Source organism: Acomys russatus, chromosome 19, assembly GCF_903995435.1.
Source record: "Acomys russatus chromosome 19, mAcoRus1.1, whole genome shotgun sequence".
In the NCBI taxonomy this organism is placed as follows: Eukaryota; Metazoa; Chordata; class Mammalia; order Rodentia; family Muridae; genus Acomys; species Acomys russatus.
The window spans coordinates 25,718,180-25,789,559 of record NC_067155.1 but is presented as its reverse complement, the minus strand read 5'-3'; the positions used below and the strand labels follow the sequence as shown (position 1 = coordinate 25,789,559).

At 47.5% G+C, this 71,380-nt stretch overlaps 1 protein-coding gene and 1 non-coding gene across 2 annotated transcripts; one reads left to right on the top strand and one right to left on the bottom strand.

The window, feature by feature from the left end:
* The first annotated feature begins 26,757 nt into the window (after positions 1-26,757).
* Uspl1 (ubiquitin specific peptidase like 1) lies at positions 26,758-58,037 on the top strand. Its single transcript, XM_051162848.1, has 9 exons — positions 26,758-26,958; positions 30,337-30,502; positions 31,184-31,312; positions 37,311-37,908; positions 42,103-42,216; positions 44,640-44,769; positions 47,663-47,788; positions 52,728-52,885; positions 55,946-58,037. The coding sequence occupies exons 2-9, from the start codon at positions 30,404-30,406 to the stop codon at positions 57,721-57,723; spliced, it is 3,132 nt and encodes a 1,043-aa protein (XP_051018805.1). The 5' UTR covers positions 26,758-26,958; positions 30,337-30,403; the 3' UTR covers positions 57,724-58,037.
* Positions 58,038-65,759: 7,722 nt separating this feature from the next.
* Trnan-guu (transfer RNA asparagine (anticodon GUU)) lies at positions 65,760-65,833 on the bottom strand. The gene has a single exon. It is a non-coding gene; the product is annotated as a tRNA-Asn (tRNA).
* Positions 65,834-71,380: the final 5,547 nt, after the last annotated feature.

Here is a 71,380-nt window from a genome sequence, read left to right as displayed (position 1 = left end):
CCTTCATCCTTCTAGCTGCTGCAGGTTGGGTCACTTTCATCCTGTCGATGACCACCTCACACTACACCTACAGGGCTAAGCAGCTGTGTCAGGGGCCACATGACTCACTGTGCTGAAAGGACCTCTCATCTGACCGCTTTAGAGCATATCTATTGTTGGAGAGTCAGGACAGCACAGCCCGTAGCTCCACACACACAGGAGAGACGCTGTCATCAACAGCGGGCACTGAGGTTCCCGGCCAGAACCCTTGCTTTGACAGAAAGTCGCGGTAATTCAACAAAGAAGGGGACACCTACAGGCCAAATCAGGGTTGTCTGCAAGAAGTTCTTGAGTCAATGTCTTACCAAGTGCTCTGACATTAACCACTTTCACGGCCTGGCCACCTTCTAAAAGGTGGGGAAAATGGCAGTAAGAGAGGCCCAGGACTTGGAATAGAAAATATAACATCACTAAGAAAAGTGGGGTATTTCAGAAGTGAGGACTCTGGCTACACTGGTATGTGTCCATGCTAGGGGCTGGGCATGCCAACAGCACACGGGGACCACAGCATGCACACTTTATGGGTAATGAAGCAGCTTACTTATTTTTCACTCTGCAGCCAGAGCTTTACAACTTTAAATTAATCCATTTTACATTACCTGAAAATGAAGATCAACTGTGACAAAATCTAGGTGGCTTAAAAAAAGAAAATAGCCTGGTGTGCTGGCACACACCTTTATTCCCAGCACTCAGGAAGCAGGGGCAGGTGGAGCTCTGAGTTTGAGGCTAACTCTGTCTACAGAGTGAGTTCCAGGACATCCAGGGCTACACAGAGAAACCCTGCCTCAAAAGAAAAAAAAGAAAAGAAAGGAAGGAAGGATGGAAGGGAAAAAAGAAGGAAGGAAAAGAAAGAAGAAAAGAAAAGAGAGGAGCCGGGCATGGTGGCGCACGCCTTTAATCCCAGCACTCGGGAGGCAGAGGCAGGCGGATCGCTGTGAGTTCGAGGCCAGCCTGGACTACAAAGCGAGTCCAGGGCAGCCAAGGCTACACAGAGAGACCCTGTCTCGAAAAACCAAAAAAAAAAAAAAAAAAAAAAAAAAAAAAAAAAAAAAAAAAAGAAAAGAAAAGAAAAGAGAGGGAAAAAAGAAAAAAAGAAAAAGAAAAAAGCCACTGGGCTTGAAAGGCGACTCAGCAGTGAAGATGACCATCTGTTGTTGTAGAGGACCTGGGTTCGAGTCCCAGAACCCACATGGTGACTCACAGCCACCTGTAACTCCAGTTTGGGGGTATATGAAACACTTTTGTGAACGCCGTGGGCACCAGGCACGTTGTACATATACATACACGCAGGCTGAGCACCCATACACTTTAAATAAAATAACAATAAAAAACCCAAAAGCTGGAAAAGCGTTGAAAGACTATGTCTGAGAAGGAGGGCTACAGCTGCTCAGTCAAATCGACAGGGACGGGGGTCGGGGGTCGGGGGGGGGGCGCTCAGTCCCCGTGCTCGCCCATCAGCCCAGCCCCCACCATGTCCCTGATCTCACCTTCCCCTTCCAGCCATCCTTACCGTCCCACAGAATACCCAGACTGACCTCTCTGATGCCCCAGCTTTGCTTGATTAAACCCTTCAGTGAGTTCTCATTTTGAAAAGACAAAACCAAAACCTAATCCAATACCTTTCCCGGAGCCACAGGGTTCAGGGATACTGCGTCGACCCGCTCTGACAGGCTCCTCCCATCTGCTCCCGGACCGTCCTGGTCCAGCACACCAACTTCTCTACTCTTCTCCGGCCGGCCGAACACAGCCCTTTGCCTGGGGACCTTCGCGTGTGTTCTAACTTGAACCCATTCCATCCGAGCTAACGGCCGCCCCCAGTGCTTCTAGTGTTTGTCCTGGCACTGTATATGGCTCGCGGGACTTTCCAGTGACAAGAGTGGCCTCCTCGGGTGCTTGAGGCCTCCCCTGTTCCCACTGAGACCGCAGCTGGTGCATGGAGAGCAGGGAACGCGCTCCCGGGCCATGTTTCTTGTGCCTTTGTAACGAAGTGCTGACGTTTTATAGGCCTTTACTATTTTGATGAAGTATTTCTGTTTTGGAAAGCATTTTGGCAACTGGATAGCTTCTAAACATGTCTCCAGTGCATGCAAGTTTCTCTGGCAACATGTTTCGCTAAACAGAGTATTATAAACTTTTAAAAAATTTTTTATTAATTTATTCTTGTTACATCTCAATGGTTATCCCATCCCTTGTCTAAACTCTTTCCCACAAGTAAAAAGCCATGTCCTGTTGGAAGTTTAAATCCTCTGTAAAGGGAGAATCTAGTTGATTCTGTAGAGAATTCTAAAATACAAATCCCTCTGTTAGTATCTTAAATTTTTTTTATTTTTACTTTGTGCGCACTGGTGTTTTGCCTGTATGAATGAGGGTGTCGGATTTCCTGGAACTGGAGTTACAGATGGTTGTGAGCTGCCATCTGGGTGCTGGGAATTGAGCCTGGGTCCTCTGGAAGAGCAGTCAGGCTCTTAACCTCCAAGCCATCTCTTCATTCCCCGTTAGCGTCTCCAGGCCTCCCACTCCTGTTAGCTGGTTCTCATCGGAATGGACACATGCATTCCATCCCCTGCAGCCCCCGAGGCAGGCACTGTCCTGTGGTGTCTCTCCAACCTGCCCCACTCCTTCCCTTTCTCCACACAGCAGACCCTCTCATAGCTGGGGCCTCCTCCCAGCCACTGACCTTTACAGCACTCCCCCACCCAACACCAGCTCGCAGCCATTTCCCACCGACACCAGCTTTTCGGTGCTCAGCAGTGACATCTATGTTGCCAACTCCAGAGGCTGTTTCCTGTCACCTCACTCAGATCACAGAAGCCATTTCATGTGTTCTGTGATTTTTCTCCCGGAAACATGCAACTTTTCAGACCCCTAACTCTGCTACTTTCCTCTATGGTCAGCTCTTGTGTTGATCTCTGCGAGGTATGAATACTAACGGGGCGACATTACACCTGCACCGCTCCCTAGCCAGGAACAGGGCAGCTGTGCTGCTTTGAAACCAGGGCTGCCCTTTGTGACCCATTTACAATTATCTCTTTGTAAAAACACTAAGCCAAATCAATATTGCTCTCCAGGAACCCATAACCCTGGACCCTTGATAATATAATGACTAACCAGGGATTTCCCCTCCTTGCATTGTAGTACCAGTTTAATCTGGGCCATGGCTGCTGACAATGAATGCTCAGCTGAGTCACTAAGCTTTGACTAAGGGCGTTAGGTGGAAATGCCATGGATACCATCACAGCACCTACCCACGTGCGCAGGATGCTACTCCCTCAAGCCGGCCTCCATCTGGATTCCTGGGGTGCAAACCCTCCAAGGACCGCACAGCAGTGAGGCAGAAAGGCCGGCTCCTGCTATTAATGCGGTTACAAGACCAGGCCCACATCACGCCACGCCCAGTCTTGTGTGGTCAAACAAACCAATTCCCAGCTTGGTGAGCCAGTGGGAGCGACGATTTCCTGCCACATAGGACTGAACCCATCTGCACACAGTGCTGGTTGCCTTCCATGCGCCACTGTGACAGGTATGTCACAGACGGCTAACAACCTCAAATCAGATATGCTGTCTTCTCGGGAGGAACCATTGCCCACGCAGACAGACAGACAAGACCAAAGCGGCCCCCATGAGAGAAGCGTCACCAGCATCACTGTGCCCAGCCTTAGCTCTGGTTACCTTTCCTTCTCCTGCTGGAGGCTGAAGCTGTGGTCTGCTGTCCCCTCTGCCTGGTGCTGCCTCGCCTTCCCTTCTCTCCTTGTTTTGCTCCCCCCCCCCCCCACAGTAGGATATCATGTTATGTTGCCCAAGTTTGCCTCCAACTTATTATGTAACCCAGGCTGGCCTCGAACCCATGACACAGCCCAGGATGTGGTGGACCACAGTTATGTGCCCCGACCCAGATCCTTCCTTCTCTCTCTCTCTCTTTTTTTTTTAAAGATTTATTTATTTATTATTATGTATACAGTGTTCTACCTGCATGTACATCTGTAGGCCAGAAGAGGGCATGAGATCACATTACAGATGGTCGTGAACCACTATGTGGTTGCTGAGAATTGAACTCAGGATCTTTGGAAGAGCAGGCGGCACTCTTAACCACTGAGCCATCGCTCCAACCCCCACCCCCACCCCGCTCCTTCCTTCTCTTAATTACACTGAGGTAGGGCCAGCAGAGTTCCTTTGTTTATGTTCCTAGAGAGATATACACACCTCTAGGCACGCCAAGGCCATTGCTTTCGCCTCAGGTTAAAATGACTAGCATTTGCAGCTTGATGCAAAGCTGCATGCGCCTGTGTTTCCAGCACTCGGGGAGGCAGAGGCAGGCAGATCTCTGAGTTCGAGGCCAGCCTGGTCTACAAAGCAAGTCCAGGACAGTCAAGGCCACACAGAGAAACCCTGTCTTGAAAAAACCAAAACCAGAACCAAAACCAAAACTCAAAAAACCTAGTTTTTAATTAAAAATACTTAGATTTAGGGTCAAGAGTCACAGCTGAGAAACCTGTTCTTTCATTTAAGGCCTAACAGATCTTAGACAAAGGTAAACTTTCTATTTTGAGAATGAGGAAAAGTCTCTGTGCTGTGAGGGCTGTGTCAAGCAAAGCCATGAAGACCGCAGCCTCTGCTTGCTAACACTCCTTACCTTGCACACAGTGCAGTGTTCAGCTAGCTATGAGCTCATCGCACAAGTCGAAATCGAGAATTAGAAACATTCAGCTTTCTACGTTTAATTAGTTCATCAACTTACTAGTATTGTGTGCACGTGGATGATGTGTGTGTGTGTGTGTGTGTGTGTGTGTGTGTGTGTGTGTGTGTGTGTGTGTCAGGGCATGCGTGTCCCCTGACTTGTATGTGGAGATCAGAGTGCAACGTGGTGGGGTCTGTCTTCTCCTCCCTTATGTGGGTTCTGGGGCTCGAACTCAGGCTGCCAGGCTTGAGCAGCAAGCACCTTTACCCGCTGAGTCATCCTGCTGGCCTGGCCTTCTACTTTCTTATCTATATAAGACTGTTAGGATCCTTAAATAAATTCACACTATTCTTAGCCATCTATTAAACCAGTGGACTTGTGGCTCCCAGAATGCTCTTTGGGATGTGGGCGTATCCTTCACATTTCCTGATAGAGTTCATTATAATGCTGATACTAGGAAATGGTGCTATAAACAGCCCCCCACCAAAACCCCCAAACTATCTACTTCTCCATATACAGCTGCTAAAGAATCAGCTCTGAAGTCACTCTGTCCTTAAAAACAAAACGAAAGGGCTTCCTCTCACCTTGAAGGGCTCGGAGAAATGAGAAATAAACAGATAATGAGAGGAGCCACAGAGCCCAGCACAACACCTTCCCGGAAGTACACCGAGGATGACTAATCTCTCCAACAGTGAGAGCGAGGGAAGGGAGGTTAGCCCCAAACCACGCAAGACAAGCAAGCAAGCAAGCCAGCAGGGAGCATCAGTCAGGGGCAAACGGAAGGCCGTGAAAGTCACCGCCATGTGCTCTCCTGCATGTCTGCCCTTCTAGCCGTCATGAAGATTATTTAACAAACAAACATTCGTTGGCTACTTAGCGGGAGCTCAGCACTGGCAAGGAGAAGAGGAAACTGCATTGTTACAGGGTAACATCAACACGAAATAGAAAGCAAGACAAAGTGTAGCTCCATAGTCAAGCAAAGACTCCAAAAGCCGTAAGCTATGAGAGACAGGAGGGCTAGATCCTGAAAGCTAAAACAGTCATGTAATTTATGTTTCATCATCATTGCCATCGTCACCGTCATCGCTGCCACTACTGCAGCGCAGGGGACCAGTCCATGCGTCATCCCTCCCGCCGGCCCCCCCCAATCCCCTACCCCACACCCCCATGCCTTCTGCATGCACGCTGAGTGTTCTAGCACTGAGCGGCATCGCCACACCTGCGTTAGGCTTCAAGGGCCAGGAAGGCAACAGGTGCTTAAGAAACGGAAGGAAGCCAGGCTTGGTGATGTGTGTGCGTAATCCTGGTAATGGGAGGCTGTGGCTGAAGACTAAGAGGTCCACCTTGGCTGCACAGTATAGCCCTGTCTTACAATCAAGGAAAGGATGTGGCGTAAGATCTGAGAGCCAGGAGGCAGGACGGAGTGGAAGGGCATGGCAGGAAGAGCATACGCCTCTCCAGCACACACACAAAGATGGAAGGCACGTGGTTAACTAAACTAACAGGATAGAGCCACTGACTGGGCAGTGAGGTGGGGCGGCAAGGCCTTCAATCCCAGCATTCCAGAGGCAGAGGCCAAGCTGGCCTTTAAGTCTGGTCGGCTCCACCAGGTGAACTCCGGGCCAGCCACGGCTACACAGTGAAACGCTGCTTGAAAAATAACATTGATTTCAGGGAACCATGACACTGTATGGAGATGGTTTTTTAAAAAGTGGCCCCAGGTGTAAGAAAGACTTGTGAACACGGCTCCATGCAGGAGAGTTGATGAGAAGAAGGCACACCTGTGAGGGGTGGATTAGGGTTGGGGGCGGCAGGGATCGGAACAGATGGCAAGGGCATGCTGGCTACCAGGACGGGGGCATGCTGGGAATGTGTTCAGGTGTCTTTTCAGATCACAGATGGGGGCCCCTCTGGCCTCTAAATCGCAAGAGTTCCCGTGAAACGCAGAAGAACTGAGAAGGCAGGCATATTGGCACAGGCCTGGACTCAGAGCTCTCAGGAAGCCGGGGCAGGAGGATTTGAGTCTTTCTCGGGCTACACAGCAAGACCTTGTCTCAAAAAACCAAAAAAAAAAAACCAAAACCAAAAAACAAACCAAAGACAGACACCATGTCTGTCTGCGTCGTCATGTGAGGTCACATCTACAATCCTGGCACTGGCGAGGCTGCGGCCGGAGGATCAAGAGTTTAAGGCCACCCAGGGCTACACAGCAAGATCCTGTCTCAAGAACAACAGAAGAAACCAAGAACTGGCCTAGTTCTGTGTGTATAAGGGGTGTGTGGGTGCGTGGGTGCCACAGCACACGTTTGAAGGTCACAGGATACTTTCAGGAGATAGCTTTTTCCTTTCACTGTGGGTTCTAGGGACTGAACTCAGGTCAACAGGCTTCTACGGCAAATGCCTTGACCCACTGACCCATACTAATTAGTTCAATACAAACTTTTGTTTTGTTTTGTTTTTTTGAGACAGGATTTCTCTTTGTAGGCCTGGCTGAGCCGGACTCCCTCTGTAGACTAGGCTGGCCTCGAACTCAAGAGATCCCCTGCTTCTGGCTCCGGAGCGCTGGGGTTTAAAAGCATGTACCACTACGCCCAGCTTCAAGACCAAGTTGGTCTTTTTTTTTTTTTTTTTTTGAGACAGGGTTTCTCTGTGTAGCCTTGGCCATCCTGGACTCACTTTGTAGACCAGGCTGGCCTTGAACTCACAGCGATCCGCCTGCCTCTGCCTCCCGAGTGCTGGGATTAAAGGCGTGTGCCACCACACCCGGCAAAAGACCAACTTTTAAAACATACTTCAGGAGAAGAAATAAACCTTATCCTCATGTGTTCCCTCCTTTGGCTGAGCTTTTTATCTGTTGGGTGTTTGTACACTTGCAAGCTCTCGACGTCGCTTTTCTAACAAGGTGCCTCCATAGAACCTTTAGCTCGCTGACTGCCAACACCGGCTGCCCAGTGAGCACTCAGGGTTTTCCTGCGTTAGCTTCTAGTGCTGCAACTACAGGACCATGCGTCACACCCAGATTTTATGTGGGGGTTGCAATAGGGACTCAGATCCTTAGTCTCTCACAGGAAGAACATTAGCCATCCAGTCTTCTTCCCAGCCCTGCACTCATGGTTAAAAAACAAAACAAACAAACAATTTGTAATTACACTGATCTGACCAGTGGAAAACATACTGGAAAACGAAAGCTTGCCAGCACTAAAGCTGTCCTGAGTCACAAGGACAGTAAAAGGAGGGACCAGAATTTGAACTACTCTTAGATGCGTTTTCTTTGCTTGTTTTTGAGACAGGGTCTCTCTATAAAGCCCTGCCTAGCCTGAAATTTGCTATGTAGAGCAGGCTGGCTTCGAACTCCCAGAGACTCACCTGCCTCTGCTTTTTAAGGGCTGGTACTAAAGGTATGTGCCACCGCTCCAGGTCGGTATTTCTGATCTTCAGTTTGTCCCGGTTCTATTGCATTTGGAGGGAAGTGGATGGAGTCAAGTGTTTAGGAGGCAGTAAGAGGGGTACTGTCTCAAAGTTAGACATACAGCAACCTAAATTTTCACATAGGCCCAATAACAAAAATACAAGCTAACAGCCGGGCGTGGTGGCGCACGCCTTTAATCTCAGCATTCGGCAGAGGCAGGTGGATCTCTGTGAGTTCGAGGCCAGCCTGGTCTACAAAGTGAGTCCAGGACAGCTAAGGATACACAGAGAGACCCTGTCTCAAAAATCAAAACAAAACAAATGAAAACAAGACAAAACAACAACAACAGCAACAAAAAAGCACAAGCTAAGGCATGTAACCCAGAGAGTGGAAATGAACACAGAGTTTAGTTGTATTCTTCTCAGCATATTATTGGTATCTTAAAACTTGGCTTCCGTTTTAGTATTTTCAGCAGCCAGCGATATTTCCCAGCAGGTACGAGCTAACTCAGGACGTTTTAGTCCCAGGATGAAATGAACTCTGGAGGACCCTCCACTAGAATAAAGCCTGTGTCACCACGGGCTGCTGGACTCGCTGGAGAGGTGGCTTGTGCTTAAGAGCTCTTGCTGCCCCTGCAGAGGACCAGGATTTAGTTCCCGGCACCAACATGGCAGCTTACGGCCATTTGAAACTCAGTTCTGCAAAATCTGACGCCCTCTTGTGGCTCTGTGGGCAAAGGCTTGCGTAGGTTGTATACATACATACGTACATACATACATACCTACATACGTACATACATACATGCGTACATACATACCTACATATGTACATACATACATACATACATACGTACATACATACATACATACCTACATACATACATACCTACATACATACATACATACGTACATACATACCTACATACGTACATACATACATACGTACGTACATACATACGTACATACATACGTACATACATACACACATACATACACACATACATACCTACATACGTACATACGTACATACATACGTACGTACATACATACACACATACACACATGCGTACATATGTACATACATACATACATACGTACATACATACCTACATACGTACATACCTACCTACCTACATACATACATACCTACATACGTACATACATACATACATACGTACATACATACGTACATACATACACACATACATACACACATACATACCTACATACGTACATACCTACATACATACATACCTACATACCTACATACATACATACGTACATACATACCTACATACGTACATACCTACATACATACATACATACGTACATACGTACATACATACATACATACATACATACATACGTACATACATACCTACCTACATACATACATACATACGTACATACATACATACGTACGTACGTACATACATACATACATACGTACATACATACACACATACATACACACATACATACCTACATACGTACATACCTACATACCTACATACATACATACGTACATACATACCTACATACGTACATACCTACATACCTACATACATACCTACATACATACGTACATACATACCTACATACGTACATACATACATACGTACATACGTACGTACGTACGTACGTACGTACGTACGTACATACATACATACATACATACATACATACCCGCATGTAAAATTTTAAAAATCCTCAAATTGAATTTCTTTTTCAAAAGTTGCCTGGCACTCAGATTTAAGTTTTTCCTCCATCAGAGAGGTAGCTCAGGGTCCACAACCAAACCTGACAACTTGAGTTTGCTCCCTGGGACCCAAATGGAGGGAAAACAGGATTAATTCCTGCAAGATGGCCCCTGACCTCAACACATGGACACACGAGATAAATGCAAATGCAACCTAAGACGGTTTCCTATCTTAAAATAATATTTACACAGTAATCCATACTGTTGGGAAGGATGCACAAATAAAGAGACGAACTCAAATTCAGTGCTGCCAATTTTCTTTAGACAGTGAGACCCTGCTGCAGACCACAGACTACAGAACAAGTGCAAGAGCTCGGAAATCCCCGGGCTGAAGAAATCTATCTTATCTATCATTTTTAATGCAGCAGAACAGCAAAAATGCCAAGTCTGCATTTTTCTTACAGACGGGCGCTTCTCTCATAGTGACCATGGGGACGGCCTTCAGGGGATGGAGATGCAGTTAGGCCATTCCCCTAAGGGCACAGCTGCAGGCCACCCTCGGTGGGAGCACCTGCCTGCCTGCCTGCCTGCCTGCCTGCCTGCTGTGGCAGGCCTGCCACTCTGACTGTCATGTAATATAAACTGTGGAGCAGGGCATGTGTTTTAGTCTCCACTGTGTTGCCAGCACCCAGCCCAGCGTCTGGCAGATAAAAAGAACTTGGTAATGTTTGTTGAACATGCTTAGCAGAGCTCGGAAGAAAATCTCCTACTGCTTTCCCATGAAGGCACCAATGGCCTTCTGGGAAACAGAGGTCATGATGGACTCAGAGAAAACCAGTTAAGGTCACTTAAATACCAAGAATTTCTGACATTTTTAAAAAATATCAGGTGCTGAATCAAACATCTATAATAACTGGAAAGACTGAAAATCACTGCACCTAAATTTTTCTTGGAAGTTGATCTATAGCACATTTTTCTTTCCCATTTCAACTTGTACCAGTTCTTTCAACTTTGACCTAGATTTTCTTTAAATTGATCTTTTGGATAAGATACTATTTTCATATTTTAAGAACTTTTAGAAGAATTTTTTAGACCATATAATTCTAACCTAAATTGCAAGAACACAAACCCAAATTCCATTTAAAAGGGGGAAGAAGCGGACTGGAGAGATGGCTCAGTGGTTAAGAGCACTGTCTGCCCTTCCTGAGGACACAGGTTCAATTCTCAGTAACCACATAGCAGCTCACCACTGTCTCTACCTCCTGTTCCAGGGGATCTGACCCCTCACACATGCAGGCAAAATACCAATGTACATAAAATAAAAATAAATACATTTAAAGAAAGAAAGAAACTGCCACAATGGAAAGGGGCGGGGAGTATGGCCTTGTTTTTCTAAAAATAGCAATGCCATAGAGGCTGTGGACATAGTCTGAGAAGCATGGGGAAAAAGAGGAGCCAGTGCTACAAGAAGGAAGATTGCATGAAGGTCATTAGTGGTTTCCTGGCAAAGGTGGATAACAAAAAGTGAAGGAAGGTCGGTATCAAATTCTGAAGTTGCCAAACATAACACATCGGAGAATTTACAGGTATAGAGATATAATACATTGAAATTATATGAAAATGACTTAGAGAAAGTCTTACATATGAACATATATTGCAGGGATTTATGCAACATGAACATATATCGCATATACACACACACACATGCATGCAGTGAAGGAACAAGCAATGCACTCACAAGCTTAGGTCATAAGGCAGTTAGCACAGGATTTGAGTGACATGGGGATCTAGGTAGAAGGTATACAGGTGTTCTTTGCATGTATTTCTTTATTTTTAAAATTTTATTTATGCTCATTGCGTTTTGCCTGTATGCATGCTTTGCATGGATGTCTGTGCAAAGTGTCAGAAGCCCTGGGAGTGGAATTACAAGCAGGTGTGAGCTGCCATGTGTGTGCTGGGATTGAACCCGGGTCCTTAGCCAATGCTCTTTACTGCTGAGCCATCTCTCCAGTACCCCTCTCTCCTGCACGTTTTTTTCAAACTGGTAAGTTTTAAATGATTTCTAAGTAAAACACAAAAATAAGGAAGTAAGCTGGGTGAGGTAGCACATGTCTTTGATTCCAGCACTCAGGAGGCAGAGACAGGCGGATCACTGTAAGTTTAAGGCCAGTCTGGTTGACAAAGCCAGTCCAGGACAGCCAGGGCTACACAGAGAAATCCTGTCTCAAAAAACAAAACCAACCAACCAAAACAAAAGCAAAGCAAGTATCCAATTTTTCCTGATTCTAGTTTAAGTCTGCTCAGGCTCATATAAAATCTTGTTTCACTTACACACTTCAAATACTCAAAATTATTTTTAATGAAAGTTCATTAAAAATTCTGAGTGTCCTGTTTTTTTCTGCAGATGGTGCCTAAAGAACTAAAGAACTAAGTTATCTTGTGGCCTCTGTGCACGCATGCTCACACGCCCACACACACCCCAGTTAAAGGAAGTCTATTCACAGGTTTCAGAGTCCCTTAAAAGCACAAAAGCCATTATAGCTGGAGGGACATATGAACGCACACCTCCTACCACACCCAAGTCACAGGGACCTCAGCATCTCAATCCAAGGACAGAGCCGAGCACACTTCTAAAGAAAGGCCAGTCTCAAGGCCAGGCATGGTGGCTCACGCCTTTAATCCCAGTACTCAGGAGGCAGAGGCAGGCAGATTGCTGTGAGTTCAAGGCCAGCCTGGTCTACAAAGTGAGTCCAGGACAGCCAAGGCTACACAGAGAAACCCTGTCTCAAAAAAACCAACAAACAAAAAAAGCTGGTTCAATCTAGGCTTTACTTTTCGACTGGAGAGATGGTTCAGTGGTTAAGAGTACTGCCTGCTCTTCCAAAGGACCCGGGTTCAATTCCCAGTACCCACATGGCTGCTCACAACTGTCTGTAATGCCAAGATCTGACACCCTCACACCAATGCACATAAGTTAAAATTAGCCGGGCGTGGTGGCGCACGCCTTTAATCCCAGCACTCGGGAGGCAGAGGCAGGCGGATCGCTGTGAGTTCGAGGCTAGCCTGGTCTACAAAGTGAGTCCAGGATGGCCAAGGCTACACAGAGAAACCCTGTCTCGAAAAAAACAAAAACAAAAAACAAAAAAAGTTAAAATTAAATAAAATATTAAAAAAAAAAGGCCAGTCTCCCAGTTGGCAGCCTTCGCAGTTTTCCTTTAGCCTCTGCAGAAGACTCTCCGAAGCCCCTGCTCTTCGTGCTGCCCGAGAATCTCTGTAACAGACATCTGCCTCCTTCACCTCTCCCAGGGTGGTAACATCTAGAGACTCAAACCAGCTACCAAGCAGTGTGAGCTAAACAGCAAGTTAAGTACAGAGAAGAAAGGCCATGGTCGGAGACGGAAAAGTTCTGTTTTTGTTTGTTTGTTTGTTTTTTCAAGACAGGGTTTCTCTGTGTAGCCATGACTGTCCTGGATTTTGTAGACCAGGCTGGTTTTGAACTCACAATGATCTCCTCCGCCTTTGCCTCCCAAGTACTGGGATTAAAGGCGTGCCCGGTTGAGACAGAAAGTTCTAAGGTGAGGCTGCAAGCCCAGCAGGTCTCCCTTGTACACTATCAGGGTGAGGTTTAACCGAGTAAGCCCACAGCCACCACCGTGCAGTAGAACACAGCAGAACTGATGTGTCTCAGACAAGACGGCAAGGCCTTGGAGCTTTGACCTTTGCGATCTTGGAACTTTCATTCCTGCTGCCATGTTTTTAAACCCTGGAAGGGGCTACGAATTTGGCTCAGAGGTAGAATATTTGCCCAGTGCGTGAGGCCTTAAGTTCAGTTCCAAGCACCACAAACAACAAGACTCAACCCCAACCCAAGCCAGGAGAGCATAAATGAAGAGATGAGGGAGGAGGCAGGGGAAGGGGGAGAGGCAGGGGGAGAGGGGAGAGGCAGGGAGGGGGGAGAGGCAGGGGGAGGGGGGAGGAGAGGCAGAGGAAGGGGGGAGGAGAGGCAGAGGGAGGGGGCAAGGCAGGGGGAGGGGGGAGGAGAGGCAGAGGGAGGGGGGAGGAGAGGCAGAGGGAGGGGGGCGAGGCAGGGGGAGGGGGGAGGAGAGGCAGAGGAAGGGGGGAGGAGAGGCAGAGGGAGGGGGCAAGGCAGGGGGAGGGGGGAGGAGAGGCAGAGGGAGGGGGGCGAGGCAGGGGGGAGGGGGGAGGAGAGGCAGAGGGAGCAGGGAGGAGAGGCAGGGGAAGGGAAGAGGAAAGGCAGGGGGAGGGAGCGAGGCAGGGGGAGGGGGAGGAGGGGGAGGAGGCGAGGCAGGGGGAGGAGGGAGGAGAGGCAGAGGGAGCAGGGAGGAGAGGCAGGGGGAGGGGGGAGCCTGCTGACACCCTGCAGCTTCACACAGCCCCATACACTTCACTCTGGCTCCAGGCCCGAGCTGACTGAGATGAGTCTCATGAACAGGCTGTGAGAACAACGTGCCAGTCTCAGTCTCCTCCCACAGGGCTGTGACAAAGCATGGTTTCAGCCACAGAATTTTGGGGGTGTTTGTTGCACTACAGATGTCTACCACAGTTAGCTAAAAGCCCATTCACACACAACCCCAAATTAAGAGCAAAGAATGAGGGAAAACACTTCCTAACACTTTATACGCTTTTTTCCCCCTCCAAGGACCTCTAATTATGAAAACTATTTTTTCTATAGCACAAAAACTAAAACAGCTTTAAGACATAACTGAGTAGCCATGTCCAGCAGCTTCAAGTGTTTGGGGTTTTTGTTTTTTTCTTTTTATCTCCATGTAGCCTTGGCTGTCCTGGAGTCACTTTGTAAACCAGGCTGGCCTCGAACTCACAAGAGATCCGCCTGTGTCTGCTTCCTGAGCGCTGGGATTAAAGGTGTGGGCCACCACACCCTGCTCAAGTGTCTGGTATAATCAACAATTTAGTAGTTCCTAAGGAAGACTACTTAGCATAAAACACAGACCAGCCTAAGGGAGTCCTGAAGTCAGGGTGACCGAGTGACTTCCTTTCAGGTGCTCTCTCTTCTTACAGTTTGTCTTTTATGTATGAGTGTTGGCCTACACCTATGCACAGATACCAAACAAGAGCCTAGTCCCACAGCTGCCAGGAAAGGGTGTTGGACCCTCTGGAACTGGAGTCACAGGTGGTTGTAAGACACCCTGGAGGGGCTGGGAAATGAGCCCAGATCCCATTCAAGAGCAAGCAGTGTTCCAAACTGCTGAACCACATCTCCAGCCCGCTCAGGACTTCTTGCCTTAGAGAGACACACCTGCGGGCTGCCATCTTCTTACATTTTCCATAGGGCTTTGTCTCGTGTACCCGATTAGCAGATGCAGCCTCAGGCGTCCCTTTCAGTGCTGGCAGGCAGCACTCTCTCATTTCTGCTTGCTTGATGGAGTCTCAGACCCGTCTGGACCTGCTGTCTATAAGCCCGTCCTCTCAGAGCGGCAGGACGGGAGACTCTGCTCCTGGAAGGACCCGAGTGTCAGCTCCAAAGCGAATCTACAGCTCTCTTGTTTTTGCTTTACTCGCTAATACCGTCTTCTCCTTTGCACCTTCAGACCAGCTGTATCCAGGCTTGCTTTCCTCTGGGAGAGTCCTACAGAACCTTGGCAATGGGTACCAAGCCTTTCTAGATAGTCTCAGGCCAGGCTATCTAGACTAGGCTAGGACTCATTGTAGTCACTTAGAAACTACCTGTATTACCACGACTGTCCTCGCCGGATCATTCAGCAGAACCGTTCAACCTGAGAAGTGGTGAAAGATGAAAAAAGGGAGAAAAGCAAAGCTCGGGGCGGGACAGTGTCCACCTGGTGGAAAGGGATTTATACAAGAAAAGATGCTGTCAAATTGCGTGTGCGTGTGTGCGCGTGCGTGCGTGCGTGCGTGTGGTGTGTGTGTGTGTGTCTATCTATATGCTGCATGCGTGTGTGTGTGTGTGTGTGTGTGTGTGTGTTTGTGTTATTGTTTGTTGTTTGTTTTTGAGACAGGGTTTCTCTGTGTAGCCTTTGCTGTCCTGGACTCATTCTGTAGACCAAGCTGGCCTCGAACTCACAGAGATCCGCCTGCCTCTGCTTTCCAGAGTACTGGGATTAAAGGCGTGCGCTGCCACCGCCTGACTGTGATATAGTTTTAAAGACCTGAGCACATTTGCTGAGGGAATGTCATGTGAGAAGTCAGGGTGACAGAGGGGTCAAAGTTGAGCGGAGGTTTTTCCGCTTGAGCAATTAAGAGACTAAAGTCCATTGTAGTAAAGGGTTCAGGAAACAGCACTCTGCCTGAGGAGTGGGGCTCATGGGACAGGACACTGTTTTACACACATTACTTTTGAAACGTCATCTGAGACGATCGGGTAGGTAGATGGACGAGGCAATGGGAACCTGAGTCTCAGCGTCTGTATCTTTATTATCAACAGTATTTTGTTCTTTGGTTTTTAAGACAGGGCTTCTCTGTGTGACCCTGGCTGTTCTAAACCTCATTCTGTAGACCAGGCTGGCCTTGAACTCAAAAATCTGCCTGGCTCCACCTCCCAAGTGCTGGGACTAATGGCTTGTACCACTATGACCAGGCCAAATATATATATTTAAAGCTTTAGGACAGCATGAGATTCCTCATGGAAGTTTGGAGCCCCCCGCAGTCCCAAGGCGTGCTAATGTTTCGGGGGAGGGGGCAGCAAAGACAGAAAGGAGAGGCCAGGGAAGAGCAGGGAGCACGTGAGAGAACCGCCAGCCACACTAATGCTGCTCAGGCATCAAGGGAGATCACGGCCAGACCCAGCAGCAGGGAGGCCGACTGGATATGCCTGTCCTGGTGAAGAGGCAGTGACAATGGCCTAACCGAACTGGACCCAAACCACTTGAGAGCTGAAGGGAGCCTCAGTGACCTCAAGCAGTGGCGTATTTTCTTGAAGCCCTTTCTAGTAAAAATTTTAATATATCCAATCATTCAGAAAAGCTCAAAGAACAGCATAACATTAAGTCCAGTGCTTGATGCCATGTCACATTTGCTGTGCCTGTATGTACTTAGGTGAACGTATATACTATTTGAAGGTAAATTTCCTTCTAAGCACACTTTGGACATCCTAAATGTAGTCCACTGTTACATACGCATAACCACCATTAGTGCCTTTATACAGAGCAAGACTGTATTATGTGTTTTATTCTGTAACGGGCACATTCAAGTTTTCCAAACATGTTTTGCCTTTTTTTTTTTGGCAGGGGGTGAGGGGGCGGGAGGAGGAAGGGTTTGGTTTTGAGACTGGGTTTCTCTATGGTCCTGTGGATCAGGCTGGCCTCTGCCTCCCGAGTTCTGGGATAAAAGGCGTGCACCACCAGCGCCCAGCTTCCTAGTATGTTTTGCAAACTAGGGTGTAATCATTCAAGTCCTCACAGTTCATTTGCCTGTTGTTTTTCTCTCTTTGGTCTCTTAAATACTTGCTGAGATCTTTCTTATAGGATGGAATCTGACCAATCCTTTGTCACACAACTGAGCTTATTCCGCGCTGGGAAGAGAGGGTTTGAAAGCAGTGCACAGACGTGCTGTTTTCAGCAGGATATTCCAGTTACAACTGCCCAACTTTTCTGCATCATGTCGCCCTTTGGTTTTCAGAAAAACCTTCTTGGGGTTTTTTTTTTCTTATTTGTTTTATTTTGTTTTTTAAACTTACCCACTATCCAGTACCCAAAAGACCGCAGAGAGAACATACCAGGGTTTCTGTGCTCCTTATTCACCACCTATGTGCCTTCACCTCTCATTAGCATAAGAGACGGAGTCCTAAAGCCAATCAGCAGGAAACCAGGCAGCACTTTATTGATTAATCACAACAAATCACACTTAGGAAGTAAAATGAACTTCCCAACATTTCCCTCTTGATTAGCGAACTGGTCCCTCCTAATCCTTGAGGGTGAGCAGGCTGTCATAACTGCCTATGTGACTGGAAAGTAGCATAGCCAAGTGGGCTGAGCCTGGGCTGTGACAGTCCGTGCACTGCACTGCATGCAGATGCAGACATGACTGCATTAAGTATCTGAGTTTCTGGTGCTGCTTGCTCATGGTGCTGTCCTCTAGGCCACGCCATGGTCTAGTGACTCTCCTACTGCAGTCTTCAGAGTGCTGGAGTACAGGCCTGCACTCAGCCTCTAAAAGACACTGAAGACGCCAACGGGACCGCTAATGCTGAAGGTCACAAGAACACTTTTCCACTGTCACTTGCTCTTGGGCTGCACAAATGGAGGGTAAATGAACAGTTCAAGTTTGCTCTCACATTATTATTTTACTAGATTACAGACTTTAAAATTATTTAGTGCTGCCGGGCGGTGGTGGCGCACGCCTTTAATCCCAGCACTCGGGAGGCAGAGGCAGGTGGATCTCTGTGAGTTCGAGGCCAGCCTGGTCTACAAAGCGAGTCCAGGGCAGCCAAGGCTACACAGAGAAACTCTGCCTCAAAAAACCAAAAATTACTTAGTGCTGTATCAAAGTAAGTTACATTCTTAATTGCTTTGTGTCATTTACTTGGACTTCTTTAATGACCTGGCATTTGGAGTTTAACCAAGCCACCCACCCTTAGTGACTGCCTCCCACTCCTTCGGGCCTGAGGATGACGTGAATTAGGTAAAGACCTCCATGAGGCAGCTACATTTGCCCGCTTCATCCTCATCACTACTGAGAAAACAAAGCAAAAGCCACAACACAAGTTCCTTACTTGAATAATTCAGGACATGGGAACCTCTGAGGGAGACCAGAGTCACTAATTTGTACTAAAATAAATATTGTAGCTTTCCTCCCCCTATAAGAAGCCTGTTTACAGAACACCTGAACTTTCACGCTTGTCTGGAAGACCATGCAACTGAGTAGACCCTGATTGTATGGATGCTATGGATTTAGCCACTCAGCTACACAGGCAGGAAGGAGATGTCCTGTAGAGAGCAGCAGATGATTTACACCTCAGCTAGATTACTCTATGTAATATATAAAGAGCAATTATTTCAGGACTGCCATTAATATTTTAATACGCTTATAACGAGATACTAAGCAGTACTGAATTACTTGCTCTGTCAAGTACAAAACCTACAGTATAACTGTGGCTGCCAGCCCACAGTGAGGCCTGCCTCCTGGTACTCATATCCTTTTCAAGGTTCCCTTCCACACTCTAGTAATCTACAGAACCCAGCGAAGGATGGGGTGCCACTTCTGCGGCAAGGCTTCAAAGGGGCTGTGGTTTCTGCCTGTCTCTCAGATCACTTGTTCTCTAGAGGGGATTCAGGTGCCACATTAGGAGGACACAAAAGTAGCCTTCTGATGTCTAGACCCATAGGAGACCAAACCAGAACCATCGGGCTAAACCACTCCCAGAGGATTAACTACGGGAAACTGTGTAAATTAATCAGTGTCTTTGTTTTAGTCTTTTTGGGAGATCATAATACTATAACATGCTTCATTTAACTGGTATAATTTAAAAAATAAATGTTATTTTATGGCTATGGGTGTTTTGTCTGCATGTATGTTTGTGCATAATTCGCATGTAGTACCCGCAGAGGCCTAAAAAGGGTGTCAGTCCCTTGGAACTGCAGTTACAAATGGTTGTGAGCCACCATGTAGGTGCTGGGAATTGAACGCAGGTTCTCTGCAAGATGGGCCAGTGCTCTTAACTATTGAGCCATTTCTCCAGCCCCAACTTTCTAACTTTTAATGTAGATATTTAAAAAATCTTAGCATGCTGATGTGAACACATTGCCAGGCACAGTGAGGAGTGCTGTGTAGCTTAGGATAACTATGTGTGAACACGAATGACTACTTCACAACACCGAGCAGACAGGATGCTAAGAAATGTCTGTGGTAAGTCACGAGCTAGCCTCATCTATGCATGTACTAGAGTGTGGCACCCACTGTGCACATACCAACAGCCCAGGGCAGAAGTGCCTGTTCTACTGCACATGCTAACATCCATGCTGACCGGAACGTTCTCGCTACGTCTGGGAGGAGGCGTTCAGAAGCTAGCTCATGGTTCTGTTTCCCTGGATCTCGAGGGCTGAAGGAAGTCATTTGCTGAGGGCTGCTCTGTACCCTCTAACTGTAGGGGATACGCCATGTTCCTGGAGCTCTCTTGAGAATGCCTGAAATCTGCCTGTTTCTGAAGTGTGGTGTCAATCAGCTCATTGCTGCTGCGAAGTGCAGCCACATTTTCCAAACAACGTTTTTTGGGGGTGGGTCAACTTACGTTTCATGGTATATAAGGTAATTGCATCCAAATGTATGAAGAGGAAGAAGAGAGGGACGTCTTAGCAGCCTCTCACTGAGTATTTCAGGCCCCATGGAATTTATAGTACCTCTGGGGTGTGTCTCCAAACACCGGGAGGGGGAAGGTCTAGACAATGAAAATCACACAACAGACCGGAAGAGCATGTTTATTAACAGTAGGAAATCATGGCCATTAGCATTAGAAAATGTGAGGAGAAAATACACACATGCTCAGACCCTACCCGAACCCTGGGCTCAGGAGAGGGCCATGCATTTACAATTTTAACAAGTTCCCAAATAGAAAGCTGACACAGTTATTTGAGGATAGTTATTTGAGGACCCGTTCAAGTACCTGGGCAAGCGTACCTACCTGCTGGGTAGGAGACTGCGCAGACCCAGCAGGAAAATGTTCAGCGGCAGCCCTGGAACAGTCAGGATGTGGAGGCCGAGGAAGGACTGCCATGGCCCCGGGGGGCTCACTGCCCGCCAGATGCTATTTTGCATATTACTTTACTTAAGATAATTTGATTTCTATATGGGAAATTTGGGCTCAGAGATGTGAAATAAATGTCCCGAGGTCACAAAACTCGTTAAATGGCAGAGCTGGGATTAGCAGGTATTTTCATTTTCTAGATGAAATTGAGCCATGAAGAAGTTAAATATTTGGTTTGGAGTAAGTGGCCCAGGTGAACTGAGGGCTGTGGATCTCAGCCTATGCCTCCCTGACTGTCTCTCATTCTAAGAGCAGGAGTTGACGTTGCTTACAAAAACAGAAGTGGCAGAGCAGGAGTAGAGAAATTGGAGCACACCACTGGAAAGAGGCCAGATTTGAAACTTGATTTTTTTTTTTTAAAGATTTATTATTATGTATGTATGCAATGTTTTGTCTTAATGTAGGCCTACAGACCAGAAGAGGGCATCCGATCACATTATAGATGGTTGTGAGCCACCACGTGGTTGCTGCAAATTGAACTCAGGACCTCCAGAAGAGCAGACAGTGCTCTTAACCACTGAGCCATCTCGTCAACCCAAAACTTGATCTTTTTTTTAGTCACCTTTCCAGCCCCCACAGTCCAGATCTTGATTTGTGATACAGCACACAGTGAAGATTACCAATGACTTAAAACTACTTGGTGGCGCACGCCTTTAATCCCAGCACTTGGGAGGCAGAGGCAGGCGGATCGCTGTGAGTTCGAGGCCAGCCTGGTCTACAAAGTGAGTCCAGGATGGCCAAGGCTACACAGAGAAACCCTGTCTCAAAAAACCAAAAAAAAAAAAAAAAAAAAAAAAAAAAAAAAAAAAAAAGAGAGAGAGAGAGAGAGAGAGAAAGAGAAGACAATTCCTTCTATTCCCATTGTCTTAATTCATTTATTAAATAATTTTGAGCCTTGAATTATGGCGACTTAGAACCCACTCATAGACTGACTATGCTCTGCTACTTGTTGTGTATTACCAACCTAGTTACAATAGTCAAATTGATTTTATGGGATGTTTCACTTTTATTTGTTCATTTACTTTTACTTAATTTTTCTTGGCAATTTCCTGGCTACCCAAATGAAGGCATAAGACTACCTACTTCTAAGTAGCCCTAAACTCAGTCAGTGCTTCTGACTGATAAAGTCATCTTGAAGTGACAACTATGTCCCAATTCCAAAAGTGTTTCTCTATACAGGTTTAATTGTGTAGTGTGGAGAACTCTTACTCGCTTATCAGCATGCTGCAGGATGACTTTCACTAAATACCTATAGGGTGGAAAGCAGAGGGTGCCGCCTCAGGTCTGATAGTTTAATATGCCAACTTAAGTAAACCGTTTCCTTCCGGGCTTAGTTTTCTGTCTTAAAGGCACCCAGGAGAGGTGGCTCAGCGGTTAAGAGCATGTACTGCTCTGGCCCAGGACCTGCATGAGCTGCCTTACAACCTCCTGTAACTGCAGCTCTGGGGAACACAAAACCTCAGGGGTGCACTTTCAGGCACCACCTGTAAAAGTAACTCTTATTCTCCTGGTCCATTGTCCGGGAGGCTCACTGCCTCCTTCTGCTAACCTAGGCCTCGTCCTGGAAGCTTCTAGCTTCTGTACAATCTAGCCTCGGCCTAGATGTTTTCAGGCTCTGAGACTTACTGCTTAATGAGCTCACCCTTACTTGGTCTTTCTGAGCTCTGGGCTGGCTGGGTCAACTCAGCTGTTCTGACTCTTCTCCCAGCTGACTGATTTAATCTGGCTTCTCTCTTGGTCTGGAATGCTCTGCTTGGCTTGAAAATAACTCAGCAATTTGCTCTACTCATCTGGACTCTTTTCATTTCTGGCTCATTCGGTCTTCACCTGAGTTCTCTCCCAGCAATCCGTCTCTCTATTACTGTCCTGGTAAAACTGCCTTTCCTCTCTCTTCTTCTGAGAGTTGGACGTATCCTATTCTGTCAAATCTTCTCTGATTTGTCACCTTTTCTGCCACTCGACTAGATCTCGCTTTCAAATATGAGTGCTTCCTTCTACAAACTAACTTTACCTTCATTGTTTGGGATTAAAGGCGTGTACCACCATGTCTGAATCTAAGCCTCTCTTTACCTGGTACTTGCTCTATACCAGGCTGGCCTTGAACTCAGATCTGTTTGCCTCTGTCTCCTGGATTAAAGGCGTATTTGCATTCCAGTAGGATCACACACCTGGGTCTTTGGATGTGATCTCTTGCCAGAACAGCCATGTTCCTCTACAACACCTGCCCCCACATAACTAAAAATAATAAAAACAGTAAAGTGGCAATACAAGGAAGTTGTATTCTAAATCCAACTCCACATGTGGAGCACAACTGCTAAAAGAAGCATTAAGTTTAAGTAGCATTTGGTGAGCGTGCCCTTGAAGTTGGCTGCTGATCTGTCTCCACCGCACACACCTGGCTGTCAGTCTTGCTGTGCAGCATGGCTGTAATGTTCACAGAGATGTAAATTGTCTGCTTGCATCGAGGTCCCTAAACACAGGCCACCCTCTTTCTTCTTCTAGTTTCCGAGGAAGAGGCCACTGGGGTGATGTGAGCAATCTATTTTGTTTAGAGTAGGATGCTAGCATGACTACCCAACTACATGACCTGGCCCAGGGATGCAGACTCCAAGGCAGACAGGAGCCAGCTGTGCTGCTGTAAGGGCACAGATTCATGCATATGGGAGGTAAGGAACATATGATATAATTTATTGTATACTGCCTTAAGACTTTATTCCATTTTAACTTATCTACTTTGTGAGTATGTGTGAGTGTGTGTACATGCAACAGCACATTATGGAGGTCAGAGGACAACTTCTGAGAGTTAGTTGTCGACTTCACCACGTGGGTCCCATGGACTGAACTTGTCACTCACTGTATAGATGTTCTCAGGGCACTGAAATTAAACACACGTATACAGCAAAGGAGACAGAATTAGATGTCAGATCCTCCAGGGTCCACTCCATGACTCTTACCTGCTCATTTGGGAAAGGAGAAGTGGGTAAGTGTGGGTGCATTATGAGGTACAGGGTCTACCTAAGGCTTTAAGAATATAGACACCACCTTGGGAGAAATGATGTATTGCCTGGCTCACTCTATGGCTACACTGGCAGCAGCTCTGTGCATCCCCATAACTGCAAATGGGCAGCATGCTCCCTGTGTTTAACTGACAACGAATAATGCCCCCAATTAATTTTCTAAACAAATGCCTTGCACAAGAAGACTTACCAAATATAAGTACAGGCTCATAATTCTTTAATTAAAATCTGAGAGTTGGGAATTTTAAACATTACAGTGGGGGGTAGTAGTACAGAAGGTCAACAGTAGCAGCTACCAGGGAGACTGAGATGTGAGGGCCACAGCTTTAAGGTCGACCTGGGCTACAGGGTGAGTTCAAGGCCAGCCAGGGTAACTTTGTGAAACTGTCTCAAATTAAAAAAAAAAAAAAAAAAAAAAAAAAAGATGACTGGGAATATGGTGAAGGACCGGTGTGAGGCCCTGAGCTCATTGCCTAGCGCTAACAAAATGAAGAGAAGAAAGTTATAGAGTGCACAAGCCATTATAGAAAACCCCACATGCTAGAGGACAAGGGGCGCACACAGCAGCCAAACCTATTAATGTTGTTTGAATAAAACACAGAGGACACAGCTTACTTATCTCATTGGTTTGTACCAGTTTTTAGGACCAAGGAGCTTTTGGTTTCCCAGCTTTCTGAACATAAGATTTAGAAATGGCATTACATACAGACTGTACTCATGGGTGCTACTGGAACGTCAGGTGGCCTGGTGCTGGTGGAGCGCGTGCCATGAGTAAGCAGGTGTAGGACAGAGGTCAATGCTAGGTATCTTCCTTTCTCTCTGATTCTGAGGCTCACAGATTCAGGAAGGCTGACTGGCTGGTGAACCCCGGTATCCACACGTCTGCACCCTCCCAGCCTGGGATAACAGGTGCACACAGCTAGGCCAGGCTTTTTACACAGGTGCTGGGGATCCAGTTCAGGCCCTCACTACTGTGAGGCAGGTGATTTACTGATGGAGTCATTTCTCCTGTCTAGAACGTAATTAATGAGACTAGAACAAGCAACCATGGCAGCTAAGGTCGTTGGTTTGATTTTAAGACAAGGTCTCAAATCTGCTGTGGACTCATTTGTTATATAGCCCAAGCTGTCCTCCAACCCGGGGCCCAGCTGCCGGCCTTCACCTGAGTGTTGTGATCCCACCATAACTGGCTTAGAGGTGGCATTTATATCCCAGGTTGGGGCTAAAGGTTTGTTTTCACTTAAGGAACAAACGTAGAAGAGTATAAGCGCTCACGAAATGACTCGCAGGGCACTGAATTCCTACTGCAGTTTAATTATTAACTAAACCAAGGCCTCCTTTTATTGAATGTGAGTTTCTAGGTGGAAACAGACAAACTCTGGGCTCTCATCTACTGGAGGTGACTATGCTGTGTGGGACCAGCATATCTAAACACGACCCTGAACACACAGTAAGGAACGGGAAATGCATAGTATGGTCTCAGCTGGGGGCCATGAACCTCTGATCCGCCTGCCTCTGCCTCCCGAGTGCTGGGATTAAAGGCGTGCACCACCACGCCCGGCTCCAAGCATTTTTTAAGTAAACGTTTCATTAAAGACTGCAATAATCATTGGGCAGTGGTGGTGCACGCCTTTAACCTCAGCACTTGGTAGGCAGATACAGAGGAACTTTGTGAGTTCGAGGCCAGCCTGGTCCACAGAAAGAGTTCCAAGGTAGCCAGGGCTGAAACAGAGAAACCCTGTGTTGGGTGTGTGTGTGTCTGTAATAATCAATTTTTATTTTAATAATAATTATCTCAAAAGTCTGGTTACATTTTAACTGGACCAATTAGATCCTTGAATTTATGAATTGATATTCAGCAAGTGTTGTATTGAGGGAGAGGGAAAAGTGTATTCCATTCTAAAAATGGAAATAGCATTTTGAACAACAACAACAAAAAAATCCTATTAATTTTGGACACTACTCCAGGACGAAATACTTCAAAATTAAATCCACACAAGAATAATTTTTAACTAGTTCGACCTTACGACAACAAACACAGCAGCACATGAAGGAGTGCAAACACAAAACGACAACAAGAAGGGAAACCTAACCAGTCTATTTCTCTCTTCAGGGGGTAGAAAAAACCCCACCAAGTGCCTGTTGGCCCACTCAGGGATCTGCAGTCCCAAGTACCACAAACTGAAATTCTTTTATTGAATCAGTCCTTCCCTCGGCGGACTTGTTTCCTTCCTAGCACGCTACTAATATCTTAGCAGCATTCTGCCAGCACACAGTCGTTTTTAAGACCAAGGGAATCCCACAGAACCGCAGTCCAAAACGCCAGTCATGATCCCAGTAAGAAAAAGGTCCAGAAACTTCTATCTGTTGTCCCGGGCCACGGAAACAATCGACCCAGAGGACTCCAAGAAATAGGATCGTCCTTGAGAACGCCTCCAGTCACGATGTCCCTCACACCACATGACCTTTCCGGGGGGACGGGGGTGGGGGGGGGGGTGGGGGGGAGTTGTTCTTACAACTTAGCAACTCGAGATCTCCCCCTCTCTCTCTCTGGAAGGAGGGCTGCTGAGATGCGCAGGGCGGCTGCTGGGTGCCATCCCGGGTCAAGGCTAACTAACCAACGGCCCTGGGCTAGCCTTTCGAATCTCCCCTTACCGTGAGCAGATCAGAGAGGGAAGGGAAAGCCCCAGGCCTCCAAGGAGGGGGGTAGGGAAGGGAGGGGCGGCTCCGTGTGTGGTGATCATTTGTGAACACGAGAGAGCGAACTATGGGTGCGGGGCGTGAGGACGGGTCCGGGTCACGCCGGTCGCCATGATGGCCGGCGGTGAGGCCCACACCCGGGTCACCGGGCTTGCGCGCCACTCCTTCCCCGGCCGCGCAATCCCTCCGCGGAAGGCTGCGCACTAATTTTAATCACGCTCCGCCCTCCAGTCTCTGGCGTCACCTCTGTCGCTCCAGCGCTTTCCAGTAGCTTCCAGAACCGTCCCCTCCCTCGCCTCCACCCCCCCACTCACACTCAGCACGCTCTGCAGCCATGAACCCCGCCCCTGCTGGCGCCGCAGTTCCGACTGCGCCTGCGCCGGAAGGGCGCCCAAACCACGCCTCTGCGGAGGCCCGCCCCGGAAGTGTTCTGGTCTTCCCCTTCCCTCCCGCCCGGCCCGCGTGCTTTTGAGCGAGGCGCTCTGCAGGAAGGTGTTGGGAGGGGACCTCTTTGGCGGAGGACTCCCCAAGCGGAAGTTGCTTTCCTTAGCGGAGCCGCTGGGAGGGAGGAGCCGTCCAGGGGAACGTGGGTTGAACGTTACTGGTGGATGGTTTGGAGCTCAAGGTGGAACAGGAGGAGTTCGGGCCGATTCTATATGAAGAAGGGGTGTTCTTCGGGCCGGTAAGAGAAAGAGAGCGAGCGAGCGAGCAAATTCCGTGGGAAGTAGAAATTGAGACGGCTGGAGCCCGAGGTAGCACGCTGAAAGGATGATGGGCTGGGCGCAAGGTTCGGGTGGGAAAGAGTGGAGCGTGAGGGTGCAGGCTGGGTGGGACTTCGGGCTCCGTTTGCGTTCAAAAGAGGTAAACGCTGAACAGAAACCAGAGTGTGTGCCCGCCCCACCAAGAGCGTGGAGGTGGGCAGGGTAACGGGACGCCGCGCCTCTTGCTGGGCTTCCTCGGTTGGCTTTTGAAGCTCACCTCGCGTGCCGTTGTCCATCTCAAATTTCGGGAAGCTGGGTTGGGTTACCAAGCCGAACTGGGCTCTGCAAAGCAACAGTCCCCTTGCCTGGAGTCTAAGTCTGTTGGCCTTGACTTTGACAGCTCGTATGCAGAGCCCGGGAATAAAGCGCCGACGGTTCCGAGACCCTTCTTTTGAGAACCTCAGAAGTTTCCACAGTATTCCACACAGTACACATGCAGTGAATTAAATTGAATTAATCACGTCCCTCTTGTGACTGCCTGCCAAGAGGATCCTTTCTGGGATGAAAACTCCCTTTAGGGTCTCTAGGATGTCGGTGACTTAGCGACATTGCAAAGGGGTCGGGAGTGTAAGAGGAAAAGTGCTGGGGGCGAAGACTGGAAAAACTTGGTTGGTCTCACCTTGTAATAAGCTCAAGTCATAATCCTTAGGTAATATTAAGCTGTTTGGGTGGACTTTCTTTTTTTTTTTTTTAAGATTTACTTATTTATTTATTACACAGTGTTCTGCCTGCATGCCAGAGGAAGGTATCAGATCTCAGGGTACATGGTTGTGAGCCACCATGTGGGTGCTGGGAATTGAACTCAGGACCTTTGGAAGAGCAGCCAGTGCTCTTTACCTCTGAGCCATCTCTCCAGCCCCGGCTGGACTTTCTTTTTTTTTTTTTTTGGTTTTTCGAGACAGGATCTCCCTGTGTTAGCCTTGGCTGTTCTGGACTCACTTTGTAGACCAGGCTGGCCTCGAACTCACAGCGATCCGCCCGCCTCTGCCTCCTGAGTGCTGGGATTAAAGGCGTGCACCACCACGCCCGCCTCTGGCTGGACTTTCTTATAATTCGATTGGATTAAATAGGTGGGTTGACGCCGGACTGTCGTTTTGACAGTGATATGAATGGAAAGAGAGACTGGTTCGGAACATTTGTAAAGCATGGTCCACAAGTTTAGATGATGCTTATTAAGCAAACATGAGAGATGTTCGAGTACACGACACAAACTTTCTACTTTGTGTTTTGAAGCCTCTAGATGCCAAATTTTAGGTACTGTACAGAAAGGAGCAGGTTACCTTTGGGGGGAAAAGATAGTAGTTTTTATGGGACAAATTGAGACTGAAGAACCACCCTAGGATTGTGTCTATAAGGCAGAGTGCTTGAAAGACCTGGAGAGCCTACTTCTGGTATTTTTAACATGGATATTCTTTGGGAGGGGTCTTAATATTGTTTGGTGTTTCTATTATCTTGCTGGGTCTCCCTTCTTCCTTCTTTCCTTAGACAAGGTCTCACTATGTAGTCTTCCTGGCTTGGAATTCACTGTGTAGAATAGGCTGGCTTGGAACTCACAGAGATCCATGGACTGGATTTAAAGGCTTAAAGGTGCATACCATGCCTTGTTTTCCTATTGAAATAGTGGGTGATAGGATAAAGAGAGCAGATTTGAAGGATTCTCATTTTTCCTTCCATATTGAGAAATAACCTTTCCAGTTTCCTAGATCCTCAGGCAGATAAAAAGGGTCATTAACAATGTGTTGAGAGGCCTGCAGGTTTCTCTTCTGAGAATGAATGCAGAGTCAGCACTAGAGGAGAGCTGTAACGTAGGTGTCAGCATCTGGTCAGCTTGGCTTCCTTTGCTTTTGTTGTTGTTACACAGGGTCTCTCTACATAGCAAGGTCTGGCTGTCCTGGACTTGCTGTGTAGACCAGGCTGGCCTTGAACTCACAGAGATCCGCCTGCCTCTGCCTCCCAAGTACTAGGATTACAGGTGTGCGCCACAAACACTCTGTTCATAACTAGTTTTTCAAAATGAATCTGTGAGCCAGAAGATGGTTGACCTAGAATTATGGATCCTCGGGTTTTGGAAAGATTTATGCTTGAAGTTTCAGCTTCCTTGCTAAATGATAACTTCCCTTTGCCCAAAGGTCTTTTAAGATCTGGTTTTGGGGGGCTGAAGAGATGGCTCAGCAGTTGAGAGCACTGACTACATTTCCAGTGGACCCTGGTTCAGTTCCCAGCACCTCACAATTGCCTGTAATGCCAAGATCTGACACCCACAGACATACATGCAGGCAAAACACCAATGCACATAAAATAGAAATAAATTTTTTAAAAAATGTGGGTTTGTTGTATTTTAAGTCTATATTTAACCTTTTTTTTTTTTTTTTTTTAAAGCATTTTTTTCTTCTTGTGTTGAGCAGTGTCTCAGGTTTTCACTCTCCTGAGTCTTTGCCTGGGGTCTGCTCTATGGAACTACCCTCCAGGTGTGCTCGCTACGGTGGATTGTCCTATAGAAGTACTTGTATTTTTGTTCTGATACAGATCAGCACAGATTACAAAGAATGTAATCTTTTTCTGGTGGTTTTTAAATGTATTCTGCTGGTTGTGGTTGCATGCCTTTAATTCCAACACTTGGGAAGCACAGAGAAGCAGAGGCCAAGGTTAGAGGTCTCTACATATGCAGCCATATGCAGCGAGTTCCTGGCCAGCCAGGCCTGGTTAGTGAGACCCTGTCTTCGAATAAGCAGAAACATATTTCTACTGGTGAAGAACTTAGTGGTTGAAAACAGAAAGGAGGGCATATAAAATGTGTTATTCTCAGGGTATGGTGGCGGTGCACATATGCCTGTAATCTCAGCACTCAGGAGGCAAAGGCAGACAGATCACTGAGTTCAAGGGCAGCCTGGTCTACAAAGTGAATCCAGGACAGCCAGGGCTACACAGAGAATCCCTGTCTAGACAAAAAAAAAGTGATAGAACATGGGTCTCGAGGGTTTAGGAACTTTCTGACATGGTCATTTCAAACTGTGAACCAAACTTAGTTGGATAGCTTGCTTTATCCAGTAGCCACCTGTATGAAAAGCTTTGCTTAATTTTCTGTGTTACGAAAATGCGTCTTGTGATCACTCTCTTCATGTATTTGTGAATATCTTAATACATTCAGGTATTTCAAGACTACAGTTTTAGAATATGTTCATCCAAGGCCATGTAGCTCACCAATATACTTAATGTCTCTTGTCTTATAAGATAGCGGAGCTCTCTTTTTAGAGTAAGTTGGATTTTTATTTAATTGTCTGTTGACTTTTTTTTTCCAGGGTTCATTGAAAAATCCTTAGTGCTATTGACATGTTCCAAGTGACATAAATTAGCCAATGACTCGGAATGATGGATTCTCTGAAGATTGGAAATGGTTTGCCACTGGTTGGACCAGGGACTGATATAGGGACATCTTCACTTCCCGTGCGGGGGTGCTTGGGAAAAGTTAGTGAACTTATTCTTGGCCTCAGTGCAAAATTGGTTTTTTTCCTCTTTTATTTGAATTTTAAATTGTAAATGAAATTTTAAAATTTTAAAACGAAGTCCTAAAAAAATTCTATCTTCCACGGAAATCTTACAGCAATGGCGAAAGATTTTTATACTTTGTTTACCTCTCTGTTGTTGACGTGTGAAAGTAGAAACAATGCCTAGATGGTATGGTTTGCTAGTGTGGACTGTGTACATTTCCCTTGGCAGTTAGTGTTACCTTTTCTTTTGTGATTGAAACCGATGCTATTTTTAAGTCAAAGTTTAATATTTAAAACTATAAATGTCTTGTTTGGATAATAACTGTTTAAGACCTGACATGATAGGAGCTGGGCGCAGTGGCTCATACCTGTAATCCCAGCAGGCAAAGCTCTGTGAGTTCGAGGCCAGCCTGGTCTACAAAGCGAGTCCAGGACAGCCAAGGCTTCACAGAGAAACCCTGTCTGGAAAAACCAGACAAACCAAAACAAAGGGCCTTGCCTCATTTCTTTTGTTTGCTGTGTTTAGTCTTGGCTTATAGTGCCTTATGCTTATAGTGGAAAATTGTGCATTTTTTTTTCTGGTCACCCATCCATTTAACTCTTTTGTAACTTAATATAATTTAGGAATGTCTCTTAATTTGCATTATTTCTCTTCTAGAACTATGATTCAGCTAAAGTTCCAACAGATGGCCTTTGTCCTGCTTGTCGAGCAAAAGGCAAGCTAAACGCCTTAAAAACTTACCGAATTAGCTTCCAAGAATCTATCTTTTTGTGTGAGGATCTTCAGGTAAAGTATTAATATTATTTACTCTATAGGTTTTAGCCTTCTGCTTTTTCTTCATTGTTTAAGTTACTCATTTTGTATGTTTCTGAGCATAGACTTTAAGTGCATAGACAGTGTGAGTTTCCAAATCTCTCCACAAACAATTTTAAATACATTACTGTTTTCCAACTGCTAACCTTATGGGGATCTTTATTAAGCCTCTAGCATATAGTGTGCTATTCCTTCCACCCTATCCTGGACAGGTTCTCACTGTGTAGACCAAGCCGGCCTCAACTCATAGAAGTCTGCCTGCCTCTCCTGAGCGCTGGGGTTGAAGGTGTGCACCACTACACCTGGTCATATAGTAGTTATTAATCTCCATTTTCACCTGGAAAGGTATTCAGTAGTTGGTTATATCAGAAACAGTGGACATGCCCTGAGCTACCTCTTCTATAACTAAAAGCTTTAAGATGGCCAGGCGTGCTGGTGCATGCCCACAACCCCAGCTTTTGGGGGCCTGAGCGCAACTGCCACAGTTTTGAAGCTACCCTGGCCTGTGTAATAGACTTTATCTCAAAACGAGCTTGCCATTTATAATGAGTTGCAGTTTGTATCCATTGTATCCACAGCTCTTGTGTGGAATGGATTATATTTCATAATTTGTATCTTCAGTGTCCACAGTCTAAGTGAGAGCAGCAGTGAGATGCTCACACACACACTCAGTTTACACTGTACACTGAGAGCAGTAGTGAGACGCTCACACACACACTCAGTTTACACTGTACACTGAGAGCAGGAGATGCTCACACACACTCACTTTACTCTTTGTACACTGAGAGCAGCAGTGAGATACTCACACACTCAGTTTACACTGTGTACATTGAGAAAGCTCATGGTCATTAGATTTTTAGCACTAAAATGATCCTGCTTGGTTTTGTTTTACAATGAAAAGTTTGTGGTGTTAAAAAGACGCAAATTAATTTGGCATTTAAGAAATAACCACCTACAGCTTCCAAAATGTCCAAGATAACACTTTCAGATCCATTTTTGGTTTTGTTTTTGTTTTCTTCCTCACATATGGAACCTTATACATCATATTTTTTGCCACTATAAAGCTGTCATCGTATCCCTAAAATGTTGTCAAATAAAAAATAAAACCGAGGGCTGGAAAGGGGGCTCAATGATTAATGCTTTTGCAGAGGATCCAGATTCTGTTCCCAGCATTCACACGGTGGCTCACAACCATCTGTGATGCCGTTCCTGGGTGCAGGTACATAGATACAGGCAAAACACAGGCATAAAATCTAAAATAAAAATGGTTAGCCTGTGTCAGTCCCATAAAACATTTATAGAGTAAGCTGAGTGGTAACAGACCACATGGAGAGGCCGTGCAGTCGGGCTCCCAGGCTGCTGTTGATTCTGGAGGCTGTGCCGTAGAGGACACCGAGCACAGTGCTGCGTGCAGGCCACACCTAATCACAGGTGGCTGTGCTTTCGATGCTGGCTTCCTGTTTGTGATCCTTGGGATTGGGGGTCCCATGCATGAACAGTTGATGCTTGTTTAATTCTCAAAATAGTTATTTTGCTAAGTAGATGCTCCCTGTTTTAAACTACCTAAGCAGGCTCATGGGTTCTAGAAAGAGGGCTTTGCACAGACCTGCAGAGCCCTGAATGTGGGCTTCTGATTTCAGACCTGTCTATTCCAGATCACCTCAGCATAGCTTTGGCTCTCCCTTCCAGGTACTGATTAAAGTTTGCCCAGAATTCTGTCCTTTTGTCATTTGCTGTCTGGTGACCAACCAGTTAGAAAAACAGTAGAGTAAATCACGTGGTTGATAATCGATACTGGTGTTGGGTACATTGCAGGGGGAGGGGGCACTTATCATATTTATAAGACTTCTCTTTGCATCTATTCAGTTAAATGTGTCGCTAAGGTAGGTCTATTCTCTTACAGTCCTGGGATACAGTGACAAATACATTTTCTGTCCCAAAGAAGTTGATGATCTAGACAGACAGGAAAGACAAAAAACAAGGAGGGGGAGAAGTGGGGGGATGGGGTAGGGTGCATGCGAAGTAGAACTCTGAAGTCTCTCACAGTGGTACGCTCCTATAATCCTAAGAGCCTGGAGGATCTCAGTTCAAGGCCAGCCTGACACTCAGGACCCTGTCTTAACAACAACAAAAAGTTAGGGCAAGAAAGGCAGCAGTGGAGATTGGAATGTGAGGAAAGAAGGAGTTTGTGATTTTGAGTAACTAAATCCTTTATGTGTATGTGCCAGAGTGTACGTATGTGTGCTATATGCGTGCCTGTCTGCTGAGCCAGCAGAGCATCAGATCCCCTGGAGCTGGAGTTCCGGGCAGGTTTTCTGTAAAAGAGTGCTGTAACCACTGAGCTATTGCTCTCTCTTCAAATTTGGAATAGAGTAGTGGGAGGAATGCCTTAATAAGAAAGTGAGATTTGAGCAAAAGCCTAAGAGGAGGAGGGGAGCAGCAGGAGGAGGGAATCTTCAGGTCATGGGGAGAAGCAGGCCCACCTGAGGCTCTGGGAGCCTTGAGGCTGTGCCATGTTTGTGCTGCTACATTGAAAGCCTTAGCCCTGTGCTTGGGCAGACAGAGCAGCAGCACAGTGACTGCAGCAGGAGGGCAAAGCCCGCCCTTCCTACCAAGCCTGGGTGAGCTTAGGCGGTGGCAGGGATTATCTGAGGAGTGGCACACTCTCCTGTTGTAGGCTATTTGACCCCATTGTGATCCCTGAGATTGTGAACTGTAAACCTGTCTTTTGTTTGGCGTGGTTGGGCCCTAACACTCACCTTTTAATCCAAGAGCTTCCTGTACACAGGATTTAATAAAGTTAACCCTAGGTCAAGAGGCGGAGCAAGAAGCCAGCTGACAGGGATTAAAGAGCGGGAGGCACTGTGAGTTGAAGGGTGCTTAAGACTGTGTAGAAGTAGAAGGGCTTTTTAGCTCTTTAGCTCTTCAGCTCCTCAGATCCTTGGGCTTTGGCTTTGGGAACTTTTTGAGCTTTGAGCTAGCAAGCCTTTGGCCTTGGGTTTTTTTTGGCCTTTTCCTCCTGGGCTGTCAGCTGAGCTAATGAACCTTTTGCGCCTTTTCCATCTGGACGTGAGTGGAGTAGGAAGGTCAGCTGGGTGCTTTCTCTGCCTCTCAGCAGGTTTTCACCCCAGCATCTGGCTCTTGAGTCTTTATTGGTAAACTAGAAGTTTGGGTTTTTCACTTAAAACAGCAGTCTCCTGTCTGTGTATCACTGTGCCTCCATGTGACAGTCTAGGTAATGGCAGGGCTCCCGCCCTCTCTGTGTGCAGTCTCTGCCACAGAGTTAACAGCTGTGCTTCCTCAATGACTGCCTTGTCTTGTCATTCATAATGAGCACCTTTGACCTCTCATTAGGTGACTTAGGGTAGTGCTCCTAGGTAGCTTTAAGACACCCCAGAAAGACCAGATGGTTAGACGGTTGCCACTCTAAGCTCATCCACCAACCTGCAGGAAGGGGAGGGATAAAGACCAGGTGCCACAGAAGTGGGAGTGGGCACTCCTGCTTGCCCACAGCCAGCCCCACATGGTGCTGCCTGTGCCCTTGTGCTCACTAGAGTATATGAGGAGCACACTTCCCTGACTTCTCTCAGATCCTTCAGGTACAGTTGTCTGGAGTTGCTAGCTGTGGAGGGTGTTCGCTTTCTTGGGGTCCATTTCAAATACACGTGGTGTCCAGCTAAATTATAGGCTGTGTAGTTGACGTCTACAGGAATGACTGCCCACAAATGTTCAAGGTTCTGAGAGCCGTGCAGAAAGCAAACAAGCTGGTTTTTCCCTCTGCCTAGTGCAGAGGCAGCTGCAGTATTCCAGGGAGAGCGTAGAAGCGGAGGTGACAGGCCATGGAGGATTCCATTACACAGTCCCTCTGCAGACTGCCTCTCCTTAAACAAGTGACACTCAAGTCCCTTCTATAAAATGCTGTATTACTCAGGGATTTGACAAGTACGTCTGGATGTGCTCAGTACAGACACAGCAACATAGGCCCAACTGCGTAGCTGTGGAGCCCATGGGTAGAGAGGGCCAGCTACTGTTTGAAGGTAAAGCTGACAGGATTTGCTGGAGATTTCGGGAGCAAGGATGATTTCCACGTGTTCCTCCTGATCAGTTGGACAAATTGAGTTGCTAGGGAAAAGCCGAATTTGGGGGAAGACTGAAGCCAGGCTTGGACGGGTGGACTGAGCAGCTGGAGCTATACATCCCACAGCTGCTGGGGAACTAAGATTGGAGATGAAGACCTGGTAGGCATGGGTACCACACGTGGCTAACCGAGCTAAGCATGTGACTGGTGAGCTACACTAGGACTAGGGCTGAGCCTGGAGCCAATAGTAAGAGGTTGGAGACATTAGGAAGAGTCAAGAATCAGATTTTGGGAGGAATAAAACCAAGAAGGAAACCACGTTATTTGGGAAGTCAAATGGAAAGTCCCTCAGGGCAGCTGAATACTCGCTTCGCCCGGTCTGGGTAACGGGGTTGTGATTGAAGGGAACTTGAGCGCAGTGAGAGAAGGAAGAGGTTTCTTCCTTTCTTTCTTTCAATTGGGAAAAATATCTGCTTGTTGATCCTGTCAGCGGGGCAGGGTGAGTGGCTAAGGCTGCCCTGGAGCAGACAGTGCCCAGGGGACGCCGCGACCCTTCACTGCAGTTCCTCCTGTTGTACTGACCCCCAACCACAGCTATTTTTGTTGCTGCTTTATAACTGTAATTTATATACATAACTGTAATGTAAATATGTGTTTTCTGGTGGTCTTAGGTGACCCCTGTAAAAGGGTTGTTTGACAACCCTAAAGGGCCTGTGACCCACAGGTTGAGAACCACTGATCCTAGGCACTTTGACACCACACTTAGAGGGATGGGACACACACAGTGCCAGTTAAGTCAAAGGGGTGGGCATGGGAGCTTTCTAGGCGGAGTGACGGCCACCCTTGGATTCCAGCCCTCAGGAAGGAGGCTTTGGCTGTTAGACGTAGATGTATTGACTCTCACACCTTTGTAAGTGATAGAGAACACTGGAATGTGTAACTATACACAGTGCTTTGCCTTTGGTTTGCTTGCTTATCTTTTGAGATAGGTTTGGCTTTCATTTTTGAGACTGGCCATATATAGTCCACACCGACCTACATTTACAATCCCACTTTAGCCTTTGAAGTGCTAGGATTGTAGGCTCAGTACTGCTGTCATTCCCAGGCAACTCTGGGACGGTGAGGGTTAGGGCCAGGTACTGCTGACCTCAGGTACAGAAGGCGTGTTTTAAACAGCATTTAGTATGCAAGTCCTTGAACTTCTTTCAAATGCAGGATATAGGGACTGGAGTGGTGGCTCAGTCTAAGAGCGGGTACTGTCTTGCAGAAGACCTGAGTTCAATCCCAGCACCCCCACCAGGCAATTTACAAGTGCCTGTGACTGTGACCTGCTAGGGCTCTGACGCCCTCCTCTGGCCTCTGGGCACCTGCATACACCACATTCGCTCATATACATATACGTAAATAGGGATAGTAAAAACAGATCTCAGAACAAAGAAAGTACTCAGTAAGTTTTTTATTTAAAAATAATTCCCCAGTTTTTAATGCTGTTAATTTGCTTCTCTCTCCTAAATGCATTCATAATCTTTCTTTACATTGTTGAAAGTTTTCGAGACAGGGTTTCTCTGTGTAGCCTTGGCTGTCCTGGACTTACTTTGTAGACCAGGCTGGCCTCGAACTCACAGCGATCCACTGTCCTCTGCCTCCCGAGCGCTGAGATTAAAGGCGTGCACTACCGCACCCCACTTGCATGATTTGGTGATACAAATTAACTAGAGAAAATACTCTTTGGGGAGGATAAACTTTCGTTAGTGTTGTCTTGTTCTTTCAAATTTAGGTTGGTAGAGATACTTGCTGCCATGGAATATAATAAGGTAGAACATGAGCTGATCTGAATTATCGAGGTTGTTGGGGGGTTTGCTTTTTGTAACAAGATTTATTTTTTCTTTCTAGTGCATTTATCCTTTGGGCTCTGAATCACTTATTAATCTAATTTCTCCTGATTTGGAAGCTTGTCACATTTCAAATAAGCCTCAAAAAAGAAAGAGATTGGAAACCAGCTGTAAGAATTCACCTGTCCCAGTACAGTCTAAAAGGACTAGAAGCCACGGTGTCAACTATAATGGAGAAGTGTGTGGTGGCACCTCATCAAACGTACCAGTTAGCCCTGGGCACCAGAGTCCAGGCAGGACGGCTGCTCCTGTGGAGCCGAGGAAGACTGTGGAAGCTGATGACATGGACTCAGCTGCTGCTGAGAATCCTGCTCCAGTCAGCGTCTCTGCCGTGCTTCCCCAGGATGAAAGACGTGTGCTGGAGACACCATCCCAGAGCAGGTGTTTGCCACCTTGCCAGACTGCCTGTGTGCAGTGGAGGAACACACAGGCGCTCTGCTGGCTAGACTGCATCCTCTCCGTCCTGGTGCACTTGGAGGTGCTGAAGAACACCGTGGTGGAGGCCTGCTCCAGAGAGGAGTGCGTGTTTGCGAGGCTATTGGAAGCGTACCAGCACGCAGAGAGGCTTCTGCACACCCATCAGCGGCACGGCCTCACAGGTCTGTGTGACTTCCCTTCTCCCGGTTCAGCCTCCTTTCAGCATGTGAAAAGGATGCCGTGGGTGGTCACTGTTGTCTGGAGACCTAGGGTTAGTGCCAGTTACAGCCCGTGACTGCCAGTGAAGGAGAAAGGGACAACCGTGTGTCTTAGCTCATCAGGTTGAGCGGTCATCATAGAAGCCATCAGGCTGATATGCAAAACAACTTGAATGAAATAATAGTAAGAGTCATCTGTGACCCCAGCACCTGCCCTTGACACCCAGGGACATGCAGGTGACCTAAAAGGTGTCTGTATGTCTGTGTGTGCATGCACATACATACATTTATACATGTGGTCTGTGTTTTCATTTTGAGACAGTGTCTCTGTCTTCCAAGCCTGGTACTGCACTCACCCTGCCTTAGCCTCAGGTGTGTGCCACTGCACCCTGTTGTGATTTATCCAGAACAGGCCACTAAGGAGCCTTGACTTCCAACCCAAGAACTAAAACACCCTCAGGCTAGTGAGACTTGCCACCAGCCTTGATGGTCTGGTCTCAATCCCCAGAGCCCGTGTGGTGGAAGGAGAAGACAGACCCCTGATGACAGCATGGTGTCCGCATCCAGCCCACCCCAAGCACACATGCGTGGATGGGTGGGGGGAGGGATGGACGGAAGTAATAATAGTAGGAACACATCAGTAAAGTCTTCCCTAAGTGTCGGTGGAAGCTTGGCTCTAGAACGTCCTGCAGCTATGTCCTCAAGAAACAGCATAATGCTTGGATGCCAGTGCACACAGTCCCGTATGCTTATACTTTAATAAGCTCAGGGTTGGTGTGTGTAGGCCTGTTGCCCATGTTGAAGTCACATGTAACTTTATCTTACTGTGTGATGCTGAGGTCAGTCCCAGGGCTTTGCATGTGCTAAGCTAGAGCTCCACCCTAAGCATCTCTAGGTTCCGTATCCTCATGTCCGTGCCAATAGTGATGATAGCGTGTAGGCAGCACTGGCAAGGAGCTCTGCTTGGTTAGCACACACGCTATTTTCCAGCCTGTGGTTGGTTGGGAATGGCATGTAGGGACCTGCTAGTGTGGAGGCCAGTTGTGTGTCGCACCTGCACCTACAGGCCTGGGTCAGTACTACTCCGCAGAGGATAGGGAACCTTCCCAGGCCATTGATTTCCTGGGATGTTGCCACAGTCCTGCTGTTCAAGTGCACAAAACGGGTCTTCACACTTGCTTTGCTCTCTCCAAATTGGAAGAGATGATCTGTTGCCTCTTTGTAGGTATTGACAGATATTTTCTTTTCATTCCCTCTCCCTCTGTTTGTTCTATTGATCATGTTCTTATTTGGATGCATTTTCTTGTATTTTTGTTGCTATTTTATGTCAGATACATAGTGCTGCTTCTTCTCTCAGCTTGTAGCTTGTAATTTTACTTAACAAATATTTTTACTACACTCACTGCCTTATTTATTAATTGGGGGGGGGAGGGTTGTAAAGAGTCTGTTTTCTCCTCCCTGTGGGGCCGGAGGGCAAGCTCAGGTGTTCAGGGTTAACAGCACGGGCCTCTGTCCTCTGAGCGTTGTGCGGACCCTTTCTACTTAAAAGACGTCTTGATTCACAAGAACTGCTTATCTTTTCTTCAGACTCTAGTAATGCTTGTGGCCTTAAGAAAGATGTGTTTATTTATTATGTACACAGTGCCCTGCCTGCATGTGTGCCTGCACACCAGAAGAGGGCACCAGATCTCATTATAGATGGTTGTGAGCCGCTGTGTAGGTGCTGGGAATTGAACTCAGGACCTCGGGAAGAGCAGCCAGTGCTCTAAGCCACCTCTCCAGCCCATGTTTGTGTATTTTAAGAGCAGTTTTCATTTTCTTCATTTAGAAACTCCTTTATTGACTGTGTTCTTGGAGAAGTCATAGTTGACTTTCTAGCATTGGATTCTTTTATACATTTTAACTGTTATATTTGTTTGTGTGTGTATGCATGCTTGTGTGTGGAGTCCAGAGAGTAACTTGCAGAAGGTGATCTCTCCATTCCCCTTGTAATCTAAGAATTGCAAGGCTGTCAGCCTTGCAGCAAGCGCCTTCCTCTGCTAAGTCAGCTTGCCAGCCCCTGATAATTGAAATTCATAACTGTGTACAGCATGAGGCCATCCATCTTCTCTTCATTTTCAGACACTTTTGTCATATACCAGCATTGTGTATCTGTGTTCCTTTTCAGTTTCTGTGATCATTTGGTCTCTCCCTGTTCCCACAGTTAGATGATGGCTCTTGAAGTCTCTCTGTGTGTTTGCACCTGACTTTGCTTTCACATAGTTTTTGTTTGTTTGTCCTTCTGACAGACTTGACATCATTGCAGGCGATATCCTTCCTGAGCATGTTGGTGTCTCGTTGTTAGTGCACTAACAGTGTAATGGTTGTGAGGTCATCTGTGTGGGTGTTGCGCTCGCCATGAGTTCACATCGTGGCCACAGCCATGTAGCTTTGAATACCTTGCACATTAGTATCCTAGTGGGTAGTGAATGTGCATTACTATGGTTCTTGCTGAGTAGGGTTTAAAAATAACTGTTAAAATAGCTTCTTGAGGCACAACAGTAAGCATTGGCTGCTGTTGCACGGTTCAGTTCCTGGCACTCACAGGGTGGCTCTGGTCTGCCTGTAATTCCAGTGCCAGGGCAGCTAGCACCCTCTTCTGGTCTCCAGGGTGATGGACCTATATACAGTCAGGAGCACACATACAGATACTTTTTTTTTGGTTTTTGTTTTGTTTTTTGGTATTTTGTTGTTGTTTGTTTGTTTGTTTTTCAAGACAGGGTTACTCTGTGTAGCCCTGGATGTCCTGGACTCATTTTGTAGACCAGGCTAGCCTCAAACTCACAGTGATTTGCCTGCTTCTGCTTCCTGAGTGCTGGGATTAAAGGCGTGCGCCACCACACCTGGCAAGTAAGACTTCTTGTTTCAGTTTGAGTTTGAGAGCTTTTTTTCCCCCCGCCCCACGAATCAGTCAGTTTTTTTTTTCCCCCATGAGTATTCCACAGCACTGCTGCCTTTAGCATACCTGCTGTTTTTATAATTCCTGAACCTTGTTCTGGGCAGGCGACACTTCACTGGTGATCTAAGAAGAGTATATTTAGTTTATATAGCCATCTACAGAATAATCAGAGCTTTTCTAATCTTGCTAACTGTGTAGGGGCTTCATTCTGTATTAGTGCATATTTTCTTTCCTTCCTTTGTTTTTCCCCCCTCAACTTTCCAGAAACAAATAGCACAAGTCTTGGCTAATGTTCATTTCATTGAGAATGTATTTTCTTTCATGAGTCAGCGTGTGACGAAGCTGTAGGAATTATTTCCAAAGTGAGGCCTGAATGTCAAACACTCATCATTCTAATGTGCGTTTATTCCCATGTCTGTTGTTTTTACTCTTAAGTCAGGATTTCATCCAGGTAGTAAGGGCAAATGGTACTCTGCCCATGACAGGTGTCAACAGAATGTGTGGCGTGTCACAGGAGAGGCAGGGTATGAAGAGTGTTTTGCTCTTTGTTTCAGTAAAACTTTTAGGGTCCTGACATGCTAAAGGAAAGACCCCAGTCTCAAATAATATGCAAGCAACAAAGAGCATTTATTCTGCAGAAATCTAGCATGCCGGGGTTACCACTTAGGCACAATGGTGACCCTGAGATGAGCTCATGGGTTCTTTTTAAAGACATCTCAGCATTTCAAGGGGTTAGACAATCTTTAACATGATTGCAGCATTCAAACTAGACAGCACGGGCCAGCTGAGTGGACATGGATGGTCATCGGTCATGAGTTAACCATAAGGCAGGAGATTTCCAGACCAGCAGTAAATCTTCCTTAAGCAATCAGACCAGCAGTAAGCCAGCCTTAAGCAAGCTTATCTTCTCTGGCCAGATGACCAGGCCATCCCTGATTGACTGCCCTGATTGGCTGTGGTATGTTCAGTGACTGCTGAGCTCACTTGAGGAATGGGGACTTAGGCTCATTCCTAACAAGAACCTGAAGCCTCTTGTGCAGTTGGCTTGGCTCCTAGATCAAGTCTTTTGGGGCCTCAGTGTTCCTTAGTGGTCTTGAATAGGGGTCCCTCTGGGGCCTCACAAAACGAGTTTCATTCTTATTACTGTTTCAGGTTTTTTTTTTTTTCTGGAAAGATGCATTGATGAGAAATGATAATGTTCTATTTTTCTTTTTCTTTAGGTGAAGATTGTAAAAAACTGACTTCAGAAATATTTACAGAGATAGACACCTGTCTGAGTAAAGTGAGAGGTGAAATTTTTACTAAACTTCAGCCCATGCTTAGATGTACATTAGGTAAGTAGGTGTGCAGCTTGACTGATCCTCTGTAGGAACGGGTACCATATAAGGAAATGCATTGTGTCAGTACTTGGGATCTAGTGTTTTGCGGGAGAATCTGGGTCGTTTCCTTAGGAATCTACCACCAGTTAAGTCATTGCTATCCACGTCTGTTCTGTGTGCACATGCGCGCCGGTGCTCTCTTTCTATGTACATATGTGTGCTGCAGTTCACTTGAGTTCTCAAAGCCAAGTGAAAATTCTGAACTTTGAAACCAGAGCTCCTCCTTCACAAGACTAAGCTGTGGTGCAGTTCCAGCCAGGGATCCATTAGGATGTCAGGTGTATGTTACCAGTTGTTAGGGTCCAAGCCCAGGGCCTGGGAGCCCCAGCAGGCTAGGCTCAGCCACCAGCCGTTTACATGGGAAAATAGGGAAAAGTCGAGGAGAGGGGTTTGTTCAGCATGTCCACTTTCAAGTTTTATTAGACAGAAGGGTCCCCACCTGTCACTTGTCCATCCTTGTTTGGGCTTGGGCTTCTCTCAAAGGGTGGGCTAGCAGGTTGTCAGATGTTGTGCAGTCTCTTCCTGGGAGACCAGCTTGTGTGTGTCAAGACCAGAGTGTCAGCCTTTCCCTCCCCCAGCACAAGAATCGGGAGGGAAATTTGTGGACAAATGGATTGATCTAGAAATTATCATAATGAGTGAGTTCACCCAGAAGCAAAAAGAGACAAACGGTATATACTCACTTATATCAAAACAAGGGATACGTACCATGAAAATCTTTACTTACCAAGAAAGTGGGTCAGGGGAGAGGATATCCGATTGAGACTTTAGGCAAGAGTAGCATGGAAGAAAGAGGAAATAGTAGTACCCACAGGGTCCTGGAAACCTACAAGAAGAACTTTATGACAGGCAGATCTGGATCCTGGGGTCCTCCTCAAACTAAGGCACCAGCCAAGGAGAATATAAGCAGTAAGCTTCGAACCCCTACCAAGACCTAGCCGACGAACATGATACTCTCCACCGTTGAGCGGAGAGTGAGATTTGACTCTCACACGAACTCTGGTGCCCCTTTTCTGACCATGTCCCCCTGATGGGGAGACCTGGTGGCACTCAGAGGAAGGATAGCTAGTTACCAAGAAGAGACTTGATATTCTGAGAGCATATATAGGGGGAGGAGGTCTCCCTCAGTCACAGACATAGGGGAGGGGAGAAGGGGAGAAATGGGAGGGAGGGAAGAATGGGAGGAAACAGGGGAAGGGCTAACAATCGAGATGTAATATGAATAAATTAAAAAAAAAAATCGGGAGGGAATTTCTAGTTCCTGGAGAGCCCTTCAGTGTTGTAATAGCAACAAGGGGGCACACGTGTTTCTTCAGGAGATCTTCATTCTGCAGCCCAGGATCTCTCTCTCATGTGCAGAGAAGCGCACGCACAGTTGCCTGTGTCCGTGCGTGCGTTTGTGTGTGTACGGGCTTGCTCTGTCCACTGAACTGATGTCTGGCTTATGGGAGCAAAGTGAGGTGAGAACTAAAGTCTCTGTCCAGGTCTCTCCAGAGTTTATAGTGTGGAAAGAGGAGAGTGCTGCTGTGTTTATTGAGGTTGGTGGGTCCTGCTGATTGCCCAGGCTTTTCTTTGAACTCATGAGTCTTTTGCCTGGGCCTCTGAAGTAGCTGGGCTTAAAATATGCATCACCACACACTATCTGCTACGTTTTTGAGAGGAATTTCTTTTATTACTCTTTCATATTTGTATTAGCTCTTTGTGTGTACATGTATACACTTGCGTGTGCATGCCCATGCACACAAACCTAAAGGACAGAGGTTAACATCAAATATTTCTCCACATTTTTAAGTTTGAGACCAGCTTGGTCTACAGAGTGAGTTCAGGACAGACAGGGTGATACAGTGAGACCCTGCCTCAAGATAAAAATAAAATTATATATGTAGATATACTATATACTTACCCTATATATAAATGTCAAATATATATTGGATCTGAAAATGTTATGTGTTACAGTGAACTGTAAATTGTTTGCCTTCTTAGTTAATATTTTGTTACAGGTGGGATTAGAATTTAAAGTCTGGTAACTTAATCACAAATGTGTGCTTAAATATCCACAACTCATGCAGTTGTCTTTCCTGGAGGCTGATTTTTATCTTTCTTTATAAGAAAGATTGTTCTGACTTGTGAAAACAGCAATGGCTGGGTGTGATGGCCTACGCCTTTAATCCAGAATTTGGGAGGCAGATGCAGGCAGATCTCTGTGAGTTCAAGGCTAGCCTGGTCTACAGAGCGAGTTCCAGGACAGGCAGAACTGCATAGGGAGATCCTGTCCAATGAAAGGGGGTGTGGGGAGGAAGCCGCAGGGCCGTGTCACCAAGAGGAAGCTTGTCCGTCCACTGCTGCGGGTTCTGACTTACCCTTTCCTTCTATTACAGGCGAGATGGAAAGTCCTGTGTACGCACTTCCCAAGCTGCTGAAGCTACAGCCTCTTGTTGAAAAGCTCTTTACATATTCCTTTTCTTGGAATTTTAAATGTTCCCATTGTGGGCACCAGTATCAAAACAGGTCAGTTTTGTGTTTTTGATGGATTCACCTGCTGTAATGGTTCTTGGCAGTGTGGTTTAAGTGACACGTTTTGCACCTGTCATGCCCTAAGCCCCCTTGGAGACAGGACAGGCCGAACTTGCTGCGTAGCCCAGGCTGGTCAGGGTGCCTCAGGATGCGGGAGCATGCATCACCACTGCTTGGGCCCCGGCACGTTTTGTTTTTTGTTTTTCCTTTCTTTCTTTCTTTTTCTAAATAGGGTCTTGCCAAGCAGGTCAGCCTGACCTCAGCTTTGGCACCTTCTTGCCTCACACTTCTGAGTTCTAAGGATAGAGGCATGGGTCACAGCTGGCTTCCACAGCTGAAGTCAGAGGACAGTTTGCCTCACAGGCGGCCATAGTCAGCTTGCTGTATAAATTAGCTCAACAAAACCTATGGCTTGAAACATGGCTAAAAGTCTTAGTGGCGAGCGAGGAGCAGATGAGAGTAGCCCCCTCACTCTCTGGAAGATTCCTTGCTGGGCCTCTGCTCTGACGTCCTTGGTTATGTTTTGTCTGCCTTCTGGAGACCAGGCTTCTGTTTGTTCGCTCTAGGCCGCTGTCTGGAGCTGCTCTTGGTATATGGGGGCCCTGAGCACAGTCAACTCTGCTTCCTGTTGAGGGGAGCTATCCGTCAGAGACTGGGTACATGTCTGCCATGCCCTCTGCCGAGAAGCTCCTGCCCACAGTTAGAAAAGATGGCCTGCCCCAACAGTCATTCCTTGGAGTATTACAGTGCAAATCAGTCTTTCCCACTGCAGCGTACCTACCAGCAGCCTCAAAAGTTAGAGGGTGTGTTGAGGAAGGTGATGCACAGGTAGCCATCGTCTCCGCAGGACGCCGTGCTCAGAGGTTGAGTCTGGGAGAATGTTGTAGGGACGAAGGCAGCAGAGTCTGCTGTGAACTGCTCGGGTGGGACGAGAGCTCACACTGCGACTTGAAATGGTCGTATAAGCAAGTGAGGATGCCGTTCCCAGGCCCTATTGGTCTATATGGTGGTCTGCTTTCCTCCTCAGGAGCACTCAGGGAGTAACCTACTTGACAGTAGCAGATCAGGGGACTCTGGCGTGCCTGGCTTTCCTCCGAGACTCCCTCACTCACTGTGCTAAACTCTCTAATCACTACCTGTGCTTTGGTGATAGCAAACAGGGTGCAATTACAGCTTTTCTAGAATGCGCAGGCTAGCAGTTTTACAGCTCCTCATTGAGTGTGCTATGTCCCAGGAGCTCACCTAGCCACTGGGAGTGACTGCTGTGGCCAGTACAGATGGCTAGCTGCTCAGGATGGTAGTTGTAGACTCCTTGGAGAGGGCTGGTGATTGACAGTTGGCAGCTTTGTACATAGGTGTTGAGTGGGCTCAAGCAGCCTTTGCACAGAGTGCAGACCAGTGGAGGGGGGGCACCAGCCATTTTAGTTTGCATCTTGTTTTTATTTCTTTAATCTTTCATTCTAAAAATAAAACAAATTATGGGGCTAAAGCTACAGTATGGTGGCATTTAATCACTGTCCACCGGGGTCCGATGGAAGCTCTCCAGCAAGTACTCTTATCTTAGTGTCTCTGGTTCTCCTGCCAGTGTCAGGACTTACATTTGATTCAGTAGTTATTTTCCAGAGAGGATAAAGGCCCTGGCCTGTAGCGGCTGGTGATCTTGATTCAGACCCCCCAGTTTGTCTGCCTCTTGTTGTCATCAGTACAAAGGCCGGAGCACCTGCCACTAGAGAGTTGTTTGCCAGGGCACTGCCAAGCTCTGCCTCGTACATACTTAGCGCTCAGAAGTCAGCCAGCATGTGGAGCATAATGTTAACCTAGAGACGTCCTTATTGCTGTTGAAAACCAGAAGTCTTTACTTGATAGCATCTTTTTTCTTTGGTTTTTGAAGATAGGGCTATGTAGCTGTGGCTGTCCTGGGCTCACTTTGTAGACCAGGCTGGCCTCGAACTCACAGAGAGCTGCCTGCCTCTCCTATTGCTGGGTTCACATTCATGCGCCCCCGCCACGGTATCTTACAGAACGATGCCTGTGGAACACAGTCCAAGCATTTACTGAGACCTATCTGTTAGCTCTTCAGCAGACTGGTCACTTGTTAGCTGCCAGTGCTTTCTTCGCTCATGTGCCATATGCCAATGCTGTTTGTTATTTAGAAGGGAAAAGCTTGTGTTTCTTTGTTTCTTTGGCAGTATGCTAGTTTTCTTTTTCTTTTTCTTTTTCTTTTTTTTTTCAAGACAGGGTTGCTCTGTGTTAGCCTTGGCTGTCCTGGAGTTGTTTTGTAGATCAGGCTGCCCTCAAAACTCACAGAGTTCTGCCTGCCTCTGCCTCCCAAGTACTGGGAGTAAAGGTATGCATCACCACACCCAGCGATGGTTGTTTTAATTAAAGTATTTTTATTAAAGTTGATGCAGCTAAGACTTAGTATACACCATTGAAGATCATCTTGACTGTTGCTGTCAGGTGGTCAGACTAAAGTGAATTCTGTACTTGAATAGCCCGTGTAGAGCAGAAGTGCTCTGCAATATATTTGAAAACAGCACCGTCTGTGCTGTCGGTGACGGTTAGCCAGCTTGCACTGCACACCCTGAGCAGCGGTTCTCACCCAGAGCCTCTGCCTTCCTCGCTGGGTGATCCTGGAATGCGGTCATTAGAGACCAGAAGTGACCCTAAGCATCCAGTGTGCACAGTAGGGCCGCAGGAGCATTCTCTAGAATGTCAGGGTGCGTGGTGGGAAGCGTGGACTCCCCACAGCTTCTCCAGCCTTGCTGCGGAGGGAATTTCTGCACTAATGTGTGATTGGGAAGCAAAGTGTGAGCGAGCAGGAGAATGTGTTAAATTAATACGGTTGAATTTAGCAGATGGATTCAAGGTGCGCTTGTTTTTGCAGGTGCCACAAGAATCTGGTCACCTTTACAAATGTTGTTCCTGAGTGGCACCCGCTCAATGCTGCCCATTTTGGTCCATGTAACAGCTGCAACAGTAAATCACAAATAAGAAAAATGGTGTTGGAAAGGTGAGTTTTTTTTTTTTAATTTTTATTTTATATGCATAAGTGTGAGAGTGTCAAATCCCCTGGAACTGGAGCCGCTATGTGGGTGCTGGGAATTGAACTCAGGTACTCTGGAAGAGCAGCCAGTGCTCTTGACCACTGAGCCATCTCTCCAGCCCCACCTGCGTGGAAAGGCGAGTTTTAAGTTTACCTGTAGTTTCTAGGATATGATGAAGATGCATTTACGTGTTTTCATGTGTTGGAAATAGTGGCTGCTGCCTCCCTTTGACCTGGTGCTTGTGACCGCCTGTGAGGCAGAATGGGAAGGCGGAGGCTGCCCTGAGAGCTGCCTCACCGCAGGTCTGGAGCCTGGCTCAGCTGCCCAGGTCCTGCACAGGCTTATGGGATGCCTAAACAGCTGATAACTCTGCTCTCCCTCAAGCTTGGGTGACCACATTACAACATAGTTTTTTAAAAAAGGTTTATTTATTTATTATTATGACTACAATGCTCTGTCTGCATATACACCTGCTGCCAGAAGAGGGCATCAGATCACATTATAGATGGTTGTGAGCCACCATGTGGGTGCTGGAAATTGAACTCAGGACCTCTGGAAGAGCAGTCAGTGCTCTTAATCCCTGAGCCATCTCTCCAGCCTGCAACATACACTTTTTAATTATATAAATCTGTTGCTTTTGCTTACATAAAAGATGTGTGCTCTGATTAATCAGCAGATGTTTCCATTGAATGAAACTGTGCTTTAAATTCCATCAGAGTAGTTTAGTTAATAAACCATATTTATAATTTGGACATTTGCTATCTTTAAAACTAAACTGAATTTAAGTAAAATTATACTTAAGCTTTAAATGACAAAGTACTTTTATAAGACGATTTTTATTCTGAAGTTAGTACAACTTGACTTGCTGGTATTTAGTACAATTTAGGAACAAATTTAATACGGACTTTAGGGATAATGTCAGAGAAATTTCATCGGCTGGATGTGTGCCTTTTATCCCAGCACTGGGAGGCTGAAGCAAGCTGATCTTGTGAGTTCAAGACTAGTTTGGTCGAGCCGGGCGTGGTGGCGCACGCCTTTAATCCCAGCACTCGGGAGGCAGAGGCAGGCGGATCGCTGTGAGTTCGAGGCCAGCCTGGTCTACAAAGTGAGTCCAGGATGGCCAAGGCTACACAGAGAAACCCTGTCTCAAAAAACAAAAACAAAACAAAACAAAAAGACTAGTTTGGTCTACATAGTGAGTTGTACATCAGCCAGGATGGGTAGATAGATAGATAGATAGATAGATAGATAGGTAGGTAGATAGATAGATAGATAGATAGATCATGAGACCTTACTTCAATCATACATCATTCTAAGATCTCACATTGTTGTGAGTTCTCCCGGGGCCATGTCTCAGATCACTCACATCACATGTATAATACATACCCCATGGGAAAATGCAGTGGTGAATCATGCCTAAATCATGCCTCCTGCTTGCTGCCCACTGCGTCTCTGTAAGGAGCTGTTCGGTGATTGTACTCCTAGTATGGTGACCCACAGGCTCAGGAGCCCTACACTCCTGCTCATACGTGCTCCAGGCTGGCGTTTTAGCTTCAGTTTTAGCAGCTTTTATTGTTCTGCTTCTTTGTTTCGCTTTTCTGTTGTCTGTTTTTTGTTGTGTTCCAAGATAGTCTAATTGTAAAGTCCAGGCTAGCCTTGGAGCTAGAGTGTTTTGGTCTCAGGCTCTGGAGGGCTGAGATGGTGGGCGCTTGCTATCCTCCTAGGCATTAACATCCTGCTGGTGGGTTTTGTTAGCGGTGTACAGGGTATGGGGTCTCTATGCAGCCTTGGCTGGTGAGGCAGGGTTTTGCTTAGCTTTGACTGACCTGAAATTGTGTGTGTAGCTTAGGTTGGCCTCACACTCAAGAGCTGCCCCTCTTGGCCTCCAGAATTCTGGGATTATTACCACAGCCGCACGTGGCCTAAGAGTGTTTCTCAATTGAAGTCTTTATGGCTTGGTAGGAAGTACCTTAAAGCCTCTTGGATTATCTCCAGAGGACAGTTGTGTTCCTCTGTGGGACAGTTGGGTTTTCTGAAGATACACTTCTTTAATCATAGTTCTAATCACTTAAAATGCACCTGATTTGATTCAGATTTTTTATGTCTTATTATCTGATTGGAGATGATACAAGAAGATTGGCTTAAAAATAATGTTTGTAGACCTTCTTTTTGCCTGAACCTGCCCTTACTATAGTACAGACTTAGGATTGCTCAATCTGCATTGTCTAAGATCTGAGTTATAGAGAAGGTTTGATGAGAATCAGGTCTGTGGTCCAGCTCTTCCTATGAGATGTGGCCACCCCTGGGCAGGCATGGCTCGTCCCCTGTGGGATGTTCTCCGTGGTTTTTCTGAGGTGCATCCTTCCAGAGCTTGGGGTTAGCTGGGCTGCATGTGGATGAGTCTTAGCTCCACGGCCCCTGTTGACTCTGGTTCCAGGTCTGTTGGTCCATTCTGTTTCCTGTGGGGGAGGCAAGGCTGAACCTGGCTTTCCTCAGATCTGAGCATTCTGTCAGGCTGACTGCTGCCTTAGAGTTGGGTTAGGAAGAAAGGAAGCTTTGAAAGAAAACAGGGCTCTGTGCCTGAGAAGCTGGGAATGGGACAGGAGAGGGGAGGGAGGAGGGACATTTTTAGGGGAGGAAAATACGGAGCCTTGTAAGGGATACTAGAGCCTCGAGACCCAGGAGCAGAAAGGAATGGAGTACACACATTTTGCCACTGTTTGTAGTTGTGTGGTTTCTTTTTCTTTTCATTTTTAACTTTTCATTGATCCTTTGTGAATTTCACATCATGCACCCAAGTCCAACTCATCTCCCGATCCTCTCATCTCTGCCTCACAATCTCCCAACCCCAAAATAAAAAACAAACAAAACAAAGCATCTCATTGTGGAAGCTGTAGTGTGTCACAGTGTGTGTCCCACAGTCTATCCCTCTGTCCACACATCTTCACCTGCAAATGTTCATTGCAGTGAGTCATTGGTCTGGTTTGAGATCTCTGGCTTCTGCGACACCATCAATATTGGATCCTCACTGGGCCTCATCTAGCCTATCCTGTTGTTGCCTGTGTCATGGAGAGCCTGCAGCTTTGGATCAGCAGGACTGGCCCTTTCACACATCCCAGCTGTTCTCAGATGATACAGATTTTGGGATGGACCAACTCAGAGCCCTGGATCTGGGCCTGGGTGGTAGCCGAGCTGGTCAGCACGTCGGCTCTCTCCCTTAGCCACACCACCAGAGCGGGCTCTAGCACTGCTCCAGCTAGGCCACCTAATGCCAACACTGACAGGGGGCAGGGTCAGCTCTCCTGCTCTCAGGCCCTTGGGGCCAGCTCCATTGTGCTACCTAGTCAAGGCTTATGAGCACACTCTCCCATGTGCTGCAGCCTGCAAGAGGCTGGGCCAGTGCTCCCACTCTTACACCCTTGGGGCTGCCTCACCCATTTTTTGCCATCAGAGTCAGCCCTCCGAGTGCTATAGCTGGTGAGGTGGCAGTTGCCAAGGAAGGGAATGGGAAGGTGTCACCCCCTCACCCAGGCCACCTAATGGCAAAGGAATGGCCTGGCCAGCTCTCCCACACTCTGCCCTTAGGGCCAGCTGCACCTACTCCACTAGGGCCAGCTCTACTGTGCTGCCTAGATGAGGTGTAAGACGGTGTTCTGGAGTGCTGCAGCAAACGAGGGGCAGGGCCAGCTCACCTGCTCTCATGACACCATGTCAGCTGCCTCAGGTGGCCAGTGTGCAGAGGACAGCCCATCCCAGGGTCAGCTCTGCTATGCTGGTCAGGATAGATGCAGGGCCACTCTTCTGAGTGCTGCAGCTGGTTAGGGGCGGGGATAGCTCTCGTGTGCATGGGTGTCTTTCCCAGCTGCCCAAGTTGGATGGGAGATCACCGTGGCACCTGTGCCACCCCATGGCAGCCAAGTATTTGGTGGCTCCCACTGCATGCTGGCAGGGCCCTGGGTGGCATCCTCAGGCAAGTAGGTGTCTACAGCCACCTGTCCTTGTGCTGGAGGGCAGGTCTGTGAGTGGCATGTGGTCTGCAGGTCTCTGTCTTCTTTCTTCCTCAGTGCAATGTGTGGTGGTAGATGAGGCTCTGTGTGTCTGTGGCCCGCCTGCGCAGTGGAGCACAAGGTGGGTCTGTGGATGTCTTTCCCCACCCGCACCGTGGAATGCTGCCTGGAGTGGAGTTGAGTTTAGTTTGGACATGGGACATTGGACATTTTCAGCTGAATAAGTTTTGATAAGCTAAGTTCTGACATCCTATTAGGAAAAGGGGTACCGCCCACTTCTTAAACCCCCAGAGTTTTGTTACTTACTTGAGTTAGTTTTTTGAAGCCTGCCTGTAGGTTTGTTTCTAGTTGGACATGTTCCTGTAATACTGATATATATGAAATTATGAGCATCTTGTAGTTTATAATAAATCAACTAGTATATTTTTCTTCCTTTCCTTAAGTACAAATTAAGTTTTTCTTAAGTGCAACTTTGAATTTAATGCCTCTTCTAATTTCTTGAGGTAAGGGGGAAGCTGGCCAGCTCAATGAATATTTTCTGCATAAGGGTTTCTCTTACTACTTGTTCCACATAACAGAAGGGATTGATTTGGGTACCCGATAGCAGAGGAAATCGAAAGGCACTGGGCTTCTCTCTACAGAGCTCCACAGTGTAGTGCTACAACTGTGGGAGTCAGTCTTCCACATCGAGGCTCCCAGCTGCCAACTGTGCCCTTCCAAGGGGTTCAGTGTCATAAGCTTCTCAGAGCCACTTTCCCCTTTCCAATCAAGGTACACATCTGGAGGTGCTAGAGCAAAGCTAGTGCCGCTAGCCTTGATGTGCTGTGTGCCTGGACGGTCCTCTGTGTGGGCAGACATGTGGCATGACATCAGTTTGACTTCTGCCTCTTTTCCACAGGGCATCGCCCATATTCATGCTGCACTTTGTGGAAGGCTTACCGAGGAAGGATTTGAGGCACTACGCATTTCACTTTGAAGGTAGTCTTTATCAAGTCACGTCTGTAGTCCAGTACCAAGCAAATGACCATTTTATAACGTGGATTTTAGATGCTGACGGTAAGTGTTTAAATGTTTTTTTTGTTGTTTTTGTTGTTTTTTTTTTTTTTTTTAAACAGAAGTGAGCATGAGAAATAGAGCCTTGTGGATTTTGTTTTAAAGGCAGACTTCACTTGAACTTTTTTTTCCTGTATTTTTACTTTTGTCTTTAATTTTGCTCCTTTCTTATTCTCATAAAAATGTGGTGTTTAGGTATCCTTCCTGACTCTGTGCCCTATGTCTTAGAGTTTATATACTGACACTTTGCTCGTTGTGTTTCTTAACTTCATTTGTTGTTTCTGTAGACAGTTTCTCACTATGCCTCCCAACCTGTCCTTTTCTAACTTACCATCAGCAGCCTGGAACCCTTGGTGTCTGCATCACCCACTGCATTCACTTGCATTAGCTATCTATGTACCTCCCATGCCAGACTGGAACACGTGCTAAGTGAACCTACAATAGTACATTGTTACTCAAAGGCCAGCGCTGTACAATGTGCATCCATTAATAAATGTGTGTGTGTGCCAGCATGGATCTGCTGTTGTGGCACCCGTAGCTTCACTTCCCTAAAAACACTGCTGTCCTGCACCCACCCGCCCTCACTTCCATCGCGTCATCTAAGTGCTGTGGTGGCCAGGCTCTTTCTAACGTGTCAAAGACTCATGGCAGCCTTCTCAAATGCTAAAGTCTATGTACAGGAGAAGATGCTCTGGGGCCCGGGGAAATGACAGGTGCTTGTCATGTCATGAGAGTGGCCAAAACTCAACTACAGAAAGCTGAGCACAGTGTACCTAGGTGTAATCCCAGCAGTGCCTGGCCAACTAGCCTCTCACACTTGGAAAATGAGAGACCATTTCTTCCATTAAAGGTGGACAGTACCTAGGGAATGTCACCTGGTTGTCTTCTTGTCTGCGTCGTCCTTCACATGTGCGCATGCTTTAGCACCGTGTGTGCCTGCGTGCGCACGCACACGCACACGCACACACACAGAGAGGGAACCCATCTTGAGTGTTCCCACGTTTAGGTAGATATGAGTAGCGCTACTTAAATATTTACAATCTACAGATAAACCCTGCAGCCCAATTGTGTAAATACCAAGGGGTTTGGTTGGTTGCTAGATCAAATGGCAGAAGTTTACTTTTGTGAAAAACTGTTTTGTTGTCTTCTAAAGGGGCCAGGTGTGCCATCGTACATTCACACAAACAGTTAAGGAGAAGTGCTGCTGTTCTCAGCATGGTTAGCCCTTGGCGGTGCTGACGCTTCGGCCGTTCCAATAAATGTGTGTCTCCTTGTACATGTGTACATGAGACCCACAATCCATTAATGATGCAGCACAGAGGGTTTCTTTGTGACATTTTGCCTGTGTACCATGTGCTTCCTTCCCGTCACCCACACCCACCTCTCTTCTCAGCTCCCGCAGGTCACAGCCCACTTCACTAGCAGAATTTTAATTTTTCTCTTTAAGGGACTCTAAAAAAAAAATCTGTTGGGCCTTAGACCTTCATTTGTTCTTAGTCACTGAAGTGAGAAGACCCTTTGACTGGCCCAGGGCCGGCTAAGTGGCTCTGAAGCTGCAGAGAGGACTTGCTCCTTCCTGAACTGCCCTGCTTCTCAAAGCTGTTTCTCATGGGGCCTTGAGCTTTCAGGGGGAGTGCTTTCTGTGTGCACCACAGATGTCTGGAAACATACTGCCATGCTGTATGAGAGTGCTGTGGGTTGTGACATCACTGCTGCAACCGTGCTGTCTAAAATGACATCACTACTCTCTAACGTAGAGAACAGGGAGTGTCGTGTGGTGCATATGATGACACTTGGCACCACGCTTTCACCACATCTGACTCCACGGCTCCTGTGTTCATTGTGAATAAATATAAATTACTCTAACCCTGCTATCTTTCAGCATCAATTCCATTTTCCTTCCTTTCCAGCATGGTTTTTGTTTACTTAATTTTTTTATTGTAGTAGGGTAGATATCATGTAAAATTCCCCATTTCAGCATTTCAAGCATATAGTTTACTGAATTAGCTACATTTATAGACTCATTAATCCATCCCAGGCATCTGGTCAATCACTCATCACTCAAGATAAGCTGTGCTCAGTAGACTTCAGCTCCCGATCCTACCCTCGCTGGCTGTTGTAGCCACTGTTGTCCCTGCGTCTCTGAATGTGACAGCTCTCTAGGCACCTCGCGCAGGTGGAACCAGGGACTTTGTGTCTGGCTTGTTTAGCACGTTGTTGTTCTGTGTTAAGTGCTCTAAGTTTCCTACTTTCCTAGCACTGAGTAATGTCCGCATTCTTCTGTTTGGGAGCACCGATGGGCAGACTTCTCTGGGCTGTGCTCTGAGAGTGGAGTCAGCAGCTCTCGAATGACTAGATTGTTTCTGTGCCATTTTATATTCCTACCAGCGATATACAAGGTTCCAGTTCTACCGCACCCTGCCAGCATTTGTTATTTGCTTTAAAAAAAAAAAAAAAAAAAAAAAGCTATTTTTCTTTTTCTTTTCTTTTTTTGTTTTTTCGAGACAGGTTTTCTCTGTGTAACAACTCCAGCTGTCCTGGAACTCACTGTGTAGACCAGGCTGGCCTCGAACTCATAGCGATCTGCCTACCTCTGCATTCCAAGTGCTGGGATTAAAGGCCTGTGCCACCATCGCCCAGCTGAAAAGTAGTTATCTTTCTAAGGTGTCCCTTTTTCCTTCTCCTTTTAAGGACTATTTACTAGTACCTGGTTACTTCCTTACTCCTGTTGCGTGCTTAGCCCACTTCCCATAGCCTTGCCCTACTACACCTAGCACGTCTCTGACATTGTGCAAATGGGAAGGGCTGCCAGGGACCCCAGCCCCTCCCCACAGCGCAGCAGGGTGTGCTCCACCCTGCAGATCCCCTGCTTATTCAGACTCCTGCCCTTCATAGCCCATGACCTCTGTGCTAAAAGGAAACCCTTAGTAGTTTGTGGCAGATGGAGGGACAAGGAGAAGGCTGTGCTCCCAGTGCTGCCTTTGTGGTGCTCGGTGACACACAGCTGCAAGGAAGAATGGTGTCCCCACAGTCTAACCTGTGGCTTTGTTTCTTGTTTCCTAGGGAGTTGGCTGGAGTGTGATGACTTAAAGGGTCCATGTGCTAAAAGGCACATGGCATGTGGCGTGCCTGCATCAGAGATGCATATTGTTGTTTGGGAAAGGCGGTCTCAGGTGCCAGCTGCAGAAGCTTCCCGCCTTCCACGCACAAAGGCGGCTGTGCAGCCTGCGCCAGCTGAGGAGCTGCTGACTTCTCCCTCCACTTCACAGCCCACAGTTGCCCAGCCCACACATATGCCAGTCACTCCTCAGACTCTTCCAGAAGCCCAAGTTGGAGCTCATCGACAGAGTGCACTTTCAGGATCAAAAGACTCGGTGGAAAGCTTTTTACCCTCAGCACTGGAAGAGCCTGTCCAGGAAGCTGCCTCTGTTTTTCAGATTGACTCCACAGACTGCCTGTTGGAAGACACACCTGTGACAGGAAGCTCAGGGCTCGTGAGAGCACCTGCCCTGCCACCACAGGCCTCCCTGGGGACTTCCTTACTGTCTAACTCCTGTGAAGGAGAGCCTGTCGCTCCGGGTGTGGATTCAGGTTTCACATCCCACACTGGGAGCGCAGACCTGCAGGGAGGAGGTGCTATGGGTCCTAACCCTGGGACTGATGCCCAGACTCCCATTCCTACTCAGGAGCTCAAGTCCACAGCACCTGAGAAGGACACTCAGGTACAGTTGCTGCCATGGAGAACTGAGACGTTAAACCCTGAGCAACCTGGGAAATCTCAGGCATCTCATTTGAGAAAAAGAGAAACCACAGCCAGGTCAGCACAGAGTCAGCTCCCTAAAGACAGTCAGAAGAAAGCGTTCGTGGGCAGTTGGGTGAAAGGGCTATTGAGCAGGGGTTGCAACACCTTTATGCCGCCCTGCGTTTTAGCTCAGAGCAGAGCGGTAACTGACCTGCAGCCCTTGGTGAAAGGAGCCAATAATTTTGATGGCTTTAAGACGAAAAGTGTAAACCGGAAAGCTAAGAGGATGTCCCGGAAAGCTAAGCATGTGGACAAGCCGTCTCCAAGCAGCGGCTCTCCACCGCCGGGTAGCACAGCTGCCCTGCCACATGCTGGTGGGAGTACCTCACCAGCCCTGTTGACGGGGCAGGAAGGCTCTTGTGCAGCTCCCCCCAGCCTCAGTTCCCACAGCAGTGAAAGCGCCATCTCTCCAGCAAGCCGTGGAGATGCAGCTGCAGATCAGGTCCATAAGCTTCGGCTCAGACTTCTTAAAAAATTAAAAGCAAAAAAGAAGAAACTAGCTGCCCTCATGTCCTCCCCACACCATGAAACACCCACAAGTGACCATTCAGAGCCTGTGTCCCATTGTGGCTCTCCAAATGACTGCGAGTCCATAGAAGACCTCCTAAATGAGCTGCAGCATCAAATCGACCTCGCAGACGGCAAAGCCGGGTGTTCCTCTGCTCCTGGTGGCACCTCATGTGGCAGCCAGAGTCACGAGGAGATTTTAGCAGAGTTGCTGTCACCTACAGCCCTGGCAGAGCCCTCAGGAGGTGTGGAGTCTGAGCTGAGGTACTTGGAAATGGGGGATAGCGCCCCATCACCAGGATTCAGTGCTGCTCCCCAGAGCACATGTCTGAGGCAGGACCATACTTACTGCAGCCCCAGGAAGGGCCAGTGTGCCGCTGAGCTGTGCCCAGCCTCAAACAGTGCCTGTATAGGAGCCTTGAACTTGGGGAGCCCCATGAAGAGTGATCTTTTTGATGACTTTTTCCCCTCTTTGCCAGATGACACATTAGACATACCTCATTTCGATGACTCTCTGTTTGAGAGTTGCTGAGCACGTGCAAGTGTTTTAGTTGAGTCCTGACCACTGCTGCTAGGAGGATGTGACTTGTGGTGCAGTCGCTGCAGTGCACAGCCATGTGCCCTGCCTTGGGGAATCTGTAAGCTGCTGGGGTCTCCCTTTGGTTCTGCCTGTGAACATGGGGTCTGCTGCAAATTAAAGCCTCGGCCTTGTCTCTCCGTCTCAGTCTGTGATTGTAGAAGAACAGCAGTTTGGGGCGATGGCTCAGGTGGTAAAGCCCTCACTCTGCAAGCATGGCGGCCTGACTCAGTTCCCAGAAGCAGGGTGAAGAGCCAGACATGGCAGTGCACACCTGGGGCCCCAGTCTGCATCCCAGGAGCTCGCTGCCTGGCCAGTCCAGCCACATCAGTTACCATGGAGACCCCATCTCAAGCAATGAGGTGGACTTCACGGGACATCCAGCACTGACCTCTGGCCTCCAGGCCATGCATGTGTACTCACACAAACGTACACGCACGCAGAAATGAAGTGCCTTTTTAAAATATATGTTTGGTTCAGAAAAACGCTAGTTTACACAAACAAAAGTTGTTGAGTGCAGCGGGTGGACACCTGGACAGCTTGCTTCTGATTGAACCCAAACATACTGAGTGCATCAGTGCCACTATCTTCTGCTTCTCTTCCCCACAGAGGGTGACAGGAGGCCTTGTCCCTCTATGTTCAATGTGGACATGTGCCGGGCTACCAGAAACACTAGTCGGTGAGCCTGCCCTTAGTCCTGTAGGTGAAGGGCTAACTCATGTAAGCCTGGGTCTTCCTGTGACTCAGGCAACGCGGAAAGTCCAAATTATAGATGGTGGGTGACTTAGAAGTACTGGGCTGGTCAGCCTCAGGTTCCAGATAAAGTTGGCCGCTCAGAAAGGCTTCCCTAGGGCTGGAGAGCTGGCTCAGTGGTTAAGACTACTGGCTGCTCTTCCAGAGGTCCCACGTTCAGTTCCCAGCACCCACATGGGAGCTCACAGCATCTGTAGCTCAAATTCCAGTGGATCCGACTTCTTCACACATATATACATATGTGCAGGCCAAACACCAAATGTGCATAAATTAACACATTAAAAAAAGGTGTCTCAATCAAAACTTGAATTTTGATGGGTGGGCTGGTTGGCAGTGATAAACACTTGGCTGGCGACTTTGTATTTAATAACTTGTCTTTCATATTTACTCTTAAATCTCTTTTCCCCCTCTGATTATATAAATAATGTGTGTTCTACGGGAAATGTTTTACATGTTTTATTTTGTGTTATGGTGGGGTACACCTGTAGGGAACACTGGTGTGTATGCGTCCCCAAATTTGTCTTCTGAGAGTCTTGCTCTGTCACTCTCCTTCACTGAGGCAAGGTGCAGGTGGCGTGCGTGCGTGCGTGCGTGCGTGCGTGCGTGCGTGTGTTGTGGCTGTGTGAGTACCCTCTCTCTGCCTCTTGAATTCTGAACTTGTGGCAGCCACTGAGCCTTTCCAGCTCTTCTGAGACTCCGAACTCTGATCCTAACTCTTGCACAGCAAGCGCTTTGCCTAGGAAGCTATCTCCCCAGGTCTGCAAAAACTTCTGAAACAGTCTCATGTGGCCCAGGCTGGCCTTGAACTACTGATCCCCTGAGCCTTCTTCCTTTGACATTCTGAGTTTGGGTTCCAAGTTGCAGCCACCGGGTTTCTGTATGGAGTTGCTTGCTCAGCCTTTGCCCGTTACTGCCCATTCACAGCTGCTGCTAAGTGCCAGGCCCTGTGTGTGAGCCTGAGATGAGCTGGTAAAATGAAGGCCCGCTGCTCTGTGAGGAGCTTCCACACGCGCAGGGGTGTGCCCCGTGATTGCTGACAGCCTTGGCAGTCAAGGTCTATCAGCTCAGCAGGAAGGAACTTCATTACTGCTGTTGGAGAACCCAGGCGTGCGCTCCTTTGAGCCTTACTCATTCTCACGGTTACTAAGTTATGCAGTGTTTATTAACAGTGGACTCCTGACCAGCGTGCTGTAACTCAAGCTTGAACAAACTTGTGACACACTGATATTTTATTTTAATGCAAGGCAATTCATACTGCCTGTGCTTAGCAACACTGTGCTAGGACCCAAAAACGCTAAATACCTCCATGGCATGAACAAAACGTCGTCACAGTGAAAAGCTGAACTGGGAAGGGGGAAGTGTTGACCTCTGACCTCGGCTGGGAATGTGTGTCTTTAGCAGCTCACGGTTTTTTGTTTGTTTGTTTCCCCATTACTCTGAGCATAATGACCATGGAAAACCTTGCAACTACTGATTTTTAGGGATACCCTCACGGGCTCCTGTTTCTGAGCACTTGGCCCCCAGCTGATGGTTGCATCGGAAAGGTTGTGGGACTCTAGAAGGTAGAGCCTTGGTGGAGGGAGTGAATCGCTGTGGTGGGCTTTTTGAGCCTGCCAGCATTCCCTGCCCACCCTGCTTCCTGACTGGATACGGCTTGACCACTGCACCCCTCACCTTCCCACTTCCACGCTTGCCTGCCATGTCTGACTGTACACCCCACGCTGTGAGCCGAAATCCGTCAGGTAGTTGTGGGTCTGTGCACACAGGGCCTCTGAGGGCCCTACACGCACGCACACATACCCATCTCTTCACAGTAGGAGGTGTTAGGGCCTTGTGCTCACACGTAAGCCCTGGGGAAACCAGAAGGCAGGGGAGGGGGCCTGTAGCCTCCATGCTGTGTCGTGGCAAGGCCACACTGGCTCCCACAGATCCTTACCTTGAGCCTGTTTCTCTGGTTTGTCTGTAGCACTGCCCTTCTGCACACCCATACGATGAGCATTGTTTGCCTTGAGCCTGCTTCCTTACTGTCTACAGGACGCATCTCTGTGGAAGGTGTCACTTGTATTTTGTCCTCAGCTTTGTCAGGCCCTCAGGATTGGTCTTATTATCACCGGGGAACCGGAAGTATGCCTAAAATAAACCATCCAGTGCCCGAGTCTCAAAGATTGACTGACACTGGCTGCTGACTCAAGTTGGAGTGGATTTCCTTCTTGCCTCCCCTGGATCCACACTGCAGGCTGCGGTGTTTGCAGAGACCCTCACATCCAGCACACCTAACCAAACAGTGAATACCGCCTCAAGCCCAGTGAGTGGTGTCCCTGAAGCAAACCAGAAAGGAATGGATGCAAATCTGCGTCTGCTGATGTAAATCTTCACAGAAGCCACTGAAAGGGTCACTGTTAAAGTCACCGACCCAGTCACTCCACAGTGTAACAAGGACGCATTGTGTTAGCATTGCCTCAATTCTTCCATTAATTGCTTCAGTTTAAAAAAAAAAAAATCAAAACAGCTTTTTTTTTTTTTATTCTACTCTGGTTTTTGTGTGACCTTAAAACTTTCATACTAGTTATTTCCCATACCTACATGAAAGACAAAGACACTAAGTCCCCTTGGGGAGGGAGATACCAGCCCCCCACCCCCACAAGACCTAGCTTATCTTCCTGCTAAGAGTCCGGAAACTCCCAAACTACTCAGGGTTAAAGCCAAAACTGCCTTCACAGATCAGACTAGATAAAGCCAGCAGTCACCCTCGCCTTGTTTGGGCCGGAGTGTTTGCAGCCTTGGGGTCCCTCACCTGTTCACTCTGAGTCTAATAATACAGCCTGTGAAACCACTTTCCAGTCTCATTTATAGAAAACCGTTTTTGTTTATTTTGTTTTTCAAGACAGGGTTTCTCTGTTTTATCCCTGGTTGTCCTGGGAACTCGCTTTGTAGTCCGCGCTGGCCTCGAACTCAGAGATCCACCTGCTTCTGCCTTCTGAGTGCTGGGATTACAAGCTTGCACCACCATGCCCGGCCTTTCTTTAAGAACAATAAGTAAAGTAACTTTCTCTTTTTTCCTTCAATCTTCATCATGGCACGTTGTTATGACTAACATCTGAGCTATGTAACAGCTACAGGATTATGCACACACACAGTGTAATGACACTCCAGGACAGCTCTCTGAAGCCCACCCCAAATCCTACGGGCTATGAACTACCCTGCCCTGGCTCTGTCTACATGTTAATAAAGTAACTTGGCTTCACTGACCTGTGCTGACATGCTTTTCTGCTGTGTAGTCAAGGCTCTAGCTTTCCCTGAGCGAGAGCCTTGGGGCTGTGGCAGTGTAGAGCCACTCAGCACTTAGGGATTTGACATGCTTTGGCCTTTGTCAGAACTCTGAATACAAGCTCACTAAACAAAAGCCAAGACTTCAAGCTTTGGACGCTAAGAAGTCTGTGAGTCTCTGATCCCCTTGCACATCAGAACAAAATTCATCAGAACGTATTTGGGGAAAGCCCTTAGCTTCCCACTTGGAATTTTCTCAGGGCTCCATGAAACCCTGAGGTAGTCTTTCAGGAAGCTTGACTTTAATAAATAAAATTTAAAAGGAAAATTAACTTCAAAGGGGGGGGGGCGGGATGGGGGAGCATAGCTTAGTTGGTAGAATGGTTGGCTAGCATGCATAAAGCCTTGGGCAACGGAGGGGGGGGGGCGGGGGCACCCCGTCAAAAGGAAGAACAAAGTGAGACTGAGAACCCCACACCCGTGCTCTCAGTGTGTCCTACTCAAAACCCTCGTGTTTGGAGGTTCGGTAGGACGTAATGGCCAGGCTTTACGGTGCTGGCCTATAACCTCAGCGTTCTGAAGAGGAGGTGGGGAAGAGGCTCAAGATCATCAGTTACAGAGGCAAAGTTAGCTTAGGCTTTAAAAAGAATTCCACAAGCCGGTTGTGGTGGTGCATGCAAATCTCTGTGAGTTCAAGGCCAGCCTGGTCTACAAGTGAGTCCAGTACAGCCAAGGCTACACAGGGAGACACTGTCTCAAAATAATAATAATAATAATAATAATAATAATAATAATAATAATAATAATAATAATAATAATAATAATAATAAAAGAATTCCATGATGCTGGTCCACAAAGCTAGTCCCAGACAGCCAAGGCTACACAGAGCAACACTGTCTCAAAATAAATAAATAAATAATAATAATAATAAAAGAATTCCATGATGGAAAATCAGACATAACTAAGGTAAGCTGAGTATGGGCAATTTATAACTTTTCATATTTCCAGGTTTCTCTAAGATCCACTCAGCAACTTTGGAAGATCACTGTAGCCCAGCCTGTGAGAACAACCAGAGCAACAGCTGGAAGCCCAGTCTAAGACAAACGAGTATTCCTCACTCCCGCCGCACTCCGCTCCAAATTCTGAATGTCTCCAATGAAGACTGCAATGATGCAGTCCCTACCCAAGCCATCCATCCACTCCTGTGCCAGCCTAACCCATCCAACCTTCCTTAATCGCATGCATCACATGCGTTTTAACAATCTTCTGATCCCCGACTGGCCACACCTCGCCTTTCACATGCAGTTGCCTCTCAGCCGTTCCCAATCTTTAGTTTATTGCCCAACTAGCCATATAACCTCCCTTGACTTCTTCTTCTGGAAGCAGAATCCCCCAGTAGTCCCTGACTTCCCCTGGTGAGGTGTGGTCTCATCTTGGGGTCTCCAGGGCTTGTCCAACAAGCGGAGTGAAGGACATTTGTCCCACGTGCACCCCACATGCTTGTTGCATTCACACACACCCCCAACCTGCTCACTGGCCTTGAGTCTTCTGGTCTTAAATATCCTTCCTCCTGTTTGGTCTCAATGACTTGGTTCACATCCATCAGGAAGATATAGCTCCCACCATATTGATTGCCTCCTTAGCAGCCTGGAAATAGCACTGTGCCTCATGCTGGCCATCAGTCACGTGCGGTTTTGTTTGTCTCCATCACTCAAACCTAAGGACCGATTGCCTCCGTACTGATCGTGTGTCATGTGACAGGCCAGTGTCCGTTGACAATGTTGGGAAGGAAGCTTTGCTGTCTGCTCTTTGCATTCCAGGGGCAGCGTGCTGGTTTCAGGGTGGTATGGTGGTTGATAGGAGACTGCTCAGTTGTTGGGAGGCAAATGGGCTCAAGATGGAAAGAACACATCAGGGAAAGGACCCTGGTATCAGGTGTCATCCACCATCTGGAGGGTGCCCTGGGTTACATGTCTGGAGGACCAGTCCAGACGTTGCTTGTTTCCTGACAGTAGCTGGCGGCTGGAGCGATCACATGGCAGCTCAGCACTGTCCCTCCAGCTCCAGAAGTTCCAGCACCTTCACCCAAATACCAATGCAAGGAAAAACATCAATGTACATAAAAATAAATACTTAAAAAGTGTCACCTGGCTTAAAAAGCCCAAGCCCCCACACTCTTGAGGGAAGTAGTCCTATCTATTTTTCCTACTTTATTTTTGGTCTGTGCCTTCATGAGGGACCGGATACAGTTTGCAGAGCAACTTGAAGGACAATGAGGTGGCAGGGCCTTGGAAGGAGCCCATAGCAGGTAGTCAGTGCATGTCACGAGGGAATTTTTCATGGAGGAGCACAGGACAAGGCTGTGTGTGTTCAGCTCAAGCAACGGAACAAAGACAGTGAGCCAAAAAGGACCATGGCACAGAAGCCAGGTTCCCCCACCCCCACTCCCAGCTTTGTAACAGCTGGTCACTTTTCAGTGTCAAGATGGAAGCACTCCTAATTCTAGTAATAGCAGATACTATGCTAGGTAAGATTTAAAGTGTGAGGTGGGCAGGTGGCGCCTGCCTGTAATCCCACCACTCCAGAGGCAGAAGCCAGCGCCTGATCTACAAATTTCAGGCCAGCCAGGGCCATTACACAGAGAAAGTCTGTCTCAGAAGCCCCTCCCCCCAAATATTTACAGTGTAGACATGGTCATGTGACCCAACTCATTTCCAGTCTGTTGCGCAGACCAACGGACAGGATAGACTCTAAATACCTTGCATTTTGGGGGACTCCAGCAAAGCTTCAAGCTAAGAATGTTTTGGAAAGTTCTCTGTTACTCTGCCCAGTGTCCCAGCCTCCTTTAGGCTCCTAAGAGACACCTCAGGGACTCAGGTAACTGTCCCTCTAAAGCAGGGCTTCTCAGCCTTCCTAATGCTGCACGGCCCTGTAATATAATTCTTTACATTTTGGGGACCGCACCCCAACTCTAAAGTGATTTTTCTTGCTACTTCATAACTAATCTTGCTACTGTTGTGAATCATTGTAAATGTCGGGTATGTGACCTCAGAGGGCTCGCGATCCATCCGTGACCTCAGAGGGCTTGCGATCCATCCGTGACCTCAGAGGGCCCGCGATCCATCTGTGACCTCAGAGGACTCGCGATCCATCCATCCGTTGAGAAGCACTGCGGTAGGTCTCGTTCTCTTTATTCTGCATAGATTCCACAGACAAAGGCCTGACTTCACAACTTCCGTCTTGGAAGAACGTTTACTATGGTAGCAGATTTCTTGTCTTTATGGAAGGTTTTTCGTTGGGGGGAAAAAAAGCCCTCTGTGACAAGGACTCCCTATGTAGACCTGGCTGTCACGGAACACACCGTGTTGAGGCTGGCCTCAAACTCACAGAGATCCTTCTGTCTCTGTCTCCTGAGTTCTGGGATTAAAGACGTGTGCCACCTCACCCGGCTCTCTTTTAAAACTTTGAAACACGAACCCACACCATGTCTGTTAAAAGCTAAATTTGAGGGGGAAAGTTGCCAGCAGTCTAAGGTTACATATAACGTATTTACATAGATACAAACCCATTGTCCCAAAGCTGGGAGCCGCTTAGCTAACCTCTGCAAGGCATGCTCTCCCTAAACTCTGCCCACAGTGCTGTCTCTTGCTCCTCTGTTCTGTTTGGAAGCTGAAGCGACTGTACCGAGCAAACTGCATTCACTATTCGGTTTTCTGTTTTGGTTGTTGTTGTTGTTGTTTGTTTTCTGAGTGGTGTTTGTTCGCGTTGCAAGTTTCCAGTGCAAACACAACCGTTTGTGAACAGACGTGAACCAAGCTCCAGACACACGCTCCACGCACACCCTCTTGAAAAAGAGTGAGCGGCTGCAGCGTGAAACAGCAAGCAAGCACAGAAGCGCTGTGGTTATCAACCCAGAACGGTGGGGGCATTTATTTCATTTCTAAAAATGTTTTGCGAAAAAGAACTGCTGTCGTCCCTGGGTGGGCTCGAACCACCAACCTTTCGGTTAACAGCCGAACGCGCTAACCGATTGCGCCACAGAGACCCAGCTGCTCCGGCGGCCGCGCGCAGTGTACACGTTTCCGCGGTCGGCCTGGGCGGCGCCGGGGCCTGCGGAGCGCGGCAGGGAGGGGCGGGCCCGGCGCATCTTTCTGAGAGGCGCTGGCGCCGGCTCAGGCTTCCCGCTGCCGCGCGGGCTCCAAACGCCCTTGTTCAAGGTTGTTATTGCTCCTGCTCTTTGAGTGTTCTCGTCACCTTGCGCTTCCAAAACAAACAGAAGCCATTTAAGAAGGCGGGCGAACTGTGCGTCTGTCTGGGGGCCATGGGTTTCCGGTAATTTGTACTTTAGAAGAGTAAATTTCCTTTTTCCCAGTCACCTCTTTAGAGGACTAGAGAGCTTCCTTTCAGCAGTCAAGGCTTAGGGGCAGCGGACAGGGATTTATGGCAATTAAAACGCTCCTGCAAATAGCCACCGACGACTAGACCGCCCCTGCCGTCTGAATTTAGCCCAATGACACCGGGTCACCTCGGGAGGGTTGAGGTAGGTAGCATTGCGCCCACCCTAAGGAGGAGGAGAAGGGAGGGAGGGTACCCTTCCTCCCTTTTCTTGCTCCTCCTCCTCTGTCTGGCTCTTCCCACTTAGCTACTACTCTTGTTTTCGTATTTTTCGAACCACATTTTCAAGATTTATTTCAATCATGTATCTGGGCGATGGTATGAGTGCTGAGTACAGCACCCTCGGAGGTCTGGAGAGGGCGTTGCAGGCTTTTTGTGATGCCCTCCACCTGGGTGCTGAGAAGTTCTGATTTTCTGCAAGAGAAGGACTCTAAACCACGTAGTCATCTCTTCAGCTCCCTTTTATCTACTTTGAAGCACACAGTTCAACCGGCTATGAGTACATCTATATGCAACTCCCCCCCCCCCCCCCCCCGCCATCTGTTAAACAACTCCTTGCTCCCCCTTCATTTTCCAGGAAGCTTCATTCTGTCTTCTATCTTTATTTTTTACTTTTTGGTTTTTTGAAGACAGTGGCTCTCTGTGTAGCCTTGACTGTCCTAGACTCACTTTGTAGACCAGGCTGGCCTCAAACTCACAGCAATCCTCCTGCCTCTGCCTCCTGAGTACTGGGATTACAGGCGTGGGTAACTGAACTATTGTTCAGTGCCTCACCCAGGTCCTCATGACTTCTCCGGACCGTAGCACTAAGCATGATTTCTCTCTCTTCTCGGTGCAGCCCTACTCCACTGGGCACCTGTACCACACTTTGCTGCTCGCTGAGCTCTCTGTGCCTGACTTCTAGGAACATGGCTCTACTGACACCTGTCTGAGTCTCTTATCTTTGTTTGGGGGTGCATATCCAGAAGTTGAATTTCTGTGTCTGCCTGATTTTATAGTCTCACCAAGAGCTCACAAGCTTCCAATTTCTCCACACTCTTAAAAACTGGGGCTGGAGAGATGGCTCAGAGGTTAAGAGCACTGGCTGCTCTTCAAAAAAAATCCAGAGTTCAATTTCCAACAACCACACGGTGGCTCACAAGCCATCCTTAATGAGACCTGGTGCCCTCTCTGGGCATGCAGGTACACATGGAGAGAAGAATATTGTATAAATAAATTAAAAAAGAGCCGAGTGTGGTGGCGCACGCCTTTAATCCCAGCACTCGGGAGGCAGAGGCAGGGGGATCGCTGTGAGTTCGAGGCCAGCCTGGTCTCCAAAGTGAGTCCAGGATGGCCAAGGCTACACAGAGAAACCCTGTCTCGAAAAACCAAAAAAAAAAAAAAAAAAAAAAAAAAAACCAAAAAAACCAGCAGCAGCAGCAACAACAATAAAAAACCTGATAACTATCCTAATGGATGTGTTTTATATCTCCTTACTATTAGCAACATGTTTTTTTCCAGACCCTTCTTTTGAACTGTAGGTCTTCTTATTTTCTTCTATGTGCCTCTACCCAGTGAGAGACAGCCCTGCATTGGGGTGAGGGGAAGTGGGGGGGGGGAGTGACTGGGCTGCTTGGGGTTAGTGCCTGATTTAAAAAGAAGAGGGGAAAAAATATATAAATAAATAATAAAAAGAGGAGGGAAGAGGCTGGAGCTCGGAAGCCTGTGCCCTTCTGAATATCCAAAGGCTGCTCTCCTTGGCTCTCTGGCCAGGTTTTGGCACATGGAGTCTGTCTCAGCTGTTAGAGTTTACCCCACCAGGCCCTGGTGAAGAAAGTATCAGCTGTGTCGTGGAGAGCTTGGCATCTATACCTGATGGGGGGCCAGGGGTTACGTGACACCGAGGATGACAACAGACTTCCCAAGTCCAGGATAGGGGTGTAACTTAATCTCTTTTTTTGTATTATTTGAAAACGTAGATACCACAGCAACGGCATGTGTACGGATCTCTGCGCTTGGGTGTGGGACCCACGGAGGCCAGAAGAAGGGTGCAGTGCGCAGCACCTGTGAACTGCCGGCCACGGATGCTGGGAAGCAAACTCAGGTCCACAGAACCATCATTCATCACTCTAGCCCTGCCAGTTAATCTTGCTCGCCTGCTTGATGAGACCGGAACTACCTGCAAAACACGTTTTTGATACGTATGTGAAAGTGTTTCCAGCGAGGGTTAACGGAGCAGAACCACCCTGAACAGCCATCCCATGGGCAGGGCACCAGACTGAATTAAAAGGAGAAATCGAGCCGAGCCCCACCTGGCATTTACCTCTCTCTGCTTCCTGACTGTGGATGTCATGTGACCAGCCAGCCAGGACTCCTGCCTCCATGCCTTCCTAGCCACAATGGACTGTACACCCTCAGACTGTGAGCCACAGCAAAACCTTCCTCCCTTGAGAGGCATCTTGTCACGGTAACAAGAAGAGTAACCAACACAAGGCAAGGTTCCTCCTGCGGAGGGAAGTGAGGGAGCTCCACCCTCACTGCAAAGGGAGGGCCGAGGGAGCCAAGGGAGAAGCGAGAGAGTGGACAGAGAGAAAGGGACTGTCAGTCAGAACACCTGGATGCCAAGTGCAACATCCACATCCCAGGCACTGTCCTGTTGTGTGTCTCGGGGTTGTGTGTCCCTGGGCAGTGGTCAGAAAGACAGCCGTACCCAACAGGAGGACCACTGGCCATGGTTGCGGAAGTAAAAGCCAAGACCACAATATGAACTCAGAAGTTTTCACTGGGAGCGCAGAGGGTTGATGCGAGGGGCACAGTGTTGACTGTGGGGGATTCTGACATGGGCTAACCAGCAACAGGGAAAGAGCAGGCTGATGGAGCAGTCTGAGATCTGTTGTCCTGCGGGTGTGGTGCGTATCGTGTTTCCCTTGTGGCATAAAGGCAGGGAGGTTCTCACGTAAGATACAGATCGGTGGTCGGTTTGTCGTTGGCCCTATCCTGTACCTGGTGGGTAATGAGATAAGGGGACAAAGGACAGACACACTGTATAGGTTTTGACAGGGGAGGAGCTCTCAGTGGGTAGCCTGTGTTGGGGAAGCATCTGCCTCCCATTCCCACAAAGGTCTCTGCTGGAGCAGCTTCTTCGCACCATGCCGTGTGAGCAGGCTGCCTCTCCTATAATCATCCTGGCATGGCATTTTTATCACTTTTATGGATTTTTCCTAATTTAATACACCCATAAGCATATCTTCCATTTAAAAAAAACAAAAACAAAAACAATTGCATTTCTCTAATTGCTTTGAGGGCAGCGTTTTCTCTCTGCTGATTTACTCTCTCAATGAGCACACAGGCCTACAGGGAGCCCGTTTTATTTGTATAATTGACTTTTTTTTTTTTTTTTTAAACAAAAGGAACCACTGCAGGCTGGAGAAATGGCTGGAGTTCCAGCCGCTGGTGATTTCAGAACAAGGTCTTGAGATGAGGAGGAGAGGGTTACAGGAGACAATAGTGGGGAGCCAGGGGACAGGACCACTGCGTACCCGTCTGGGTCATTGAGGCAGAGTTGTCTGCTTGGTTTTTTTTTGTTTTTTGTTTGTTTGGTTTTTGGTTTTGGTTTTGTTTTGTTTTCAATTTACTTACTTCTATTTTACATTTATGGGTGTTTTGCCTGCATGTGTGTCTGTGCACCATGAGCACGGTTGGTCCTTATGGATGACATTAGGTTATGAAGAGTCACCGTGCTGGGACCTGAACCCAGGTCCTCTGCAGGAGCAACAAGTACTCTTGATGGTGGAGCCAGCTGTTACCATGCTGCTTTGGCTGGGCAGCAGCTCAGTGGCAGAGCAATGCTAACGCTTACGTAGCATAGGCGAGCTTGTAGGTCTGATTGCCAGCAGCACAAACAGGCAGGGAATAGAGGCCCGTTTCTTGGGCAATGGTCCTATAGAAGCCTGGAGAACGTGCGTCCCTGTAGACTCATTTATTTGTAGACACACATGCATGAGCCTGCAGAGGTCGGAAGAGGGCATTGCATCCCCTGGAGCCCAGCTTATGGATGTGAGCTGCCATATTGGGGCTGGGAACTGAACCGGGATCCCCTGCAAGGGCAGTCAGTGTTCTTAACCACTGAGCCATCTGTCCAGCCGCCCTGTGGCTTGATTCCTTTTTTCATCTGCAGGATTAGAGTCTTTGAGGTCTTGCTCCTTGTTTGTCAAGCTCCCTCGGGGCTACCTTGCAGTGTAGATGGCTGCTTCATCTGCAGGCAAATACTTAGAAGAAGGCAATGCTAGCACAGCACTAAGGCCTCATGAAGGAGAAACTTCCCGTCAAGGGACCAGAATCGGTGCCTGGGCCAAAGGCCGGTTCACCTTCAGCCATGCTAAAGAGATGGGTGGAATAATTATTTCTTTAATGAAGTTCTGTGCTTTCCTTTCCCAGAATCCCTAACACACAGAGACAAACACAGACACACACACACAGACACACAGACACACAGACACACAGACACACACACACAGAGGCACGCATGCACGCCAGTGCAATCCTTATGAATAAGACCCACCCTGAGGTTCAGCTTGGCCTGCTCATCCCCCCCCCCCCCCCGCCCCCGAGACAGGGTTTTTCTGTGAAGCCTTGGCTGTCCTGGACTCACTCTGTAGACCAGGTTGGCCTTGAACTTACAAAAATCCACCTGCCTCTGCCTCCTGAGTGCTGGGATTAAAGGTGTGCGCCTGTCCATTTTGCATCAGAAAGCTGTACGTTTTTTCTTTTTTTCTTTTTCTTTTTTATGTCTCTTTCAGCTGCTGGTCGGGATCTAAGCATGCTTTTTCTAGTACCTTGTTCTTTCTCTAAAGCCCCCTCCCCACTTGCTTTTCTGTTTGTCAGACAAATGCTAACAGTCCCTAACTCACAGGGGTGATAAGATATGTAAAATACTTGCAACAAGGTTGGCATGCCCTAAATACCTGGAAAACACTGGATGTCTATTGTTAATGATAAACCGATACATACTTCTCAAGCAGGTGGCAAATACATGGGTGTTCTTTCGATTAAGTGCTCAAATGCTCATAGATCTTACCAACGCTTTTTATGTGTATGATGTCTATTATGCTTGTGAAAATACATTAAACATAAATGAGCGTGTATGAGGCTATTTCAGGAATCCAAAACAGAGACAAAGTGAAACGTCTCGCCCCATTATTGAACCTCTGTGCCAAAT

Bases quoted from the DNA above. Each gene is read 5' to 3' on its own strand.
- Uspl1 (XM_051162848.1), top strand. From the start codon at position 30,404: ATGATGGATTCTCTGAAGATTGGAAATGGTTTGCCACTGGTTGGACCA. The intron at 31,313-37,310 runs GTAAAGTATTAA...TTTTCTTTCTAG, and splicing joins TTTTGTGTGAGGATCTTCAG to TGCATTTATCCTTTGGGCTC. The intron at 37,909-42,102 runs GTCTGTGTGACT...CTTTTTCTTTAG, and splicing joins TCAGCGGCACGGCCTCACAG to GTGAAGATTGTAAAAAACTG.